The 60948-nt window shown below is 38.8% G+C and overlaps 3 protein-coding genes and 1 non-coding gene across 8 annotated transcripts; all 4 read right to left on the bottom strand.

Annotated features, from left to right (window-relative positions):
- Positions 1–792: 792 nt before the first annotated feature.
- Positions 793–6444, bottom strand: LOC116247070 (protein PEP-RELATED DEVELOPMENT ARRESTED 1, chloroplastic). 4 transcript variants are annotated; one of them, XM_031619022.2, is made up of 9 exons: positions 6038–6444; positions 5489–5644; positions 4157–4225; positions 3903–4073; positions 2806–2949; positions 1720–1857; positions 1578–1643; positions 1394–1453; positions 793–1061 (listed from the first exon to the last, which is right to left on the bottom strand). In XM_031619022.2, the coding sequence occupies exons 1-9, from the start codon at positions 6395–6397 to the stop codon at positions 1017–1019; spliced, it is 1209 nt and encodes a 402-aa protein (XP_031474882.1). In that variant the 5' UTR covers positions 6398–6444; the 3' UTR covers positions 793–1016. The 4 variants fall into 4 exon arrangements, 2 of the variants coding, with proteins under 2 accessions (XP_031474882.1, XP_031474884.1); XM_031619024.2 differs by having other exon boundaries at positions 5489–5660; positions 6038–6179; XR_004170786.2 differs by lacking the exons at positions 793–1061; positions 1394–1453 and adding an exon at positions 2047–2113.
- A 1054-nt stretch (positions 6445–7498) lies between these two features.
- On the bottom strand, positions 7499–7571 carry TRNAK-UUU (transfer RNA lysine (anticodon UUU)). Its single transcript has one exon. It is a non-coding gene; the product is annotated as a tRNA-Lys (tRNA).
- Positions 7572–9290: 1719 nt separating this feature from the next.
- On the bottom strand, positions 9291–10882 carry LOC116248480 (uncharacterized protein At5g48480-like). The gene is made up of 2 exons (XM_031621284.2): positions 10480–10882; positions 9291–9797 (listed from the first exon to the last, which is right to left on the bottom strand). Exons 1-2 carry the CDS (start codon positions 10761–10763, stop codon positions 9566–9568), a joined length of 516 nt encoding a protein of 171 aa, XP_031477144.1. The 5' UTR covers positions 10764–10882; the 3' UTR covers positions 9291–9565.
- A 2786-nt stretch (positions 10883–13668) lies between these two features.
- Positions 13669–21494, bottom strand: LOC116248413 (uncharacterized). 2 transcript variants are annotated; one of them, XM_031621186.2, is made up of 6 exons: positions 21363–21494; positions 20124–20714; positions 18951–19837; positions 18769–18858; positions 14661–15449; positions 13669–14092 (listed from the first exon to the last, which is right to left on the bottom strand). In XM_031621186.2, exons 2-6 carry the CDS (start codon positions 20242–20244, stop codon positions 13985–13987), a joined length of 1995 nt encoding a protein of 664 aa, XP_031477046.1. In that variant the 5' UTR covers positions 20245–20714; positions 21363–21494; the 3' UTR covers positions 13669–13984. The 2 variants fall into 2 exon arrangements, with proteins under 2 accessions (XP_031477046.1, XP_031477047.1); XM_031621187.2 differs by having other exon boundaries at positions 21375–21494.
- Positions 21495–60948: the final 39454 nt, after the last annotated feature.

Here is a 60948-nt window from a genome sequence, read left to right as displayed (position 1 = left end):
GGTTATCAGATCCATGAGAATGCTGAAATCCTTGGGGTGGGGGAGGGAAGCCGGCTGCAGAGGAGGGGTGTCACTTCAAATGTGGGTTTCAGATTCACACATGAAGGTAGAGAGGGGAGGAAAGAGGGAAGGCTGAGGGAGTACCAAAGATACAAAAATCCCATTTTGTATCAGCAAGACATTGCATCGGTTGGCACAGTTCAAGTGTTCTACACGAACGATATTGATATCTTGTAGATTCACTTTCCACATGTAACAACAAAAGGAGCAACCAAAAGTTCGACCATTATCCGAACTCGCCGGAAGATCCCCCTTTCAAGTGCTTCAGCTTTAAAGATGCTCTGTTCAAGCTGAGCAATCCTTCCTGATTCATAAGCTCTACAGAGTTTGGATTTTGATCTCCAGATCACTCAGTTATGTTAGTGCAACAGATCATATGTAGTTGTGGCGCGAAACTGAGAAACAGCTTTTGGAACATAAGCAATCGTGGTCCAAGACATGGTGAGTCAGAACCCAAAAGTGTCTAAAGTTCATAATAAGCCAGTTTCTTAGTTTCCAGCCGTAAAAATCAAAACGAACTGACACCGCACTTTGAAAGTAGACAAAGGTATCTCCTGACTTGATAGCAGCATTTCCCGAGTCTTATCTCCTGACTTGATAGCAGCATTTCCCGAGTCTACTTAATGCGACTTGTCATTTCCAGCACCAGCCTACGTTTCATCAAAGTAAATTTGTGTGTGTCGTAACGTCCCATAAATGCCGTTCTAATGCTGATCACTAGTTACAGGACCATTAACTTGCATTAGCAATAATGAATCTTCATTAATTCAGTCAAAAACCTGTTTCCTTTGCATGGAGACTTTAACCAAACAGGGAAAAATAATTGTCTCCATATACAATGTTTCCATATTTCTGTTCTACCTAAGGAACTTGGTTTAATATACAGATGGTCAAATGGATTTTACATCACTGTTAAGATTATACACCCCTCGTGAGAAAGAAACCACCCCAGCAAATTAATATGCTATCTCCTCAAGGATCTGAAGAGTTTCTTGATGAACCTGGATTCAATAAAAGGGCCATTAAATGAAATCTGAAAAGCAATTATCCTTCAAGTGTGCTCAAAACAGACAAGAATAACACTAGCTAATTTGTATTAGGAATGCCGGCCTATCAATGTTGAACTGATTGTATGAACTAGGTCGCAGGAAGATTACGCCACTGGAGGTTTTCCTCAAGAAAAATTATTTTGTGTACGCATGAGAAACTACTATTTTCAAGCTTGTAACTGTAGCTACGATGAAGGCTGAAGCAGTAAAAGGAAGAAAAAACTCATTCCAGGCCTGCAAAGTGCTAACTACCAGTCTAACTGTAGTACAAAAGAAACCTTTACCCATTCCAGATGCTGAGCAGTGATACCGGATACATTTCCCGCATAGATTCCTTTCAGCACCTGTGCAAGTACAACCAGAATAAAAGTAGAAATTTCGTTTATCAATTGCTTTCCCACAATAGTGGGCTAAAAGTTCAAAAAGCAGAATTTAATGGAGGCCAATTTTATCATGTATCTTGTTTACCTTTGAAACAGTCTCAAGAAACATGCCTGGACGAACAGGAAGTGGATTTCGAGCAGTCACGCTTTCCTAAAAGTTTATCACCCATATATCAAAGACCTTCAAGGAAATTACAGTTCTAATTGAGAAAGTATAGTAAACCTACCCTGCCAGAAAGTCCACTTGATGCTTGATCATTCCCATAAACTTCCGCACCTTCATTTCTTCCTTCCATGACATCAGCTATCATGTTCCTGACAGCATTTCCAGGTCTTAACGCTACCAGCTTTGTTAAGAAGTTCACCTGTTCAAAATATGCTTTATAAATTCAATCCAACCAGCTTTCTATTTCTTTCTTTTTTGCCTTTTTCTTTCTCCCCTTCAAGTATCCTAATTGTTAGAAAATATGCATTACTTAATATAATAGAATCTAAGGAACTAGACTCTTATGTCACATGGGTGCTCCTAAACAGTTGTCATGCCCGTGTCGCACCCGTGTCGATGCTGGTGCTGGTGCTGGTGCTGATGCTTCTCCGACACAGCACGTCCAGTGCGGTCAGCTGAATCAAGTCAAAACTAACCATTAAATGCACATCTGACTAAACTAGCTCTAATGCAAAAGATATATATGTAAATATAGATAAATAAGACTATTAAACAGTCAAATAACTATATAACAAATGATACACACACACACACATATGTATGTATATATACATCCTCGCTGTACCAGCACCTAAATTTTTTAAAAAAAATTGCCACACCTACATCAGCACCTGCACCCTGTACCCATGTGACATAGACTAGAGTACACCTCCTTAAAGATTGAGTCAGAAATCAATTAGATGGAAAGGCACAAGCACAAAATGCCCAAACAATAGAGGAGGAAGAAACATCATCATGGGGTTCAATACTTCCATCAGATGGGACGTTTTGATGACAACATTGACTTCCAAAGCAGATGCTACAGCAAATCAAGCAATACAAAATCACAGAACTTTGTTCACTGAAAATCAACAAATAATTGAGAGAATGCAAGTGCACGATTGGACACTCTTGCACACAAGGACCAAAAACTACAGCTTAAGTGTTCTTACACCAGAAAACTTGGGCAAATAATAACAAAGGTAAGGCAGCTTACATAAACCTTGTGGACAAGAAAGCACTTAGCAATTCCAAACAGTTAAAATGGATAATAAACCATAACATAAATCAGAGTCAATGAAAATAACATGCTTAAAAATCAACCAACCTCTGCTTGTGGGAGTGTATTTAAGCCACGATCATTTCTTTCATCCAATATCCCACCACCCATCATGCTCCTTGCTTCCTCCCTTATCAAAACAAGCCTCGCTAGCAACTTCCTATCAGGAATTTTTGGCCTGGTTTCCATTGTCTGCAAATACAGAAATGAGGCAAGTTTGAGTATTAAAATGTGTAGACCACTGTTTCAATACTGTTGAAGTTGAAGCGTCGGAAGACTCTATTAGTATAATTTTAGGGGAAAAGTTACAGACAGTGAGGCCTGAAGCAGGAACGGCAAAGATTCTAAGGTTAATGCAGAGAATTCTCAAAACACCATTTTAGAACTCTCATTTGAGCCTTGGCATTATGGCATACTAACTTGTCGATCAATGGATGTATGGGATCTACAGGGTATCAAACAGCACTCTACCAATCGCAATATCGACAAAAAACCTCATTTCTCTTAAACCTTACATCACATAGAGGCAATGAGAAAGACATTTTATTGGAAACAAATAATTAACAAAATTTCATTTTAAAAAAAAGTTATACACCATTAGAGCAACAACAGAAAGATTAATTATTCAAAATGGAACATAAAGTAATAACTGAGTAATCTTCAATTAGTTATTAAAACCATAGTTACAAATAACGTCTCAGAGTTTTAAACGGTAAGGTTTTTCTCGGGTATAACACAGCGAGCTTAAAAAAAACCAAAAAAATAAGGTAAATTTTTTAAAATTTTAAAAAACTAAAAAAAGGGAAAAAATAAAATCAGTGAGAAACTAATAACACAATCATCACAAGATAAGTAGATTTGCAACAAATAAAAAATAGAAAATGAAAAAAAAACTGGTTGGCATTAAAAAAACTGAAAAAAATGAAAAAAGTAAAAAACAATGAAAAAAACGTGTTTTTTTCGTTTTAAAAAAACACATTTTCTTAAGTTTTAACAGCCATTTAATTTATCGCGTTTTTTTGAAAAAAAAAACACATTTTCTGTGACCATGAGTAAAACCTATAACACCATGTGTCTACTAATATATACCAGAGTGACCAATCTGGGAAAGTCAACAAAATGGAAAGCAAAATTCTTTTTCTTACCTCCAAAAGATCATCAGCCTGGTTTGCAATATCATTTAAATTGGCACTTGGAAGCTGAACTTTTGTGCCTTTATCACTTTTGAATACACCACCACCAGCAGCTACTCGACGTAGTAGTTCCTGCCTGCTTTCCTTGAGAGGAGTTCTGCAAAGAAGACCAATAACCTGAACCTGCTTTGACAACCCCGGCATGTGTTCAGAACCACAACCACTTGAAATTTTGTGTCAGTATCTAAAAGGAAAAGGGGCATTACGTGAGGAGGACACTTTTTGGCAAGGTGATCCAAAACGGTCTGCTTGATCACTTCCAAGATTGACTTACGCTGGATAATAGGAGGAAAAAAAAAATATTTTTAGTGGTGGATATAAAAGTTCTCAAAGAATATTATTTAACAAGTTCAGAGATATCCATGAGAAGTTAGCATGTCCTATATTCTGTAACTGCTTAGGAAGTGAAATTCTTCAAAGTTTCCAATGTTTCAGGACTGATCACAAACATGGCACTTAATAGGAAAACGTAGGAATGCAAGAGGCAGATAATAAGCATGAAACAAGAAGTGAACTATGCATGACCAGACACCATCAAACTTAGCAACAACTTTGCGTGACTTTGATAAGATTATTAAAGGTACAGAGACATATCAAAAATTTGGGAGAAGAGAGAGAAATTAAAAGGAGTATTATCTGAAGATCCAGCCTTATGAGAGTTGACCAGTGTAATTCTGACTACATGGTGAGATCCAACCAGTTATTCAGCTAAATTGTGCTAACCGTTATGTTACAAGTGTCATTTATCAAGTGGGAAGAAGGAAGGGGATTTATTTAGTCCCATGACCCCGAGATTAAAAGTTGACTGTACATCCATAAGCACTTAACTAATTTTCCTACCATCAAATCCGAAAGTAAGATGCAAACCAAAACTAATGTAGTTCACTACCATCCATAGCTACCCTGAATTAGATTCAATTGATACCAATGTTTGTAAATTTTGCAGCCAATTTGTTGCCCTGTGTTCTAATAGATCGTACCACATAAATCTGTTGGAACAATTGTCTAGATTTTAAAGAGTGGTCCAGTTTGAAGAAAGTTCAGAGAACAAAGAACTAAGGCTCAAATCCTTTACAAAATTATTCCATATCAGCAACATACTAGTTGTGATTGGCGATATAGAATCCCCTTTGCAGAAGGCACTCCAAACTAGAATTTGGATACATCCCCAAGTATGGGACAAAAAATTGACCAATATGTTCTCGCATAGCTTGGTCATTCATGCATCACTTCATCTTCCTGGTATGTTTTATTTTGCTTTTCTAACGAAAATTGACTTTATGCAAGAAAATATTTGATATGGAAATAGAATGGAAAAGCAGATCCAGTCAAAGAATTCCCAAACTAGAATAAAGTTTGAACTTCCAAACTAAAAATAAATAAATATTAACCGCCTAGTATACAGACATTAATCAACTAGAATGAGCGGATGACAAGAAAATGAAACCTCAGGTCAACTAGAATGAGCGGATGACAAGAAAATGAAACCTCAGTAAAAACCAACACAAGAATGGAGCGAACTCATGGATAAGAAGTACCTGATCATCATTATCCTTTTCAGCAGTTTGGATCATGTAATCAAGTGCCATGAGGAACCCGGGTTCCATCTGGTCCACTCTCTGCCCAATCACTCCCTGAGCTGCCAACTCAACTGCAACTTCTTCCGATTTTTCATCCATGTCCATATCCTCTAACTGCAACATTATGCGTCTACATATGTTTTTGCTCAGTCATTTACTAGCGTATAAGTCCACGCAAAAGTAACAAACAACCGTCACAAATTCATTCTGTTCGCAAAAAACAATTTCTTCCCGAATACCAGACTTAGGCACACACCCGCGCACGTCACACACGAGCAGACACACACACACACACAAAGAGAGAGAGAGAGAGAGAGAGAGAGAGAAGCAGACGTGTATTTTTTTTCAAAATGGAGCTACTGCGAGAATCAATTGAACTTATGCAACCTAATGCACGACCTTGGGAAGCGTATACCAAGTGTGTACGTGAAAGCTAATCAAGGCTTGCCAATATGAAATCTGAGGGAAATGAAGAAGATGGCCACCGTCGAGGAGTCGAGCAATTACCAGTTTGACCATTTCCTGAAGGACAGAGGTGACTTGCTCACCCCCCCTGAGGAGGGCCTCGTAGTTGGAGGAGTCCGGCCTATCGTCGCCGTCATTCAAGGAGGAAGAGCCTTCTCTTCTCCGCATCGACTCTTGATTCTCATCTGCAAAACCTCCTCCTACCTCATAGCTGGTGCAGAGAGGCGACAGCGAGTTCTTCTTCTTCCTTCTTCCCACGCAAAGGAGGGGGAAGGAAGAAGTCTTTGCAGAGAGTTGAATGGACGCGGGCGAGACAGAAGTTGGGAAGCAAGAAACAATAGGGATGGCGCTTCCCTTCGTCGCGTTCAATGAAGAAGAGAGGAATGGAAGAGCGCTTGTCATCTCTCTCTGTCCTGAGCGGATAGTGTTCACTCGGAAACTGAAGGGCACATCTCCATGGAAGATTTGCAGATGACGAAATGGGTCGGGTACGGGTCTAGCTAGAATCTGGGTATGATGCACCCCACATTTGATTTTTTTTTTTTTTTCATTTTTAAATATGGCCAGAATAATCTTTCATTAAGTGGTGGAAGGTATTTAGAGGATAAAATCTCCTTTTAGTAAAGACTTTGAAATAACTAAAATTCAGAGAGAATAAAAAAAGCGCTATGTTTGGGATATACATTCGAAGAACACATTTAAAGTTCACAACGTTTTTGTCATGAGAAATAAGATGTGTTTGTGTGATGTGAACAACATCTAATTGTTGAATTTAAAAAATATATCCACAATTAGCACAGTGTTCATTGGAAGAAAAATATGACATATTGAAGCATGTAACATTCAGGGACTACAAGTTTTTCTTATCAAATATCTTCTAAAAGCATCCTCCCACATTTTGGTATGTTTTCTTGAAACATGCATTCCAAGAGTTACAATCTTTTTTTCTTATCAAATAACTAAGTTGAATCACTTGATCGAATGAAAGCCAAAATCTTTTGTGCAGAAAAATAAGTTACAAACAAAAATGTATAGAATCAAAACAAAGAGAGGGAGATAAGAATTAAATCACCAAGCTTGCAATACTATGTTAAGGGATCGTTTAGCTACACGAACAATAACAGCGTTTCATTCCAAACCATAGACAAGCAGTTTGAGGGGTGAGCAAGGCCATGTCTGCTCCCTTAAGTGAAGGCATGAATTTGGGGCCAAGCTAGCTCATTTTTCTTGGACCAAACCAAACCCACTGTTTTGAGTTCGAGTCTCAAATCTCACACTCTGGAGGGCATTGGTCAAGAAAGATTTAACCCCTAATTTATTTAAAGATTTAAACATCAACCACTAACTTATTGGAGGAAAAAGGAACCACCAAAAATATCGGACGCTGATCCTTTCGTCGACTGGTCAGACTTTTGTTTTGTGCTTGGCCGCTGCAAAGTAGTGACGATATTCACAGCACTAAATAATACATCGACAGAAGAGAGCATTTATAAGAAAAACAGTCGCCGTCTGTGGGAATCGAACCCACGACCACATGGTTAAAAGCCATGCGCTCTACCGGCTGAGCTAAGACGGCCAGTTGACAGAAAATATATCCACAACTTTATATATATGGCTATCATGGAGGTTCTGCCTCTACCTGAATCGTGCGACACTCGATCAAGCACGAAAGCGTTCCCGTATAGCTTCTCCAGGTTTTGTTCTGACACTGAAATACAGGAAGTTTTCAAAGGTTGCGCTACCATGGCATGCAATTAAGGGTCGAAACATCATGCCAAACCCTCTGGGCCCCAGGTCCATAAAAATCCTGAAAATGTTTTCCGGGGTTAAAACCACTAGCGATCAAACATGCCTTAAGAATCCAAACTTTTAAGTCCTATTGTTACTGTGCCAACCCCATGGCTGTGGGAAACTGGCAGTTTTTATTTTCATCTTTGAAACCAAACTCTTTGGAGGCTGTTTGACACCTATGAATGTTCATGAATCTGCATTGAAGATTAAGGCATGTTCATAAGAACACTAAAACTGGTGTCACTGAACCTTATTCAATCTGTATGGCATGGCAGATTCATTGAAGACTCATATAATGTTCCAATTATCAAACAGCCCCTTATGGGCCGTTTAGCAACCATAACAAATTGTTAAATTGTTATTGTTTTATGAACCTAAAAAAATCAAGATGGATCCATATTTGTGAACAGAAAACATATTTCAAATAATAGCCTGTATCAATTAAAAGGCTGCTTTTACCATATCTCAGTTTTGACAAAAGACTTGGTTTTCACTACGAGACTAAAAACCTACCTCCTCAAAGCTTTTCAAGTAAATTGCTTCTCTCCCAAGTTTTTGTCTAGCCATCAAAACACCAAAAACAAAAAGCTTTTAAACCAGGTTTTAACAAAACTTGTCAAAAAACCAATTTTTTGAGGTGACAAATAAGCACCCCATAATGCAACCTCTAAGGGTGTGTTTAGATGACATGCACTCAAAACCTGGTTTTGAGTAAACTTGATTTTGTAGAAACCTGGTTGTCTGTTTGGATGCCAGTAGAAAAACAAAAAACTTGGATTTTATTTTTTAAACTTGGTTTTTGTTTGGATGACAAAAACCTGGTCTTGGAAGTGCCTTATAAAAATCAATTTCAGCAGCTGAACGTTGAAAAGAATGAACGCATTCCAGTCTTAATATAGCCTCTCACAGTTTCACTTAAGCAGTTCATGAAACAGGTTTTGCCAACGAAAACCCCGTTTCGAGGTGTAATCCAAACGAAGCGTAAGATGCAACGAGATGATCGGATGCAGAAACAATAAGAAAACCGACTTCCATAACGGCAGGTTTTATTATTTACCTTTCTAGGAGCCTACGCTTTATCTATGAATGTCAACTCTTGGCAAGCATAAGCAAATCACATATATGTTAATTCATATGCATTTAACCACTGATAATAAGGAGAAGAAGGATTTTAGCCTCCTCTGGACCGTGGTGCGGTTTACTTGTACGATAAAATAAGCGGACGAAAAGGGAACTCGACTCGAGCCCAACGCCGCCCTTGGCAGTTTGCACGATCCCACAAAAATGGATGGGCTGGCCTTCGACAATGAAAGGAGGCGTCAGTTTCACGTGATCAAAGCCATTCCGAATCGCATTGAAAGCGGCAAAAATTTACGCAGTATGCCACACCGCAACAGACAACCAGAAAGAGCGGGAATGGCGGAGGCTGGGCAAGAGCACCTGAACCGCATCAGATACATATTCCGTCGCTCCGCCAGCGAAGACAGGAGATAGAAATCGAGGGTTGAGAATAAACCACGTATCCATAAGATGGTTTGACTTCCGGGAGCCGGCGAGCGGGGCTCCCGTCAAAATCTACACGTTCAGATAAACCAGAAACAGCCAACTAAAACCCGACGCCTCGATCGCCGGAAAACTTCCCGGCGAGGCGGGACCAGAACCATAATCCTAAAACTAAGAAGATTGCCTTCGAACTATTTTTCTGTAGTCAGTATCTAACCGAAACCCTAAGACGAAGTCGCAGCAGCAGAAGTAAAAGAAAGGGCCGAGAAGCTTGGCCTACGCTTCGTCGGCCTCGATCGGAATGGCCTTCGAGGAGGAACCGATGGCCCAAACGAAGCCAAAGGGGTCCTTCACCTTGGTCCAGCACCCACCGCAGCACGTCCCGTCTCCGGCGCCTTCCTCGGCGACTGCTCCCGCCTGCACGGCCTTCGCCACCGCTGCCTCCACATCGTCCGTTTCCAGACACAGCAACAACGGCGTCCCGCCGAGAGCTTCCGTCGACTTCACCCTGGTTCATTCAGCAAAGGAACAAAAAAATGGAAAAAATGACGATATCGCAATGTCAGTAAGACGCAGCCGAACCAGAGAAACTTCCGCAGAGAAACATAAGTGATGATAAGAAGACGTTACAGAACGGCTCTTATGAAAATAAGTAATACAAAATGAATAGGTTTCGATGACGAGGTGTTTCACTCCGAAATGAAAAGATTGTGGGACGAGGAAAAGGAAACGGTGGATCATGACGCGTTATTCCACTGGAGAAATCTCTTGCAGACAACGGCGAGATGAAGTTAACCTTCGTCTTCATTTAAAATGAAGCTAATATACATTACTGCTAAGAACATTACTCCTCTTAGTATAAGAACAGGAAAACAAGGCGGAAATCAAGATCTTCCAAATATCAAAACCTACATCAAAGGGAATGAGATCGTGTTTCCGAGAAGACAAACTAAAGAAGGAATACAGTCTTCTACACATAAAGTTCTTATCAATCAGGTCCACAATGTAAATATCCGTAGACTCCGGTATATAAAAGCATCAACCATAAACAAGAAGAAAGTGAACGGAGTAGACAAGCATAGCTAAAAGTCAGAGAAGGAGAGAGAGAAAGAGAGGAAGGCAACGCAGAAAAAAAGGACAAGCAAGACAGTAGCACGGAGAAATAAGAAGATAAAGAAGAAAGCACTAACCCGGCTTCAGAGTCATCGGTTTCGTCGGAAACGAGAAGCTCAACGGCACCGAGGCGAAGGTGAGAGTACAGGATGAGAGGGAGATCTTGATCGGCCTTCCTCTTGGGGTGGTTCGAGCGCAGGACCTCCTCCGCGCCGAATGCCGCCTTGTAGAAGGCGACTGCGTCGGCCGCCCTGGGCGCCTGAACCACAAGCTTAGGCCTGAGTGAGGAGAAGCTCACAGCCTTGGGGGCCCCAATGTCCGCACCATTCCCGTTCTGGTAGTCCACTCCATCGCTCGCCATCTTCGTCCCCGAACGTTCTCTTCGCAGAGAGACAAAACCCTAAGAAGAGAAGAAACCGAGGAAACAGGAAAGAAGGAAAACCGGAGGCACAAAATGAGCACAGAGGAAACACGCCGGAGGAGTGCCAGTACTTTAAGGAGACGTTGCAGGCTCCAAGGCATATCCGACGGTCCAGATATTTCAAAAAATATTTTGCGTCTAACATTTAAGATTTGTTTTCGTGTTTGGAAAAAAAAAAAATACTAACCCGAGCACGAGGCGTTGGGGTTGGGTTTTTCTTTGCCCTTTTTCTCCCTGCTTTTACAATTTACCGTTGTGTCTCGAGAACCTCAACTGGATGAGGGATCCAAATCCGAAGTGCGTCAAATTCTCGCTTCCTCCCAGTGCTTCTCCGCCTTGGTTTCTGGACAGTGACTGGATTTCATACCATAAATTCGGGATCTAAAACCCAAAACCCAAAATCCAAAGGCCGGATAAGGGTGCTTCAGTAATTCACAAAAACAAACTTGCTGTCGTCGTCTTTATCCACTGGGTAGAGGGACAATCCGGTCTTTTGACTAACCGCCGAATCTCTTTTCTTGGTTTTCCAAATTTTTTAATTCGGTTGATTATTTCCACGTGAGGGGAAGTTGGAGGGGGACCGCTGCCGCTGTTGCTTGGCCATTTTGGGGGCCACGGTGGGCCCCACCTTCGCTCGAACCCGACGCTGACTTTGACCGAGACATTCCTTGAGTAGGACCCACGCCTTCGGTCCACCGGTGCGCCTAGTTCTTCGCTCGGACCATGGCGCGGTAGTTTCGGTAGCCTCAGTTGCCCGGGCTAGGTGGGTCGATTCAAAGCCCTTGCAGGCGAAGGAAGTAATAAAAACGGCATTAAAAACCATAAGCTGCGCGACTTGATTGAGAGATGCATTTATGGCGTGAATTTCGAACTCGTGACAACCTGTCCACATGAACATATCAGATTACCACTCATTAATGATGCGGGCTGTATATATATATATATATATATATATATTCTCCCTAAAAAAAGCAAACATAAAGAAAAAACAATTATAAAAAAAGAATGTTATATATATATATATATATACCCATTTGCATCCCTTGTATAAACACATGTCAAACTCTTCTTGAATTACAATTTGTAGCATGTTGTTGGATGGCAGGTACTTTCTCACTACCCTTATAAACTGTATTTCAAGGATTCTGGCTGGATACATCAGATATTTTATTAGGGCTGGAAATGGTTCGGGATCAGCTTGGCCCACCATTACAGTATTCAGTTTAATCAGATCATCCTTTATAGGTTTGGCATTTGTTTGTGTTGAAACTGGGTTCTCATCCAATAAGAGTAAGACCTGACTTTTACATATAAGGACTTGGACCTTTATAAGATTTGGGCGCATATCCAGATTTGGAATACCTGAACCATAATGCAGAATCTGGATCTGATTAAAATTTGGATCTATTTTCCTTACCGGGTCTGAGTAAAGGAATCTATATTTGTATCCTACCAATGGAACGACATCGCCAGTTTCGTGCTTAGTTTGATATCCAACTTCCTTGTATATTCTTTCAGAATAGAAAGGAAGCATGAAATGCCTCCGAAAGGATGATATAACACCAAAACACGTGACATGTATTTACAATTATAAGAATCGCACCCGCGTTGATTTGGAAAAGGATACAGACGACGCTTGGCCGGTGCTGGCATACACAAAAATCCATTTCCCCATGAAAATACAAGATGTAAGTCAGTAGTGTTAAAGGAGCCATTAGGGATAGTTTGACAGCAGGTGCACCTTGTAAGTGTCTCAGAATATGCCTCAAAGAGTAGAGCAGGTTCATGGAATGATAGTTCTAACCACTTATGAACTGATTAGTTGGTCCCCCAAAAAAACAGAACCATTTGTGAAGAGAAAGGTACATGCTGCATCATTTTAATGACAGCCAACAGAATGTTTATGGTATGCAATGGGACTCCTAAAAGTATGTGTATATATGTGTCTGTTTATGTGTTTGTGTTCATCTCTGTGTGTATGCATACAAAATCTTGGATGTCTGTTTCGCAAATCTTGTTGAGGTGTTTCTAATTTCAAAACTATCTTGAATGTCTGTCTAGCAAAATGAAACTTGGTTTGTCCAATAAAACTATAAACCACGACATTGAGCATTCTCAAGGTCCTAACACAAATAAGTGGTTATTGCAAGCTTTCAAACGTACATAAAAAATCTTTTATTTAGATGGAGAAAACTAAAAAAATGAGACTTTGTTAAGTTTCTGACTAAAATTTGGCCCAAATTTGATTCACATCAGCTTGTCTAAAGGAAACTGAATCCAACAGCAATCGGGTGCTGCTTGCAAACATGAGCTCTGTCCACATCAGGAGTGTAAGTTGGTGCTTCCCATTCAAGGAACTAATAATTTAAGAGCCTGTCGAGGTTTTCTTTTTAGTACTGTTCGAATGAGAGTATAGACTTGGTTTTCCCAGTCTGCCCAGGAAACTAAAATTCACATCAAAATATTTTAATTTTCCAATTCTTTTTGTTTACATGCCCCAGTGCTGAATGATATTTGTTTGGTATTTGCAATTTTTTCATCTGAATTTACAACTGACATTAAATTCGAATGGGGCTATATACAATGTAAAAATACCCACAAAAAAATAGAATTTGATATATATATATTTTTTTTACATTGAAGAAACCAATGCGGGTTGAAAGACTTTGTCGCTTGGCAAGAGAATAAAACACAAGGCCATTTCTCCTCATCAGCTTTTCCATGCAATCACCACTAGATTTGAACCAGTGACTGTCCACCAACCAGCCATTAACCCAACCAGTTGTGCTCTTCGCATTTTCTCCTAAAAATGGAATAGAGACTGGAACAAAGATCAGAAGCACAATTCATGCCATCAATGGCCAGGCTGTCCAACTTTCATTCCCTTTGTGACAGCTCGATAACACAGATGAAGGCTAGGGAATGACACGAAAGAATTACTCACAGGTAAATAAATATAAAAATGGGCTTGAAGAAAAAAAAAAACACAAAGAGAGGGAGAGTTGTGCATTCTCCCAGAGTATCCAGGTGGGGGAAAAAAATAGAAGATGGAGAACGACAAAATTTTGTCACTACTTACAAGTCATTAGAATGATCTCCCCACCCTACAAAAATGGGAGGCATATATATACCAAAAATCCCAGTGAATTTTCTTTTCTTTGTCAATGTGAAGAAACGCTACCCATGTTGCCTGCGTGCATCATAAGTGCGCTCAACTTCCACGCACTCTTCCCCCGGAGCATGTTCTTTGAAAGCACTGCGTTCATGTGCTGATAAAAGACAGAAAGTGAATTAATGCAGTAGCTGAACATTGCAGGAAGATAAAGAGCAATGAAGTATAGCATCACCCAAGCGGAGACAATAATCAGACGACAAAAACAAATAAGTAGCTCAGAACAGCAATACAGCCTACTGATGTCCAACACCATAGAGGGACAATGAGCAACATGCAAAGACACCTAAGGCAGCACCAGCTCAGAACAATTACTTAGAACCTATAGGCACCATTTGGGAACAGTAACAGTATGTTGTTGTTCCATGCATCTGCCCTAAAAAGTGGGGGAGATTTGTAAAACACTTTTTAAAGTGCCCAATGAATCTAACCAATTTTTGGGTTAGATGCACTGGATAGTGATATAACGTTACTATTCCCAAATGGCCCCATAACGAACAAAGCAGTTGACAGGCACCTCACCAACCTTTTTGGTTAGGTTCCGGCAGACTTATTTTCTCAAAGCAAGTAAAAAATACACATCTTTAAAGAATGAAGGAAAAAACCAAAAACTGCAGATTAAACATGTAAAACATTGTTTGCACAAGAGGATTAAAGTTCATTACCTGCAGAATGAAGGAGTTTATTTCTTCCTCTGTCAAAGCTTCAACCGCCCCATCGCTTTCATCCCAGCCCAGACGACGTAAAAATGCTGCCTCTTCCTCTTCAGAGCTCACCTTAACACAAAATGACCTACTCTCACATCTGCCACTGACTGTAGTACTTGTCTCTACTAAAATACTGTGATCATCTACTTTGTTGTCCTCTCTATTTACAGTTTCCGTGAGCATTATATCTTCCAAAATCTCTTCCTTCTTGCGTTCAGTAGTCAAATTATCATTACATTCTTCTGGCATTGTGGGATGTGCTTCACAAACAGCCATGGAACTGTTTGTATTCTCATTTTTCCCCTTCTGTCTAAGTGAATTGAAGAAATCATTTCTATCCTTTATACTTTGCCTGGTATTCCTCTTCGGTTCAGCAAGTGAATGGATAGATTCCTTAGACCGAGCTGACTCCAATAATAATGAGGAAGCAGAGGACATTCTGCTTCCAGAACTTTGTTGCATATGTTCTCTATCAACATTTGAAGTATTAACATGCTTATCAGATGCACAAGTTTGACTGGATTTAAAGCCATTTAGAGTTTCCAGTATTTCAGAGTTCAGTGACTTATCAGAAGCAATAGGAACACTTTTCGCTGTTTTAAGAATAAGCAACTTTCCTCCCCCTTGGGCTGACTTAGAATGCTTCAGCATATTGGAATGTGAAGGCGTTGCAGCTTGATTAGCATTTGATGTATTTACATGCAATGGTACTTTGGTCTTGGCGCGATCAGAGAAGCCAAGTGCATGCTGCAAAAATCCATGATAAACAGTAAGAAAAAACCTAGAATTGGCACATCAAAAGCTACCCGTAACATATCTCACCACCAAGCACCAAGTCGGATGACATACAATGAGACATGCAAATAGATCCAGAGAAAACCAATTGAGGGATATTATGCTACCCATAATTTGAAACTTGTGTGTCAATCAAACAACGGCAGGAACTAGAAAATATAACAAAAATTGGACCAATCAGAGCTAAAGTTACCTACTTTCTCATCTTTTTTTTTGGGACTCTGATAAAAACTAAATGGAATATACATTCTGTTTACCTTGGTTAACAATCAAAATACTGTTCACCCAAATTACAAACCTACGGGAGATTCAGAACTAAAGGACCAAATAGTAGATTCTAGATTCCCACATTAAATATATGTTTAACAAGGATAGTAGAATACAGGTAATTCATCCCACTTACTTGGCTTGCAGAATTTTAATCCCAAGCACTCACTTTAATTATTTAACAGGTTAACTGAAAAAGAGGCAGACGGAAAAAAAAAGAAGAGAAATGACCCTCGATAAGCCTAGGCGTCTTGGGCTGGAAACTTGAAAATTAAGTCCCTGCTCGGGAACTGCTGTAGTCTAGGTGACAAATGGTCAGAGGAAAGAAGTGTATCAGGAAGATGGTCCTTGTGGTTTTTCTTTGAGGTGGAGGTAACAATCACAAAGGTTTATGGTTTATATGTTTGGATAGTAAGAGATCAAAATCCACATGTCTAAGTGTTCAGATGAATGAGACAAGCAGGGTGCCACATTTTATTCTCATGTTCAACACTAGACCTTACGTCAATATCCACACAACATAGTTTGTCATTTGATACAATATCTTATTCTGCATAGTAAATCAAAACTAGAAATTCAAGCTCAATCCCAGGCAAATCTGGACAGAATAAATGAAGGACGACATCTATAATTAAAATAGTGCATTGGGTAATTTCCATATTTTTCTAAAAGTTTTGGCTCTTGTCTTGCTTGAATATCCAACCAGGTTCCACCGAGGCAACTTGCTTATTCGTAAAACAGAAACTGGGATGGAGAATGTGGAACTGGGGGTTCTTGTTTTGTGCCTTCTAGAATGATAGGATGTGCAAGCTGATTATGTCATCCAGCTATCGTCGCGTTTCAAAAATGCGATATGATACACCATCTATATCGTATAGTTGCGATACAGGCACCGTATCGTATGCTACAGTTACAATACGTAAAGATATAGTTACAATACGTTACGATACGATTAGTTACTATACATTAATTTTTACTGAATTTTTATGATTTTTTCAGAATTTTTTCTATTTTTTCTGTTTATTTTTTTAAATAATTATACGTTAATTTTAATTTTTTTTATTATTCAGAATGTTTTCTATTTTTTCTGATTAATTTTTTTTAAAATACGATATAGTTATTTTACAATACAACGTATCTTAAAGCCAGACCGATACGGCTTACGATATGCATTTTACAACATTGCATCCAACATGTTGTAAAATATAATGTATCGTATGATACAGGGATAAAAAAATTAATTTACGATACGTTACGATACAGTGTATAGGTCGGCCCGACTGATATACGATACGCTACGCCTTTTATAACATTGGATTTAAGTACTTTTCAGAAATTCAACATAAAAATGGATTATGCATGTCCATAAACATGAAAATAAAGAAAGAATCATGTTTTCTATGTAAAAATTATTTTTATAAGCCACAAGTTCAGAAATATTGATACTTAAATGTTAAAACCCTTCTGCAAGTTTATAAGCCACAAGTTCAGAAATATTGATACTTAAATGTTAAGCCCTTCTGCAACAGTCTATGCATGAAAAGCACATTTTTGTTACAATGGGTTTTTTGACATGCACAATGCATACATAAAGATAAATTTTCAGACAAATATGCACAAAATACTAATGCTGGACAGCACATTTAAGACAGCGTCAGAACAGAAACCTAATTGTTATACATACATGGCCATCTACTGTCCACTTTCTGATGGTCTCAGTGCTCTTCAAAAATGTAACTGCATAGATGGATGTGAAATGTCCAAAACCATTTACAAGTCACAGTTTTTTTTCAATGTCTGATCAGATTTTAGGAGCCAAGAAATCTCAGGTTATTAACTTTAAAATCCTTATACATCCAATCAAAACTGGATCTTAAATGTAACCAGCTTAAATAAAAGAACTCACATTTTTAGTGATTTTAAAGAACAATAACTACCAATTATCATGGTTATAGATTAAAAGGAAGCATTAGAGGTAAACTCATAATTGTAGCGAAAGCATGGAACAAGCATGATTTCCATAATTAAAACAATACTTAGGAATGTCTTGCACCCAAAGCAAACTTATGGAGAAAATGTAATATTTGGTTGCCAGTCATTATCTCATGGTATATGGTTGGTAACAGGCAAGCATCTTTTGTTTTGTTCAACCACATTCTATGCGTAATTGAAACCTCTGATGCAGTTGTAACTTGATGAAAATAAGAACCAACCACAATTCATTTTGTTCCCTCAATTTTGGGTCACGACAACTAGCCCTAGGTCCAAAAACAAAGTATGCTAGGGTAACAACATCTCAACTATGCTAGGGACAATGGATTATTGATTATGCTAACCTAAGTAGGGATCCTTGTAGCTGTGGTCCTTTGCTCCACCTATTTATTCGTTTTTATTTTGATGAATCTGAAAAAATCTAATGTTAATATCTTAATTATAATTGCTCTAATTCATAGATTTCTATTCAATTAAGTTAATAACTTTCACAATCATTGAATAATCAGAATAGCTTTTTGTTTAAGTAGCAGAACTAATTAATTTAACTGTGAAATATTTAAGGAGTAGCATATGCATACACACTAAAGAGGCAGGTCATTTGTTTCAGAATTCAATTTCAAAGAAAATAATAATTGTGAATTGAATGATCCACACTAGACGATCCAAGGAGTTCTATCATAATGTAATCTGAAATAATACAAATAAATTTGATTGGAAAAATTCAATTTTCTATCATTACCAGGGGAGTTGCTTTGGTTTTCAAAATAAGACTGCATGTTGCATTTACTGGAATGGTTTCATAGAAAATCCATCAAAAGATTCAGAACACCAGGCCCACCCATGCTGGATGTCTCGTACACATGCTCAATGCATGCATGTGTGCACTTTGGCAAAATGCAAAGAGGATGCACACATAACAAGAAAAGAAATATTTCATATAAGACTAGGATAATCCTAAAGACAAATATATCATGAGGCAAAGTGACGTGGAAAGATAGAACAATTGTACCAGTCCTTTAGGCTTTGGTGGAATTGCTGGAATTAGTTGTAGAGACTGCTTCAGAGCAATTTCTTCCTCCTTATATGGTTCCACTTGTAGCTGCACAAAATGAGTACATAATTATGATAAATGAACAGAAGAACAAACTACTACACAAAATAGGAAATACTTGTAAACTGCATCATTCTAACCAGAGGACTTCTCTCCTGCCCAGATTTCTGAATCAGAGATCCTAGCATGTTAGGAACAGCATGCTGCATCAAGCCAGAGTGATTGATCTTGGTTTCTAGTGGACCAGCTGAGGTGAAGGATGGAGGCTCTGCTAAAGCAGATTTCCAGTCAGGCTTTATGCTAGAAGGTACATCAAACTGAGAATAAGAACATGAAGATCCCATGATGTTATCATGCTTGCTAGAAATATTTTTGCCTGGCTGCATCAACCTTGATTGGGTGGACAAAAGGCCATCTCTTGGGCTTGAAGCAGCAGTTCCATTTTTCATTGAAGCTCCCAACAGAGGAAAATCTTTGTCAAATGATGCTTTCTGCATTTTGTTTGGCAAAACACCAGAACTTGTGCGATTGAAACCAGAGTTTCCATTGTCAGCAATAATCTTTTCAGAACCATCATCTGACCCAATTTCTGATAAAAAAGATCGTGAACGCCTTAAGAAAGTACTACTTTCACTACTACCACTAAGAGGGGAAGTAGGCAATTGCTTAGAAATGTCGTAGGCCTTACTATCACACGAGCTAAAGTTCATCTGAGCATCTCGTGCTCTATCTCTATGGCTTTTTTCCCAGCTATTGTCACTTTTATGTTCCCTGTCCTTGCCACCATCAAAACAGGCCCATGCCGAAGAGCTTCGGCGAAAGCTACCATAGTCACGTGGATTTGAAAATTCTCTCTGTTTATGAAGGCCATCTTGTTGATCAACATTCTTAAGACCTTCCTTCCAAGACTTTTTTGCAGTTAGCCTCCCAGTTGAGTTTTTCAGAACGTCATCAACTAAAGGGTTCAAATAAGCTGTCTTTGATTGGCCACATTTATTTCGAGGGAGAAAGGAACCACCAGCAATCTCTGCAGCCAGCAATAATCCAATAAGCAGACAAAAGATGTTAACGTGCCTGAGAATTGTGGGCGACATAAGAGGATACTAAAATATGATGCTAAAATTCAAGAAACATGATAAACGATGCTAAATTTGATGTTCATAGTTCTTGGCTGAAAAATAACGCACCAAACTAAATAAGAAAATTCATACTTAGGAGGAAACATCTGAAAATTTTGGTGTAAGTTACAAATCAAGAAGGAATGTACCTTCTGACATGCTAACAGGAAATTACTAGAAAAGAATGATTTTCACCTCTATTAGCTTGAGAGGCAACAGAACCATGAGAAGATGGTGACGCGCTACTCCTGCCTGCACCACTCGTTCCTTTAAGCCACTGTGGAAGAAACTTAGGTTCACCTCCATCCATTGCCATTAAAAGACATGCCGTATCCGCATCCGGAATTGGTTAGTCAATCTAAAACACATACTCAACCATCTCAAACTCCAAGAGAAGCCAAACAATGTACCCACAAAGCACCAGTCAATCCAGTTATCCAGGTATGCAACAGGGAAACTTCAACATGAGCAAGATGGCGAGATTCTTAGTGGGTTTTCAAAGCAACTTCATCCAAATCAGACCAGATGATTCGTGAACAGAGAAAATAGATCTATCCCCACTGGCCTACCGAATCCCAAAAAAGAAGTATGGTAAAATATATTCTGTTCCCAAAATCGCAACTTGAAACCAGCAATATTCAGGTCTTCCGTATAGGAGTAACCCCTGGTACTACTCTCTCATCCAAATAAATTAAAGAAAGCCCAAGTCCTGTGCAACAGTTAACAGTCCAGACAATGCTTCGAAAGATCCTCAGTGAACGAACCCTGCTGGAAAACCCTGCCTCTCTGAAATTTCAGAGAACCACAAACACGGAAGATTACACACAAAGCCTTGTCACAGGACACGCCATTGAATCAACAGCAACAAAGTATAATCAAAGTAAACCAACGATGAACTCAAACGCTAGCAGCAGAAAGAAGGCCAACTCCTCATTCTATTTCGTTACAAAGACAAAAAAAAAAATGGAAACCTTACGGTCCATGAAGAAGACCCAGCGAAGCAGATACGGAAAAAAGAAAGGAAGAAGACGCCAAACACGATGCCAGAAAAATAATGCATAATCCCTACACGACATGCCATAGACATTCTTCTTTTCCTTCCTCAGCATTCGAAATCCAAACAGCATTCGGAATCCAAACAAAACCGTAATCCCAAAACGCCGACAACTCCGCCCACAAACCAACGCCTCGAAAAACAACAACAACAAGATGTACCAAGAATCCCAAAGAAACACGGAAAACAAGCAAGAACACGAACCGGAACAAGGAAAGCAAGAAATTCAACAAATAGAAGAAGCGGAAGAACGAGAAGGAGAAACCTCCGACTTACTCAATTACACAACTATCAAGAAAAATAAAACCAACAGAAGGGAGGAAACATAAAACAACGGAACCACAAACAACCACCAAGCAAATGACGGAAAAATATCTCACAGGAATGATGACCTAGGAAACGGAATGTCGCCAGAAAACCAAACCCTAGAGATGAGATAGAATCAGAGACCAAAAGCCCCAGAGACCCCCACTCGCCTCTCCCCCTCCGTCTCTATAGAAGGAACAAACGAGCGAACGAATGGAAATAAGAAAACATTCGGATTTTTTTCCTTAATAAATAATCAGAGCGAGAGAGAGAGAGAGCAAGTCCGGATCCGGTTCAGTTTATCCAGATCGCACCGAACACGGAAACTAAACGCCGCTTTCCAACAGGCAACAGTTGCTTCCGTTTTCAGCGGATCGGGGCGGGCCCCGCACCCGTCGCGGTCGCTCTCAAGGCCTTAGTGACTAACGATCCCGTGGGCGCGGCCTCTACGTTCCCCGGCCTGTAGGGCTTCAACGTCCGTCGGATGTTGAAAATGGAGGGCGGAGATATCGAAGCTCCGTATTATTTGTTGGAGGCTTCCGCGTGTGCGTCCGTCGAGGAGTCTCCAGTTCTGTTGGGGGGAGAAATCACGACAAATGTGTGAGGGGCGTGTCCACGTTATCCTGACGCTTACGGCAACTAAATTCTCCATGTTTCTTGGCTTATCCGGTTCTTTTCGTGGATCAGTTCCTGGACCGATTCGGCACCGATTCAATTGAACCGACCATGCGTTGGCCAAAAACACATTTAAATTTGTTTTAAAAAATAAAAATTTGTATAAACTAATTTAAACATAAAAAATTAAGTATTTTAAGACTAATTGAACGCTAGCATGTTAAAGGAGTGTCATTAAAAATATATGTAAAAAATAATTTTAAAAATGGTGGAAACATGAACCGTGGCACCTGAATCGCGACGAAATAGCTATTCGATTCGATTGAACTTTTGGGTTGATTTTGATAAGATTTGGCAAAGACCGATTTCGACTTGTTGGTTGGTTTCTCTGGAACTGTCAAGGATTGCTAAAGAATTTTTATTGACAAGATAACCTGTCTCGGTTGGGAAGATAGTGTATATGCTCGGGAAGGGGCAGAAACATGCATCCGCAGGGAGATTCATGCAATCTTTAATTCCGGTGCAAGTGAACTCAAAACATTTTATTTGTCTCCGTGCCTAAGTTATCATGTTTCAAACACACACAAGATATACATACAAGAAATAATCATGTGAGCAATCTATCACAAATTTATGTGCAAAATTCATAGAAAACCGGAACAGAGATCAATGTGGTTAAAACTTACTCAAAAAGTTTGGTTGCAGATGCAGGGAAATTTAGTAACAGGGGCAACAACCTTCAGTCCTTTCACTAAATTTGCCATTTGAACTAATGTATCCAAAAGAAATTAGAGCCTAAAGACACATACTCCTTCGAGAGCCATAGATGCATAAGAAATTTGTTACTTGTCTGCCTCTTCTTCATTCTGATATATTAAGAGGACCAAGCTGATTATTATTGAAGATCTGGCAACAACAATGGCATCTGCAAACTGCTTTCGAGAATTTACGCTGGATGTGCTGGACGTCTCAACTACTTCAAAGGCATATACGTACTCTTTGGAACCTGCTTTATGATCATCAAACTTGGAAAGCACAGAACTTTCATCTGATCGTGTGGAGGCCTTTGAGCTTTTTGTTTATCATAGCTTACGCTGTGCAAGACAATGGTAGCCGAATCTGGAATGGCAAACCCCTTGTTCAATGCCAAGTAAGAATAAAGCATACTGTAAATGAGATTATATAAGTCATAAAGATGACACTATTTCAATTGGATACAAGGTTTGGTTTAGAGCTATAAAACAACATGATTCAGAAAAGAAAAAGGTGAGATTCTCCACTAGTACAGAAGTTTGGTAGCTAAATATACAATGGTTTAGAGATTACCTTCTAAGAGACTGATGAACCTGGGTTGATTAAAGTTCATATGAACTTTCACGTATGTGCTGGTTGAGCTGATCAAATTCTTGAATCACCTTGCAGCTGACAGTGTAAACTTTTTGCATGTGGAGATACTATCAATGGTCTCGATTGTTCAGTGACTTGTCAAAAGGAAAAACCTTTTGATATGTTGAAGAACAATTATTAACAGTAACTATTGTATAATTAAATTAAAGATTAATTTAGCTACCTTGCTCATCGCGTTGTGGAAGATGTAAAATGTCAAGTCAAGGTTGCTTGCGTCCCAAAAAATCAAGGGCCATGGCTGGACCAAAATGTTAATTTTCCTAGATCCTCATATTTTTGGGTGAGTAGAGGAGACCCACGCCTTAGCAAAAAGGCAAAGCTCACATCCAACCTATTGTCTCTTTAAGGTACATGGCCTATTTTTGGTGCCTCAAGATGTCACCGTTGCTGTGCTTCTATTTGCATATCAGTAACACTCCTTTTAGAGCATAGGAGGTCGACACTCCTAACATTTTAAAAAATAAAGATTGACCGCCTACCAATCCCTACTCTATGTTGTTGCACCAATCCTCTGGAGAATCTAAATCCTCATATTGCTTAGCAGAAATAGCAAATTAGGCAAACAACAGATATTTCTACATTTAAATTGACACAGATAAACGCCTCATCTATCTAGCGCATCAAAGGATTTTGGCCTCCAAACTTATGTCATGTTTTTTAAGCCTGTTGAGGTCACCACATGTACTCCGCTCACTAAGGTAAAATTTTCCTAAAACTTAGCCCCTAGGGTAAGTGGCATCATTGTGTGAATGAGTGGCCAGTTTGTGGTTGGTTACTAGTTCGAGTGGCATGGGCATCACACACTTCTTGTGCTATGAACTGGAGTGCAAAGACATATTTATTGATGTGCAGTGCAAACACATCCCCGAGGCACTTGGGGTGAGATTTTCCACTCACCAACACTCACACTTAGTATATAATGTTTTTGTTAATGTGAAATTTTAGATATGCACTCAATAGACATAGTTGCATTATACACAAAAAAAAAAATTAACATAATGTAATCTAAAACTCACCTTTGCTAGGCAGTGTAGTACTGGTGGTAGCCATGCCACCAATGAAGGTATAATTAGCCTATAATTAGAACCTTCCTTTTGCCTTTTTCTAATTGGCCTATTGAAAAAGGATCATGCCATTTGTCATAATTGAGATGTATAGTGAGAGTGATTCCGATTTTAGGGCAACAGAAAGGGAGGATGTGTTACTTAAAATCGACACGGGTGCTTTTAGTCACCAGTATATCTATTATCTATTCTTGCTCCATCTCCTGCTCATGTTAAATTCCATCCTACCACAGGCCCCGCTACCTACCTCTTCTCCTTCTTCCCTCCCCTCCCCCGATGGAAGGGCGTAAAAATCTATGCTCACGTATAATTGTTGAAGACAATTGGTGATGATTTAAATCACGATGAGATTGCTTGTAGCTCATTATCTCATTTTCTAACTTGAAGGAGATCTCTCATTTCCTAACTTGGAGGAGATCTTGTTGCCTATCTTGGAGAATTCGGTTGTAAGTAAGGAAGCCTCTTCAACGAAGGAAGTCTACGCATGTAACGATGTGATCTTGAACAACCTTGAAAATGATTATTGTAATTTTATGAAGTGTTCTAATTTTGTAAAAAGCATGTCATGCATATGCAGTTGGTGTATGTACTTTCCATTCCAGTTTAATGGAAAGTTGTCAGCCATTATTAGCTCAAGTGCTTTCCCTCTCTACCGTGTACACTTTTCCTCTTGTATCCGAAAATTTACACTATGGGTGAAGAAAGGAGCATTGGAGGTGAGAAGAATAATGGCGAAGTGATTCTAACGTGATCAAAATTTGGTGACATCGAACTCTTTCTTTATTCACCAATTCCGACAATCCTGGCAATGTCCGTGTATCTTAGCTCCTTACTGGTGATAATTATGAAACTTCGAGGAGAGCTCTTTCAGCAGAAAATAGATTGAGTTTCGTTGGAGAAAGATTAGTTTGACTATGGCGTATGAGTCTGTTGTAATAACAATATGGTGTTACCTTGTTTCTTGAATTCTATTTCTAAGGAAATGTCTAATAGTGTCATCTCCACGGAGGCTCGGCGGGCTCGCCGGCATGAGGGATAGCGCCAGTGGCTGCCGGTGTTGGATGAGGAAGGAGGGAGGGACTTGAGAAAATACTGAAGAGGGAAAAGGTCGGAGAGAGAGAGAGAATATGTTAAAAAAATATTAACAAAATGAAGAAACAAGGTAGTATATGTTCTAAAGATCGGATAGCTCAAATTAACTGTTAATTTTGACAAATAAATGTATGTGTGTGTACGTGTATATATATTAAATAGCCATGATTTTTTTTTGTAACTAATACATAAAAAGTTGGGGCTATTGTCACAGTCAAAGCCATAGTTTGTGCACAAGTATAGCTCACATGACCAGGTTTAACCAATGTCGGCATCTGGCCTGCCTGCCTGACGCCTGAAAATCGGGCCCGGGCTTGAGTCCTGACGCCCAAAACTTTTGCCCAAGCCTGAGCCTTGTGACTATTGTAAGTAATGGTCACAGTCAAAGCCATAGTTTGTGCACAAGTATAGCTGACATGACCAGGTTTAACCAATGTCGACATCTGGCCTAACCAATGTCGACATCTGGCCTGCCTGACGCCCGGGGCTCGAGTCCTGCTGACGCCCGAAACTTTTGCCTGAGTCTAAGCTCGGCATGATTAAATTAAAAAATATATTTTTAATATAAAATAATATATAAATATAATTAACCATAATAAATATTATAGTTATATACAAAAATTAATAAAAAATATTAAAAAAATTTATTGGGCCCACCAGAGGGACCCAATAATTTATCGACTCATGAGGTACCCGACGGTGCCCTAACAAGGTGCCCAAACTTAAATGTCGGCAGAAAGAATTAGCAAAATGGATGACATTGAGGTTGCAGTCAATCCTACCGGTTTTGTAGCAAGGGTTCGTTGAAGGTCCCTTGACTTTTGGGAAAATGTTTAAACACACTTCATAGAATCACATTAGTTGGGTCCATGCATATATGTATATGCATGGGAAGGTTGAAATGACAAAAATGTCCCTTAGAGCAAAAAAATGGGAAGACTGCGTATTCTCTAATGTGTTGATTCCGACACTTAAATCAAAATATATTAATGTCACACGAAAAGAAATTTGGTTGGTAAGAAAAACAAATAAAAAAGTATTATATATATGAAAGGTCCACCAATAGACACATTTTATCTATCTATTTATTTATTTAGCCTGCCTATTTATGAGATTTACATCAAGCCACTTTACTTTCGTGAAAAGATTTTTTGCATCCACGTTTCCTGCACCCGTTATTTCTCAAGAAGATTTTTTCTCCTTCCTCATGGATGAACAAATGAAGCGCCCTTGGTTACATATTCCATATGTGCTTGCATTTAATAATGGAGATAGCTTTTTTAGATGCAAGGCTAACTTTAGGAAATTTATCTAAGAGCATCCTATCAAATCATGAAAAAGTTCCAATGATTTATTTGACAAAAAAGATTATATACAAAATCTGGATTTTTTCAAAACCTAAAACAGGATAAGAGCCCCATATATAGTCCCCTCTCTTCATGTGTCTTAGCCCAGAGTTAGATTTCTTATACTAAAAAGAACACAATTGTCATATGAATGTGACCCAAAAAAATCTTCAACTTGATACCCTTGTTGAGATGGTACTGCCAAGTATCAATCCCAAAAGCTCATATCTGCTAGGAGAAGCAACCTCAATTAAAGCTACAAATCCAATGCCAAAATGGTACCTCACCGGTAGATCAAATCTAAACATGATCAAACCATATGTTTGGTTTATACAATTTTTTTCTAATGAAAGGCAAAATTAATCCAGTTTAGGGAATCACATGCGAATTTTGCCTGCACAATCTGAATCCATGAATTTGGATTTGATAAACCAACTGGCATGAATCTAAATCATATCCTGCTTAATTTGAACTTGTAAACCTGCAACCAAAGTAAAGTTGTCAATAATATCTTTACTTACCTATTGAGACCATGATTCCCTACCCATTAGTCACAGTGGCCTAAAACTATATATCAGGCCTCAGGGAACCCCATGTCCTCACCCCATAAAAGAAGGAATTCCTAAGTCTTCTTCCACCAACCACTTCTTGTTTCCAGAGCACCAGGGACAGGGATTGAAAGAGAAGGAAAGAGAGATAGAGAGAGATGGAGATTGAGATTGACGTCAATGGCTTCATCATCGGGGCAAGACCCCCCGAAGCTGGTGAGAAAGCGGGCCTGGTGAAGGTAGGGTTCTTACTGAAAGATACACTGACGGTCTTTGGAGAAGAAGGTGAGGTGATAATGAACCAATGCTGCTATGAGCAGAAGACCATCTCTCTGCATTCCTCACAGGTTGATGATTTGGATTATGTCAAGCAAGTGGCCGGCCGGACCCTCTGTGACCACATGCATATGGATCTCGAGGATGCAGAGGCGACGAGCCCTGAGGTTGCTATTACCATTAGGGACTTGGTCCAAGAAACCAAGGGCACCAACCCTTTTGATTGGACTGTCTTACTGGAGGTCCACGTAGAATGCTCGGTAGAGAAAGCTGACCGAGTGCCTGGTGAACCCAGTGGCGAACATGGCTACGATCGGCTCGTCCAACGCCTTGGCGATGATGTCTGTGCCATATGCCACCATGAGTTCAGCTTGCTTGGAGACATCGTCAACACCACATGCCACCATACATTCCATCGTTCATGTCTCTTCCAGTGGTTGCGCCGTGGATCGTACTCCTGCCCACTCTGTCGATCCGATGTGGCTCCGATCCGATTGGATTTGACAGATGGTGGCCCCCCATATTTATCTTGTGACTTAGCTTGGAGTTAAAAAATTTTGGCTAAGAAGTACTAACAGCTTAAATTTTAAATGGCAGTCACCAATATATAAATTAGTAAGAATGAAGATAAATAAGCATCAATATAGGAATAAGAGAATGCACCTTGGCTAGTGAGCAATATAATTGTCCACATGTGGTCCGTGGCAATATAAGAGAATGGTAATTATTCATGTGCATCAGAAAATTCTTTTTATGTATGACCAAACGTGCCTCTGCAATTGTTTTTTATGTATGACCAAACGTGCCTCTGCAATTGTTTTTTATGTATGACCATTCAAAGTGATTGACAATGGTAATTATTCATGTGCGAAAATTCAGAAAATTCTCTTCGTTTTGGTTGCAATTCGAGTTCTTGCGATTTCATGATTTGATGGATACATGGCGAGGACAGTCGCAATTCGTCGCGTGCATAATTCTTTGAATGCTTCATAAATTGCGATGGCGAATTGGTTTTAGTTTTAGATGTCATCCACATCCTTATATCACAAATTCTAAAATGGAAAGTGGTTATAGGCACACTCCTGTGCACAAAAGATTGTGTATAATGATCAAGACATCTTTGCCTAAAGTAAAGCAAAAAAACAAAAAAGTTTTTTAAAGGACAAAAAATGGGTTATAAGAAATTAAAAGTCTAAAAGACATATTTTTTTTATAAAAATTTAGAAATAACTCCAATCCCCTTATGTTTTGTCCTGCATGTATATTTGTGCTTGGACAGGTGTGCCTGGAACTGGATCTCGAACTAAAATAAGTCTGCCTCAGAACGGGTCACACAAAATGCTGAAGAAAGAATCCTCATATGTTAAAGAGAGAATAGGCAACGATGTCATCCAGCTATAAAGCAGGAGAGAAACAAGGAAAATAAAACAAAGAATATCAAATGGCTCTTTACTCACCACCCTGAGTGCTTCCGCCTGCTGCTTTGAGAGTTCCTTAAACAACTGATGAAGCTACATTTCAATCACATGTAACTCTATTTTCAGCTCATCGTCCTCTTCCTCCAACGGCAATGTCTCATAGTCTCGTGAGCTTGGATAGTTTGGAATATTTTTAAGATCATTTATATTACTGAGAGACCTTGCTACCGGTAGAAAATATCACCGCAACAGATCTATACAGGTGACTTTCCAATTGCTATTTGTTAAATTTAAAAAGTAAAATTTTTAGACAATGCAAATTTTCATATACATAAAACCCTACACCAATATAAACAAGGATGAAAGGGAGAGAGTCAAGAGTATCCCTCCTTCCACTGATACACCGATAGGCAGACCCACATAAGTAGAAGTACACCTGGATGTTGGCCTCTTTTCATTTTCATGGAGGTCCTCCTATGTTTGGGAAAATGACTAACACCTCTTATGAAACCTTTAACCTTGCGTGCATGTTTGATTGGAGAAAATGACAAAAAATGCCCTTGAGACGATGAAAAATGGATTCCCCTACGAGGTAAATGAGAAAGGAAAATTGTTTTCTCATGGTACGTCCGAAAGTTCATTTAAGAGCATCTTAGCAAATCTTGAAAAGGGTTCAAATGATTCTTTTTGAAAAGAAATTAAAAAGATTATATATAAATCTAGAAAACTTTCGAAACTTGAATCAGGATAAGAGGCCCCATATATAGGCCCCTTGTTCCGCCTATTCTGACTTGGAATTGGATTCCTTATAAGTAAAAAGAAAGTACAAAATTATCATGTAAATCTGACACACATAAATCTTGAACTTCTGATACCATTCTTATTTAAGATGATGTTAAATATCAACGTCAAACTCACAATCAAGGGATCCTAAGTTCAAACACGTGGTCGTTATTATACTCCTACTCCTATGTGTTATTCATTTGGGTTAAAAATGGTGGCAAGTTCAACATTTGAGTTGAATGATATATACTTTATGTTCACTTAGGCTCCAAAGCAAACCAAAATTTAGAGGCATAAGCATATTTTGGAGGGATTTATGCTGAAGGCGGCAGTTTTCTCTAAGTAAACATTGAAAAATATCAATGCCAAGTTCATATCTGCTGCAAGAAGTGGGCATTATCCTCATAAAAGCTCTAATTAAAGCCATAAAGCCTATGCCCAAATAGTACTCCATCCATTCATCAACATGATATGATTGCCATCCATCTCAAAAGGTAGACGGCTTGAAAATAGAACATGCATCCTAATGTAGCACTCCAAAATATTTGCAAGATCAAGCAACAGATTCCAGGTGAGTGCGCAACGAAAGTTGGAGATTTTTTTCTGTAAAATGATACAGATATGTAAATCGAGTAAAACGAGCAAGATGTTCTAAAAAATGTTTTCTAGAGATGTAAGTTGGATCTAAACAGGGTTAAACCTAAGCACCACCAAACCCAACTTTAGACGGCTCTAGCTTAATTGGGCGCTTACATGAACCTGCATATCTTACATCAGGTCATCTGGGACAAGAATTAGATCCTACCGTTATGCATAACATCCACCAGCTTCCTTTTATACAAGTTTTCTAATGAAAGCCATACTTGAACCCAACTTGCTTGCAAAAGCTTGGCGCCAGGGTTGGATTAGTGCAATCACATGCAAATTTTGCCTCTGACTACATGGATTTGGATTTGATCAAACTTCAAACCTGATTCTAAACCTCCCACATCCTGCCTAAATTGAACTTGCAAACTTATTGCAAGCCCAATAAAAATGTCAAAGATATCTCCACTTACCTATTGACCGCTGATTGCCAACTTACATATATATATTACCTAAAACTATATATCTGGCCTGAGAGAACCCAATGTCCTCATCCCGTAGAAGAGAAAAAGCCCTAGTCTTCCTCTACCAACCATCTTGAAAGAGATGAAGACCTACATCAACGTGAAGGGTTTCGTCAAAGGGGTGCGCCCCCCTCGAGTCCGATCACAGGAGAGGCAGGTGCAAATAGGGTTCTTACTCAAAGATATACTGAAGGTCTTCGGGGATGATGAAGACGAAGATGAGATCACAATGAGCCAGTGCTGCTATGAGCAGCAGATCATCTCCATGTCTTCCTCACAGTTTGATGACATGGATCGCGTCAAGGAGGTGATCTACCAGACCCTCCATGGGGACATGGACATGGATCCCCGGTCAGCAGAGACGGCTGCTCCCGATGTTGCTAGCACCATTAGGGACTCGATCCAATCGGCCGGGAACACCAATCCTCCTAACTCGACGATCTTACTGGAAGTCCATGTGGAATGCACTATCGAGAAAGCAGAGGGAGAGACTGACGAACCCCGCGGCGAACACGGCTATGATCGGCTGGTTGAGCGTTTTGACGATGAAGTCTGCGGCATATGCCACCAGGAGCTGAGCTCGCTCTGGGACATGGACATCACCACGTGTCACCATGCATACCATCATTCATGTCTCCTCCGGTGGCTGTACCGTGGAACACGGACCTGCCCAATCTGCCGATCTAACTTGGCTCCCATGGTTGGCGGACCAATTCCATTTGACTAGCAGCTGGTCCCGTGTTTGTCTTGTGCAATTAGACTAATTGAAGTTCTTGGGATATATATTTCAATTGAGCAAGAAGCAAAGTATTGTTCGCTTGTTCGTCTTTTTTTTTTTGTTTCCAAATGATATTACAAATATGGAGCAATCATCCACATATGATTACATTTCATATCTTGAATGAACCTGCTTTCTTATTATTAGAAGATCTGAATGTTTTGCATGTGATTATTCAAAACGCTTGGCAAGGGTAATCATCTGCATGGGAAATTCAGAAAATTCTTTCCGTTTTGGTTGTCATTCGTGTTCTTGTGATTTAATACTTATATTTCTTGCTTTGGTCGGTGAATGGCAAGGATGGTTGTAATTCATCACCAGTGCTTCATAAATTGCGGATCATTCGCCTCACAAAATGGTTTTAGTTTTAGATGTCATTCTTATCTTCGCCGTATGTGGGGATTCAATGAGAAGTTAAAGCCGCCCCCGCGCCCCCCCGCGAGGTATACTTGTCAGCTAGAGTGCAACATATCCACTATTTGTAGTATAAAAAAGTAGTATCCATGAAATGAAAATCAAATTGATGTCACCCTTTGCCGGCTTACCATCCCGATCACTTATGCTATTCCCCTTGAGCCTGTATCCCCATGGTGTTTAGTTTTAAGAATAATAATTTGGTTTCACTTCATGTGCACTTTAGTTTCCATTGTGGCGTCACTTATATTTGACCATATCTTGCAAAAACTTACATTTTTAATGATTATTCAACTATCCAATTAATATTTTATAATTGGCCGAAATGCTTCACAAGGTAATCATTTGCGAGATTTGGAAAATTGTTAATTCTATTTTGGTAAATCTGTCAGCTTCAGAAATATGGATCATTTGCATCATAATTATTCTAATTTTTGTTGTGAATCGTGTTCTTGTGTTTATTGCCAAGACTAATCATCTGCCTTCATGCACTAATGCATGGAGCATTTTGCAACCATGGGATATGCAATTTGAACGGGAAGTTGCATGACACGGAAATTTCAATGTTAAGAAGGAAAGCAATCAAGTGAGTACATGTAAAAATATATTGGATTTTAATCATGGATGGATTGGCTGATTTTGTTTTTCCAAGATTTATGTTTTTTCTTTTCTTCTTTCTCACCGTGTAAGCATATATTTAATTTCCTTTTACCTTCCACCTTTGAATGGTCCATTGAAAAAAGTAATTCCTTTAAGATGTCAGTTATTATATATGTTTGTCTACTGCATGCATACATATATGGCAGCTGTTTACAGATTGGGAGGAAATTCAGAAATTTAATTTGCACGATAACGAGCTAATATACGAAAGTATGCAATGCTCATCAAACGAATACAATACCTCAAAAAGTTCCATTCAACTCATCATCTCCAATAATTAGCATTTTTTAGTTAATAAAACATTTTGTCAATAATATGCATACATAACTAGCAACACTGACCACTCTCGGGCTTGAGCCTTTGGTCCGACAAATTTCAACTCACTACATAACAGTTTCGATTCCAACCTGAAAAAAGACTAGTAATTGGAACACTCAACCACTTAACAACCCTGTTAAATCTCTTGTGGTTGTTTATGGGATATGATTGGGATGGGATATTCAATCAAACTGTTCCAAAAAATTGGATATAGAAAAAAAATGTAATATCTGATCCAGAAATTGGATCGAATTCGAATTTAAAAAATGACATCTGATCGAACATACATAAATATTCGATCAAATTCAGATATAAATTCATATCGGATTTATTTTTAAACAAATATCCTACATCTACGTCCTGACATTTTGAAGAAAATCACCTAAATTTGGTTAAAAATTCAGATTCTGATATGAATATTTGGATCAGATTCAGATGTCTTTTCTCATTTATATTTGCATCTGAATATGTGAATATATATATATATATATATATAAGAAACAGATTTAGTCAAGGGCATTCGAGCCAAATCCAATTCATTAACATCCCTAGTTGTATATATATATATATATAAGAAACAGATTTAGTCAAGGGCATTCGAGCCAAATCCAATTCATTAACATCCCTAGTTGTTTGGCAACATGGACACCTTGTGTGTTGTCCGATGAACCGACCCCAAATTGAACGATACCATGGAGATACATGTGCGTTTTAAAAAGTATTTCACCAAGGTTTACTATATTTTTTGACACTTTTATAAGGGTCAAATTAAATTTTTTGAAAACATTATAACAAGTGAAGTTCTATTTTTTTCAAAATCGTGTTAACGCCACTCCACCACTGGCTCCACCCCTATTGTCTATTGATTGGTTATATAGTGGTAATGCTGAATCACTGAATCACCGAAACAGTCACATTTGAGTTCCTTGGATGTTGTGGCCAGGGGGCTAGCATGGCCACGGCCCCACCTTAAAATTATCTTTTAATTTTTTTACATGCATTTTAAAAAAAATTCTTATTTAATTTATACAAAAAAATTCAAAAAATTATGTCTCAGCTTTTATCTAAATTTTAAAACTATAGTTCAGTCCTCTAAAATAAAAAAGCATCAAATGAAGCACTTTTTTCGCCATTCCTCATGGAGAAAGGATTGAGAAAGAATTAAGAAGGTAATACCGGCAAGATTTGATTGACACCGTCAACCAGCCTCGTGAAGAGCCGTAGACTGAAGAAGGCCGCAGGCGACGGAAGTTACCATATAGGTTCACGAACCAGAACATGTTGAAGAAGCATTTGAAATACAGCATGAACCATGGACGGCATGGGTAACGTATGGTCGGGCTTTCTAAGGGGATAGACTGCCATGGATTGCAAGCAGCAGGAGATAGATAGGGCTATTCAATGAATCGAACTAATTCGAGCTCGACTCCAACTCACTCGATAAATTTGACTCAAAGTCAACTTGTTTATTAGCCGAGTAGACTTCGAGAATTTGACAACCCAAATGAGTTAAGTTCGAATTAAGTGGGCTCAGCTCAGTTAAACTTGGTTAAGCTCAAGAAAGAAAATATATAAAATACTTGATTGTTCAAATTGATATACACATGATTAGTATGGAGGAGGTTCCATCTTAAAGTCTATAGGCTGCCTCTTTTTTTAAAAAAATAAATTTTTTAATGAAATGCTTGGTTCGGCTCAAGCCAATCTTCAACTCAAGCTTAATCGAGCTGAGTATCAAGTTTTAAGAATTCAAGCCGAGTCGAGTTCGAGCTCGAGCTAATGAAATCAAACTTGAGTTGAGTTCGAGCAGAGTTCAAGCTCTTTTCAAAACACACAAGTCAAGTTGGAGCTGGCTCAACTCTGCTGGAACTCCCTCATAAACAGCCCTAGATATTGAAGTAATTCAGGAGCATCAACGGTATTTGGCAGGGCAGGGACGACTAATCGATGGGGAGAGAATTTGTCGGTTGACAATCATGGCCCTGGCAGATGAGGTCTGCTCATGAAGGTGGCTTTGATGTTTCATTAGATTGTTTACTGCCATGCTGATCGTTCTGGATTGGAAGCAGCTTTCTTGAGAGGGGAGGACCTTTTGGAGATGTTCGCTGGTGGTTTGCAATTACCGAGGGAATCATATTCCGGCTTGGTCTTGCTTTTTCTGGTATGGAGCCAAAATTTTATGTGACAAAATATTAAATTAAAATTTTTAAAATTTACATATAAAATTTTGAAGTTTTTAAAATTTGAAGAGGCGCGAAGGGACCTGCCCCAGCTATAATATTCACCCTCTCTAGATTCTTGTTGGCTTTTTGCTTATATAAAATATTTGGTTTGGTTCTCTCTAGTTCAATTTAAATAAGAGACATTTGAAGATTACCAAGGAAAAGAAAACACTACAATGATGTCAGTGACATGCAGTGGATCGTCGTCACTCAAACCTCTCACCATTGAAAAGTTCATAAAAAGAAGTCTATAGTAGTCAAATTGTTTATCAATATAGGTCTGGTGATGTTTTCCGACGAGCATATACTGACGAGCCTGGATCAATGTCAATGGAAGTTCATCGTGATTAATATCAATGAAAGTTCATCGTGCCTATAGCCGTGAGAATGTTCACCGGTATAACTTATTTTCCTTCGCCCGACCTCAGTAACTGCCCGTTGGGTAGTACTTGTTCATCCTAGTAAGCTAAGTGGCAGTGATGGGACAACCCAGTGCGAAGAGGATCTTATTTACCCTAAATTAATGTGGGCTATCATCATCGACCTCTAATAATACATACAAATCGACTTCGCTTTCAACATAAAGCAACTCAAGCAAAACTGCGAAAAGCTAGCTAGGCATGAGTTGTTTGAGGAATAATATTTTCGCCACTTGTTTGACTTCAATTATAACAAGTAATTGCTTTAATGTTAACTAAACTCTATTCTGTATTGAAAAATTTGTCATCGTGCGCCTGCTGGTCCTGATCACATTCCTTGTATTGACATTGAAAAAACAACATAATCAAGTGTCCCCCACCAAAAAAAAGCTACGAAAATAGAGGGAGGCATTGTCCAGATCCAGGCCTACTTGCCTCGTTCCACTACCTGAACAACTGAGTGGCCTAGAAGCAGAGACATGGTATCCTCGTTCAAGGATTAGCCCCCGCTTCCCTTTCTTTGTATTTGAAGCATGCGATATCGAATTCTTAAACAAAACTCCAGCTCAGGACAAGCTTGAGCTGAATTTGGGTTCATTAGCTCGAGTTCGGCCCTGTTCGAGTTCTAAAAACTCGAGAACTCGAGCTCTGATGATTGACTTGAGCTGAGTCAGGTATTTCATTAAAAAAAATTAAAACATCATGGAGACTCAAATCATAAACTGCACACCTACAAGTCAAGTGCACATCCACTTGAGCCATCCAACTTTTGTGATAATATTATTAGACATATTATATATATTCTATTTTCAAGCTTAACCAAGCTTTACTCGACCCAAGCCAGATTAGCTCGAGCTGGACTTGTTTATGCAATCGAGTTCATTTCTTAATTTGAACTCAACTTATTTAATAAATGAGTTGAGATCGAGTGAGCTTGAGCTCATGTAAGAGTACTCAGATTCGACAAAGGACTTCAATACATGTTTGTTTCATATTTTATCCTGCAACAAAAAATGCGTTCTAGTAACCTTCTTTTTTTACTTGCATCTTCTTCTCGGAGAGCCTATGCTGGGGATGGCAGGAAATAGGACACTTGGTGTCTTGGAAATTGCGTAATGGCAACTTAATACAAATTTGGCAAGAACAATGAGGACTGGGGCCGGTTAAAATGTCTTCTTCTTAACAATGATTTGTTGATGGCGATGTTCAATACATCAGGTAATCTCCAACCATTCATCCTGGCTTCTTAAATGAAGTAAATTCGGTCTGGCTTAAACATGGAGTCTACTCTGATTCAGGAGAATGATGACATGCTTCAGTGGGAAGGTGCACATGTTCGAAATATTCAAAGGAAACAAATGTATCAACGTATTCATGATCATAGACCTACTAATCAGATGTTAAACAAAATTTGGCATGCTGGTGCAATTCCCAGAGCTTAATGGACTACTTATTTGGCCATCAGAGGCAGATTACTAACTTTGGATAAACTCACATCTTTTGGTATTCTCTTGCAAACTGGTGCCCTATTCGCTGTTCGTGGGAGGAAAGCAACCACGATTTAGTCTTGAGTTGCAAAAAAGCCAAGAAATGTGGAATTTCATTGGCAAAAAATTTGACTGTGAAATCAGACTGGGAATTCACTATCTGAGAGTTGTTAGTGGTGGATCAAGAGGGACGACAAGATGAAATGGTTAAATAAATTAGTTGACATCTTTTCCTATGGCTATATGGGTCTTATGGAATGCATTGTTCCATGGTAATGAAAATGGCGCTAACCCTGAAATTAATAGGGCATTTGGAATGATATAAAAAACATACTCAGTAGCGGCGATTGGGCTAAATCAAATAGATCGCTGTGGAGAAAGACATGTAAAAGAGACTTGAGGATGAGCTTTCTTCAAGGCATGGGTGTGCCCGCATTCGAAGGGAAGGAGGCCGGAAGTACATATTTTGGGAAGGAATCATAACTGGACGACAATCAGCTTGTTGGGTGTGAGGGAGAGAACGGGAGACGAAGAGAGGGAGATAGAGAAATAGAATGAAAGACTGAGAAAGGGAGGACGAGAGACGGAGAGAGCACTGAGCTGAGCAGGACTGTGAGGAAAAAGGACACAGCGGTCCTCAATCACCACCAGACGCGGAAGAAGAATATAGTAAGTAAGAAGCCCATAATCATATTCTTCTCCAGTGAACTTCACTCTGTTGATCAGTGTTTTTCTTTCTCGGTTGTTTCTGAGATGATTCCGTCCATTAATCTTTTTGCGGACCCTGCAGGTTGTTCCTCTGATTTCCTTAACTGAGCTTCTTTTTTTTCCTCTTTTTGTTCTTTTTTTTTTGGGTGAGAGGAACGTCATTCACATCTGGATTTAACAACAGCAGTGAAAGATCAAGGTTAAAGTATGTGCATAATAGAAACCCAGATCCAGATGTGAAGGACGTTCCCCTCACTCAAAAAAAAAAAAAAAACCCGTAGGGTTCCCAAAAAGGATGGAATCATCCCGAAAACAACCCAGAAAAAAAAAGTACTGATCAACAGAGTGAAAGATCACAGGAGAAGAATTTGATTATGGACTTCTTACTTACCATATTCTTCTTCCGCTTCTGGTGATTGGGGCTGTTCAGTAGTACTCTCCTAAAATAAAACGTCGATTTCTGGGTAAAGGTAAAATAAAATCATTTATGGAGATCAACAAACTGAAATGATATTTTTCTAACAGGCAAGGCTGGGAGCTAATCAACATGTCCAATTTATTTCAAATTTTGGGTTGTGGGTGTTGAGTTCCTGACTAACTCGTTTTGGGAGACGGGAAACTCAATTGGCAACTCACGCGGCTTCCTACATTCTGCTCAAGCATCGATCAATTATCAACTAACTACTTCGTTTTCGGAGACCAACTATTTACTTTTATATTTAGACGTTGAACTCTTGAAAACCTCCTTTTCTTCTCACCTTACTACATCTTAGGACTGCAATTAGATGAATTCCAACTTAAACGAGAAGACATTAAAAGAAATGGGAATCGAATTAAAGTAAAGAACAAACAACAACTCAATTGTGTTGCCAAATCCGAACAGCTGAAGTGGTCATTGCCTGCCAGAATAAAAGTAAACAAACCAGATATTTTGTTTCTTGAATTAAGAAACTGAAACCTAGAATTTTGATTCTATTCCAGTTTAAAGAGGAATTATGATTCTGGAATCAAAATTCCAAGCTATCAAACGCTCCCTAATGAAGGTAAATTCAGATGCCACTATTCCCCAAGGAGAAAAAAAGGTTGGAACACTGAGCTGAGTTTTCCAAAGCTCCTTTCAGCAAAGCATGAATATATAGACATAGTTATGCCGGCATGCAAACTCATGCACTAGTATGTAAATGGCAATCATATGCTTGCGCACAGCGCAGACAAAGAGAGTGGCACTATGGAATCAAAATTCTAGGTTTCATTTTCCTAATTCCAGAAACAAAATGCCTAGTTTGTTGGTCCCGCAATGAACACTTAAGCTGCTCGGATTTGGCAACCCAATTAAGTTGTTGTTTGTTCTTTACTTTAATATCTTCTCGTTTTAGAATTCATCCAATCGCAGTCCTAAGGTGTAGTCCGGTGAAAAGAAAGGAGGTTTTCAAGCGTCCAACTAAATATAAAAGTACATAATTTATCTCCCAAAGTGAACTAATTAGTTGATAATTTATCGATGCTTGACTAGTTTTTGGGAAGCCGCATGAATTGCCAATTGAATTTATGACCCGCAACTCAAACTTTGAAATAACTTGGACGTGTTTTGATTAGTTCCCAGCTTTGCCTGTGAGAAAATATTTGCGTTTCTCATATGTAAATATAAAAGAAGAATCGTAAAGTATGAACATGTAAGCTTAATAGAACAACCGAAAAACGCAGAACGACATCAACCCCAGCTAGTTTGCTGTGAATGGGTTTCTTTGATGAAGATAATAACGAGTTTAACAAGAGTTGATCATGCCGATGCCTTGAATATGAACAGGATTCGTTCACCCCTGAGTCAGTTTTTATAGTCTTCGATGGACATGGCTTAGACCCGTCCACGAATCCCATCAGGTCATGAGAGCGGAATGAGACTTGGTGCACACAACACATATACTCTAAAAAGAAAAGGATAGGGAGTTGAGATATTTTAAAAATTAATTAAAAGAGATGTCTTTTTTAGTGTTTTAACTTATTTTAGTTTTCTTTTTTCATCCTTATAAAAAGTTCTCTTTTTTTATTTATAAAGAAAATTTTCATTGTTAATCATACTAGCTCAGGAAAATTTTGTGCATCAGTGAAACATACATAACCTGCTTCAGTTACTTTTCTGACATCAATGAAAGAAAAACGCTCTAGGGAGTTGGGAGACTGAAATAAGGGAGGCAAACATGTCATGCTGGTGCATGAATTTTCGTGTGTCATTATAATTAATGACTAAAATACTCTTAATTTATAATATTTTTTTTTGTAAAAACAAAAATAAAAATGAAAAAAATAAAAAGACTATAAAACTTTTTAGCAAATGCTCAAAATGTCATTCCCTCTTTTACTGCATCATGAATACTGCACACGCAACTTTCTCTCCACAAGCATAAGTTGGTCGAACCTATTCGTAAGGAACAAAACAAAGAAAAAAAAAAGAATGACATTTTTTTTTTCTGTCCCTTAAGAATAGTGGTTGGGTCTATGGGAGGACCTACGTCGTCCTTCTCCATATTCATCCTTCTTATATTCGTCGTCACAATTTGTATCCGCACGGTATTGCCTTTTTTACTAAGGATGCGAATGCCTGATTTGGCGGATTCAAATCTTCAGCGTCCAAAGGTAATTCCATCTTCTCTCATTATTTGTTGATTTTCAGAATTATGATTTATTTTGCACATCCCATATGCAGCATGAAGCATGAGATTTGATACAGCTAGAGTATGAGCTGTAGCTGGATGAAAATAATGATTACTGGCGTTACTGACATAATGCTTTAGATGGAAATAAAAGATATAGTCATATTTGTGGGTTCAATGTGAAAATTGTTATGGATTAAATTATAAGAAATTTTTCAGTCCAGAAATGAATATTTTGGTCTCTTGTGTGCTTCACAAAGACTGGCTACCCAAATGTGAACCCTTTTCTAGAGGATGAGGTGATGTTTCTTGGATGATCCCACCATGTAAATCACCCTAAAGTTTCTCATAATTAGAATTCAATTTTTTCAATTGGTAAAATTTGGCTTTAGCCACTTTGGACTATGCATGTTGAAGGGAAGTTGACAAAGGAGTTAGAGGCTCGGTTTGTTCCCGAATGGGGAGAAGCTTTCTTTGACTACCGGCCACTCGATTATGGTTTCAAAAATATTAATGAGAGTCAGAATATTATTTTTTAAAATTTCTATATATTTTACACGACTTTTTTTTAAATTATATACAAAATGTTTTTGTTTTTTTGTTTTTAAGGGAGGCGCATGCCATGCCCACGCGCATATCAGCTCATGTGTTACGCACCCAGAAACGGACTTCAAACATATATACACACGCACTATCATGAAGCGTTCAATCAACATGGTTAGATGACTTGTAAACAAACACATAAGAAGCTCATTATAATCACATTATTGAGGTAACAACCAATTGCACATCTGTCAAGAGTGATTTCGTCATTGTCAAAAAATTTGCAGTGATTAGCATTTATGTTTATTGCGTTACAAAAGAGCGAAGTCGGATAAAGAAATAACTTGTGCTAACTCAAGGAGACAATGTATTTATTAATTCTACAATCTAGGAACTTATGGGAAAAAATAGCTAGCTTTCAACATCCATGCATGTAATGACCTGCACCGGTTGCATATGGATGCAAAGGGCACAGCTAAAAAAATTTTATTAAGAGGATTGAAATTTATAGAGATTGAAATATTAATTTTTCAAAATTTTAGAGAAGCTAAATATTTTTTTTTATAGATTACATGTAGAATTAAAAAAAAAATTGAAAAGGGTCCATTGCCCTTGCCAGCCTGCCCTTTAGGCCTGGGTATTGGGCCGGGAAAAACCTAGCCCGAGCCAGGCCCGGGTCAGCCCCGATAAGCCCAGCTCGGCCTGCTTAGATTAAAAAAATTATTTTTTTTAATTTTTTTTTGTTTTAAATATATTTATTATTATTAAATATATTTTATATTAAAAAATTATTTTATAATTAAATTTTTTTTTTTTTTAATTTTAAAACCCGGGGCGAGAGCGGAGCTATCGGGCCAGGCTCACCGGCTTAGCCCCATGCCCACCCTTACTATCCTTGGCCTTATCAGACAACCTTTTTATTTTGCTTTTGTTTAATATATTTTATATCAGAGAGTCACTTTTTTTTTTGTCCTAGTTGTGGATTGAAAAGTTGTACAAAAGGAATTCAACCAATGTGGTTTGATGGCCCCTTCTCAAAAAACACTTCTTTTTTTAAAATTCTACATGCAATTAATTTTTTTTAACCTATTTAAAAATTTTGAAAATTATATTTTGGCCTTTATCAAAATTTTGATACTATAGTACTGTTTTCCTAATACAATTCTGCCCCTATGATGAAGAAACACTTGACGTCGACACATATCAGAATTGGTGTTTTAACTTTCAAGTGCCATCAACAATTGTTTTACACGGTTGACCAAAATCTCCGATCCAGTGTATCGGTCATCTCATTGTTTTAGTCTTTCTATCTCACGCAGGAATGTCATCGGACCAGTGTTGGAATAACATGTACTTTTTTATCATATCGACTTTATTGGATGTTAACATATTCAATTCAAATACGAACAAGAGAAGCCCACACGACTTTGCCTTCTAAATTTGACATAGAGAATTCATAAATTTCTTTCAAGCTTATTATATTTCGGAGAATGGCAGGTCCTGATTGAACAGGTCCCACCAATATCCAAATACTAGCACTTGAATGAAATAGTAAAAGCCAACCTTTGTCCATGTAGGGTCAATTTTTATTTTGTGTGTGTGTGTGTGTGCACAGACATGGTGGGACAAGGAAATTGTTAAATACGTGAGCTGAGACTTTATGTATTGTTTGGTTGCAAAGACACTATGTGAGTTTTTCATGAATTTACTTTCAATATTGGTCCAGTTTCATGAAACATTAGTATTAGTGTTCTTGAATATGGCTCAATCTTTGGGTGAGATTTATGGAACACTCACATAGTGTTCTTACTATCAAACAACCCCTTAAGTGACAACTAATGACCAACTTTTTTACCACATAATATTGCTTTCTCTAAGAAAATGTCCATTTGAAGGTATAAAGTTTCATTGCATGTTTAATAATTAAAGCATGGTGAAAACTCCTTGCTACCCATTCAAATGAATGTCTAAGCTTCTAAAGTGGCCCCTCGGGACATCATGGCGCCCACTAGCTATTATGCAGCCTCATCTTTCATGACCTTTTTGTTCGTTGTTGGCTCTCTCTTTGAATGTGAAGAAGAACGTGATGAAACGAGAGAAAAAAAAGATGAGTGAGCCAACTTAATTTTTCATTTCACATATGGTGAGGTATTTATACAACTTTACAGGCATATACAGATCCCACAAATTTTGGGATTGAGAGACCACAATCTTAGGAAAGAATATAATTTCTTTCCTGAAATTTCACTTTCTGATTTTCCTCTTTGATGTATAGGAAAGATTTTTTTTTTCTTGATTCCTGAAAATCAGCAAACTGATTTTCCTCTCCAATACTCCCCCTCAAGTTGGTGTGTGCAAATCTGAAACACCCAACTTGATTCTTAAAGTTTGAAAACTGTCTTTTCCCAATGGTTTAGTGAAAATATCAGCTAGTTGTAAACATGATGATACATGATGAGCCTGAATTATTCCTTGCTGATTTTTTCTCTTACAAAGTGACAATCTAGCTCTATGTGTTTCGTTCTTTCATGAAAAACTGGATTTGCTGAAATATGCAGAGCAGCTTGATTGTTGCAATATAAATTGACTGGTTTATCATGACTCCATCCTAAGTCATTCAATAAAGCTTTTAACCAAACAACTTCACAAGTTGTCAAAGCCATTGCCCGGTATTCTGCTTCAGCAGACGATCTGGCAATAGTAGACTGCTTCTTTGATTTCCAAGAAATAGGACTATTCCCCAAGAACACAATATATCCACTAACTAATTTACGAGTGGTAGGACAACTAGCCCAATCTGAGTCACAATAGGCCCTCAATTGTTTTGCACTTGATGAGGATAAAAATATTCTTTTTGCTGGTGAAGCCTTCAAATACTTCAATACTCTAAGTGCCGCTTCATAGTGTGTAGTCCGTAGCGATTGCATGAACTGACTGAGAACTTGGACTGAATACATTATATCTGGACGAGTAATGGTTAAATAGATCAAACGTCCAGCTAACCTCCTGTATTTAGCTAGATCTTTCAATGGAATACCATCATTGGGAGTTAAACGCAATTGTTGCTCCATTGGAAAGTCTATAGGCTTGGCTCCTATCAAACCTGCATCAATCAAAATATCCATGATATATTTTCTTTGACTTAGAAATATTCCCGATGGCGCTCTTGCAACTTCTATGCCAAGAAAATACTTAAGTATTCCAAAGTCCTTAATGTGAAATTTTGAATGTAAATATTGCTTAACTGAAGCAATTCCTGGTTCATCATTTCCTGCAATGATAAGATCATCAACATAGACAAGAATAACAATGAATTGTTTTTCATGTTTCCTAGTAAAGAGAGTATTGTCAGCTGATGATTGAATGAAACCAATGCCTTTGAGTGCAGATAATAGCTTGTGAAACCAGTTACGTGGCGCTTGCTTGAGTCCGTACAGAGACTTATGAAGACGACATACTTTATTACTAGAATACTCCCCCTCACGCAGAAGGCCTGGAGGAATGGTCATGTATATTTCCTCATGTAATTCTCCATGTATGAATGCATTACTCACATCCATTTGATATAAATGCCATCTTTGAATAGAAGCAAGAGCAAGAAGTGTGTGCATGGTTGTTAACTTTGCAACCGGAGCAAATGTCTCATGATAATCAAGACCCTCTAGTTGAGTGTATCCTTTAGCAACAAGTCTGGCTTTGTAGCGTTCAATACTTCCATCTGAACGCCGTTTTATCTTATAAACCCAACGACAACCAATGGGATTTTTGTGTGGAGGCAAAGTAGTAATAGACCATGTACTGTTTTGTTCAAGAGCCTGAATCTCATCTGCCATAGCACTTCGCCAATGTTGATACTTAACCGCTTCCGCATACGAGCTAGGTTCAACATTACTCATGATAGAGGTTAAAAATGCATAAAGAGATTTAGAGAATTTGTGAACAGGTAAATAATTGCGTATGGGATAACGTGTACCTGAGGATTGCTTAGTTGAAGTAGATTCCTTAGGCGGTGAACTTATAACCATCACATTGGAACACACATAATCTTGAAGATAGGATGAGGAATGACGAGGACGACTAGATTTCGGTAGAGCAAGTGAATCTGGAGGAGGTGGATCATCTGACATAGGTCGATGATCTGAAACTGATAGATTTTGGTCATTGTTGATGGAATCGGGAGGTTGAATAGGTGATAACGGGGAGGAATTTGCTGGAACACCATTCTCACACGATGACATATATTCCTCTCCAAGGTAATCTGGTTGAGGATGAGGTAAAACAACATTGTTCGAATCGTTTGTATGGCATTGTTCGGTTAGAAATGAAAATTTATCCTCAAAAAAAGATATATCTCTGCTTGTAAAAATTTGTTTGGTATCCAAATCATATACCCGATACCCTTTCTGATTATGAGGATATCCGACAAAAACACATTTTTGTGCACGTGATGAAAACTTATGCATGGGGTTTAAATTTTTGGCATAACACAAGCATCCAAAAACACGCAAATCTTCATAATTGGGCTTTTTATGAAAGAGAAGTTCAAACGGAGATTTGTTATTTAAAAGAGTTGACGGCATTCTATTAATTAAAAAGGTTGTTGTCAAAATACATTCACCCCAAAAAGTTACCGGGAGATTTGCTTGAAACCTAAGTGCTCGCGCCACCTCTAGTAGATGGCGATGCTTCCTCTCAAAACGTCCATTTTGTTGAGGAGTTCCAACACATGAGGTTTGATGTTCTATGCCATGCTCATGAAAATATGCTTGCATATTATGAGCTGTAAATTCAGCACCATTATCACTCTGAACACATTTCACATGAGTATTGAATTGAGTAAACACCATGGCACAAAAACGAGTTAAACAAGAAAATGTTTCACATGCGAACCTCATCAAGAAAACCCAAGTAGATCGTGTAAAATCATCTACGATAGTAAGGAAGTAATGTGCACCCGTGTGAGACGACGTAGCATATCCTCCCCAAATATCACAATGAATCAAGCCAAACGGATCACTTGCTCTACTAGTACTAGTTGGAAAAGGTAAACAAGTGAATTTAGCTTTAAGACATGCATCACAAGGAGAATCGTGCTTGGAAATAGAGATGTTTTCATTCAATGAAAAAGACTTATGAAATGAAGGATGTCCAAGTCTCATATGCCATATATGAGCTGTCTTATTACTACGAGAAGCAAACAAAGCATGAGAAGTAGTTGGAAGAAGAAGATGGTAAAGTCCACCGCTCAAGTTACCCACTCCAATCAGCTTCCTCGACAAAAGGTCCTGAAAAGCACAACAGGTTGGAAGAAAAACAACAATACAATTAGTGGGCTTGGTGAACTTTGGAACTGATAATAAATTGTATTTAAAATCAAGAATATATAGGACATCAGCTGAAAGGTAAACTGTTCCAGTAGTAGAGACTAGTGTTTGATCTCCATTGGGTAGGTTAATCACACGCTGTTTTGATAGAATTTTGATATTAGAAAGCAAATGTAAATGAGGGGTCATATGGTCTGAGGCTCTGGTGTCAATAATCCAAGGAAAATGTGTTGAGAATGATTGTTTACCTGCTAGATTAGCGGCAGCCGGTGAAGTATCAACATTTAACCAAGATGCCAATTGACTGACCTGTTCTTCGGTAAGTTGTGACAAAATAGCATTGACTTTTACATTGTTTGCCGATGTTTCTCCCTATTGCGCCTGTTCAATTTTAGATGAATCACCAGTTGAACATGTAGCCTTAGGATGATTTGGAGGATAACCATGAAGCACATAACATCGAGATTTTATATGTCCAAGCATTCCACAATGATCACACTTTGGTCGAGGACGATTGCGAGTAGCATTAGGCATTCTTGCCTGATTCCGTTTGGTATACGATGTAGGAGAAGACCTAGCTGCAAGAGCTATGTTAGTGGATCCAGACATTTTTGGTGTGAGAAGACGTTGAGTCTCTTCTTGAAGCAACATAGCATATACCTTATTAATGTTGGGTAGAGGATCAATAGCAAGAATCTGGCTTCGAAGATTGCTAAAACTTTCATTCAATCCCATCAGGAACTGATAAACTTTTTCATGATCTTGACATGAATGAAACTCTTTAAACGCACCACAAGTACATGTAGACACAGTTGAATAAGATCCAAGTTTATCCCAAAAAGTTTTAAGTGTAGTGAAGTAGACAACCAATGAATTGTGTTCTTGGCGTAAATCAGATATCATCTTCTTCAATTGATAAATACGAGCAGCATTACCTTGAGAGAAACGTTCTTGAAGATCAATCCAAACCTCGTGAGCTTCACTTGCATAGATGACGCTATTTGCTATCTCCTTGGATAATGAGTTAAGAATCCATGATAAAACCAAGTCATTACAGCGAACCCATGGCATGTAGTCCAAGCTAGTGGTTGCGGGTTTTGAAATAGAACCATCAACAAATCCCAACTTGTTCTTGGCACTCAGGGCCATTTTCATTGCCGGTCGCCATGTAGAATAGTTATCTCCAAGAAGGGGATTAGTCACTAAGATAGCACCAGGATTATCAGAATGGTGCATGACGAAAGGTGACTCATTTTGATCACTAGAAATATCAGTCCGATCAACAAGAGGAGTTGTCGCCATAGTCAAAGAATATTGAATGCGCAAGAAAAATTAATACGAGCTGTGGATCCAACCTGAATCCTTCTTGCAATGATAAAAAAAAATGCACACTTACGTGACCTCCGATTTCAAGGACGGTCTCCCTCCCGACCAGTGATTCGAGTGAGAAAAGGAGGGCAGCACGAGAGCGGCAAAGGCACCGAGCTATTGAGCGCTCGAGCGAGCGATGCAGAAGCACTCGAACAGATTTGGACGCTCGGGCGAACAGAACCTTGAGTGGGCGGTGCAGGCGGACGATGCAAGCAATGCTCTAGAAAGCAGGCGTTCGAGCTGGTGGAGCGACAGTACCGCTCCAGCAGGATGCTCTGGCGAAGGGCGATGGCAGTCCAGACACAAAGGAGAAGAAATCACTCGGGCAGGATGAAAGGGAATCAACATCGGAGGGTCACAGCAGAGAAGGAATCCTATTTCTCTTTGCACACTCTCTTAGCCTCATTCAGAGAGAAAGGAAGCCCTAGTACCCAGCAGATCGCTCGCTCGGGCGGTGCAGGAGCGAGCGCTCGAGCAGGCGATTTAGGAGCAAACGGAGCTGGGGGTCGAGCGGACAGAGAAGATCGCTCGAGCAAAAAAGGACGCTCGAGCAGGGTGCTCGAGCGGACGATGCAGGGGCGGGCTGAGCAGAACGCTCAGGCGGACAGAACAGAGGAGTGACTCTGAAAAACGGGCAAGGGCTCAAGCGGGCAGAGGTTGGGATGTTTTTCTCTTTTCAACCCAAGAAAGGAGGATGCTCGAGCGAGGAGCAGCTCTCTTGCGCTTCTGCTCAGAGCGTCTCTGTCTCTGATACCATGTGAAGAAGAACGTGATGAAACGAGAAAAAAAAAAGATGAGTGAGCCAACTTAATTTTTCATTTCACATATGGTGAGGTATTTATACAACTTTACAGGCATATACAGATCCCACAAATTTTGGGATTGAGAGATCACAATCTTAGAAAAGAATATAATTTCCTGAAATTTCACTTTCTGATTTTCCTCTTTGATGTATAAGAAAGATTTTTTTTTTCTTGATTCCTGAAAATCAGCAAACTGATTTTCCTCTCCAATATTGAATTCCTCCTCAATAATTTCTAGTGGCAAATTTATTACTCACATAAGTACTCATGCCGAGCAAGCGTTTTAGAGTTTTGGTTAGAGTATATTATGTAGTTGCTTTATTAGAAAGTGAAATTCATTAGTACGTATTATTAGAGGGCTGTCATGTATTATTAGTTCCTTCATTCCTTCAAGATCAGCATTGGCCCCAGTTCTGATTTGGGCACCGGCTTGATCTTCTAGACCGCTAAATGCCTGCGCATCTTTTGCATGTGAACATTCAGACACTTTCGGTTTGGGGTGAGTGAAGTTTTAGCATTTGTTTTCCTTAGTATCAGTCGCTCTCTACCTTTCCCTCTGAGTTTTTCCGTGTGAAGCTCTTTGGACAACGTGCAAACCGTCGGAGAAAGAACTCTCCCGGTCTCCGGATCAGCTCCACCACAACCAGCCTGGTTCCGCTGTAAGAACTTCCGCCGCTGGCTAGAAATCTACTCCGGGCACTCACTCACGTTTTCTCCTCTGTCTGTCGATCATGAGCCGAGAACGCCGGATGTCCCCAGCATCCCGTCGACGTCGACGTGCCGCAACTGCGGCACGGATGCGGAGCTCTTCGTCATGGGAGGGGATCCGGCATCTCCCTTTGGCAAAGAGCTCTCTCCTAAGTGCATTAGATCTAAGCCGATCCGCACGTCAATCACTCTATCCGATCGAGCAAACCGAAGAGACAATGCCGCGATCCACTCCTGGCGCCATGTTATTTCACTTATCCATTCCTTCGTAGTTTGATCATTGTGTGCCCTGCCCGATTTTGAGTTTCTTCATCCCTCGGCACTCGAGACCAACCCTTGAGGCCAGATCTAGTGACAGAAATCACGCCCGACACTAGATCTGCCAGTTAGCTTCTCGTTGATCGCACTCTCTTCCCGGCGACTGCAGCCCCAACCGTGGTTGATAACACGGAGATTCTATTCTGCCTGGCAATTCTGGATTGAAACCGATCACGATGGGTTGGATCAGTCAGCCGTGGCAACCACTTTGCCCAGCCAAGCCTTTCATTTACTATTTTTCTAGCTCCCTCTCCCTATTGTTGGTTTCCCCACGCATGTAGACATGATTCACATTTGCACCACTAGAGCTCGGTAAGAGAGAGGATCATCCACTACCCTATAAGTGAGACCCCAAGGCTAAGTGCGACCCCAAGGCTCCCTCTTTGCTCTTACATTCAGGGTCCTAAGTTGCATAGGTGTTAGCGATAAAATAATGCATTCGTCAACTTGGATGTCATGTCCTACCACCTTAAAACATAGCAGCATAACATTCACTGGAATCGAACTAAAGACCTACCTTATACAGACCCTTAATCCGACTAGCTATGCAATGCCCTTTGAAGCTGCCATGAGAGTTATCATTGTAGTTTGGCATATTAAGATTGTGGTATTATATTTGTTTTTTTTTTCTCCTAAATCTGGTTCCACCAGTTCACTTGTACTCATTAGACCAATGAGAGAGTAGCGTGTGAGAGAGATGGTCCGATAGCCAAGAGGATTTGCACATGACGAAATCAAGATTAGCATTAAAATGTTGCATATATTTAAGGTCAGATGGAGATATGTTTGCCATTAAATATATGGATATAAGATCCAATGAATCTCATACCAGGAGATCCAGATGCAACTTATCCATTTTTGAGATATTAAAATATAAAATATTATGAGTTTCATTTATTGGTGGAAATCTAACTAAGAACCTGATAGATATAAAATTGATGGTTAGACCCAACTTGATAACTAAGCAAGTCAGGCTTGGGTCACCTGCAAGGGCTTCGAGCCAGCTTGAGCCTGAATTTGTCGGACTTAGCCCGGCTCCATGCTCATCGTTATTGGTGAGGTTGAAATGAAAAAAAATGCCCTTAAAGGGGAGAAAAGTGGACACAACACTTTTAGAAGACTGACTGCTTCTTTTCCAACCTGTAATCTAACATATATTATTTTTACCCCCAAAAAGGTTTCAGAATTGGTAAACAGAACATACAAAAAGGTATTGTGTATATATGTAGGTCACGCGTTTGATATATTTATTTAGCCAGCTCACTTTCATGGCAAATTAAACGATTTTACATTCATTTTACTTTTTTGAAGAGATTTTCTGCATCCACTTTTCCTGCCCCACTTGTTTCTCATTGAGATTATTTTTTGCTCCTTCATCCTTAATGACCAAATCAAAGCCTTTTGGTTATATATTCCATATGTGTTTGCATTTAATAATGGAGACAGCTTTTTTACTTACAAGGCTACGTGAATTTGAATTTCATCAACCATATGACCTGAATCAAAATACTTGCAAACTCGCAAGCTCAGTAAAAACAAGGATATCTTTTCTTGCCTATTGAAACCCTCTGAAGCTCTATATCTAGCTTGAGGGAAACCAATGCCCTCACCCCATAGAAACAAAAAACAGAAACTCTAGTCTTGTTTTACCAACCACTTATTGCTAGAAAACCAGGCTAGAGAGAGAGAGGGCATTCTTAGTCTCAAGATCAACACTTTCCAATACCAGCAGGATAATAGAGAGAGAAAGAGAAAGAGAAAGAGAGGGATGGAGATTGAGGTAGAAGTGTTCGGCAGCCTAAAAGGGGTGCAACCCCCTGAAGCTGGCGAAGATGGTAACCAGGTTCAAGCTGGCGAAGATAGTAACCAGGTTCAAGCTGGCCAAGATAGTAACCAGGTTCCACAAGAGATGGGGAGCTTGGTAAAGATAACGATCCTGCTCAAAGATACATTGAAGGTCACTGGGGAAGAAGATAGGGTCATAATGAGCCAATGTTGTTGGGAGAAGGCGGTCATCACAATGTATTCCTCACAGGTTGATGACTTGGATTATGTCAAACAAGTGGCCTATAAAACCCTCCATGAAAGCATGCAGATGAATCCCCTGGCAGCAGAGCCGGCAGCCCCTGAGGTCGCCGATACCATCAGGAACTTGGTTCAATCAACCAAGGAAACCGGCTCATCTTCTTCTACTGTGCTACCGGAGAACCAATCAACCATGGAAACGGGCTCATCTTCTTCTTCTGTGCCATCGGAGAACCAATCAACCAACGAAACCCACTCATCTCCTACTCTCTCATTGGAGATCCATGTAGTATGCTCGATAGAGAAAGCAGGCGAAGGGCCCCTTGGACTCGTTGGCGGACATGGCTACGCCCGGTTCATGAAGCGCCTTGACGATGAGGTCTGTGGCATATGCCACACTGAGTTCAGCTTGCCCGGGGACATCATCGTCACCGCATGTCACCATCCATTCCATGATGCATGCCTCTCCCGGTGGCTGTTCCATGGTTCAGACACCTGCCCATTGTGCCGAGCTCATGTGCCCTCGGAGCTCGCAAGCCCAATTGAATCGCACTACCGATAGTCAGTCCTGTGTTTTTCAAGCACAGCTTCCATGGCGTGGAGTTTGTGGGCTATATATTTCAATTTGCCAACAAGCAAAATGAAATTGTAATGATATTGAAGCTTATGGGCGGTTTATATGGAGCACTATTGCGTACATTTTGTGGCACTTACATTTGATATTTAGAACAAACTTATTTTCTTATTATTAGAAGATCCAAATTGGTTACATATGATCGTTCAAACAAGGGTAATCGTTCGCGCGAAATTCATGTTCTTGTGATTTTACTATTATATCTCATGATTGGATCGGTACATGGCAGCAATTCCTCGCATGCACAATCCTTCTAATGCTTCGATGTTGGTGCATAAAATCACTCAATTGTCGGTGTATTTTGGCAGAGCTGCTAATTTTCTTAACTTTATCAATAATACACAGAAAAAAGCGTTCTAAATAGAAAATAAAATGTCGAAATCTATTCTAAATGACCACAACAATCCACTTTCTTGGTTTGCTTTATAAGAACACAATTGGCATATGGATCAAAATCACATCCAGTAAGAAGGTATAAATCTAAGCGTTATCAAACCCGACTTTACTAGCGAGGTCTAGCCCAAGTGGAATCTTTGCTTGAACCGATGGTCTTAGATGAGGTCATCTGGGAGAAGAACTAGTTATATAACAATGTAATATGACAATGTGAAATCAGTTGATGAAAAGTAATGCCAAATTCAAAAAGTAAAATGAAGAGAAAAATTGCGAACTCCTAAAACTCCTTGAATATCAAAACATGAAATATGAAACTTCTACTAATAAATGAGCAGGACAGGACCAACATATAGCTAATGAATTAATGGTGCTTTATTTATTTATTTATTTATTTATTTATCTCTGCACTTGCACGTATAAGCATAATTAACTTCTCTCAAAACTTGTGCATTTCTACTGCCAATTGCACATTCACTTCATTGAGGTCAAATTTTAGTGCATATTCACTTCGAAGACTCTGATGCCAAAGAGAGAATCTGCTCCTTTTTCAATTCCCAGTATGCAGCAAAATCTACTAAATTGGAAAAAGAATCTATAATGTCTTAACCCAAACCTAATGCAATTGACACCACTATGGACTTAAATTACCAGTTACCTTCTGATTGGACAAAAAATACTGAATCTTGTAGGTCCATCTTATAGAAGTGTGTTCACCAAACAAAGAACCAAACAAAGAGAAAAAAATAACAAAATAAGAGAAGAATGGGACTGCTCTCACGCAGCCACTGTACCTAAAAAATATCAATGGGCAATGGCCAGGAGAGAGAGAGAGAGAGAGAAAGAGAGACTCTGTGTATGGCCACCGACGTCTAGTGTGTGTCCCAACTGGGATTTCGTTGCTGTCCGCGGAAATTTATTTAGGATAAAAATTGATTTCTTAAAAAAAAAAATATGTACACAAATCAAAAGCTATTTCACAGCATAAAACTTAGAGAAAATTTAAATATGTAAGAAACTAATAATCCCAACATAAAAAAACTAAATAAATAAGCAACAACTAAAAATAAAAAAATTGAAAACAAGCAATTTGTTGTTAAAGTAAATGAAAAACCACTTAAAAAAAAAGTGTTTCATGTCTTTTTCATTTTGGTTTTTTCCAAAACATGGTGGGTTTTTGAAGTTTTAAACCACCGACTTATTTTTTGTGTTTTCTACAGATTTTAGAAAAAAACACACACACAATTTTTATGACTGGTTTAAAACACATCCATATTTGTTATTTTCATATAAGTTTAACGTGCAAATTGGCAAGTTCATGAGTAAAAACGTCAAAAGCATCTCCACTTATTTATTAGGTCATAATGGCTTAAAGAATATATATATCAAGACCAGGGGAATCCAATGTCCTCACCCCAATAAAAGAGAAAAAAAAAACACCTTAAACTTCTTCTACCAAGAGTTTCTTGCTTCTCAAGAGAGATGAAGATTGACATCTAAGGGTGGGCATCGGGCTGGTGAGCCTGGCCCGGGCACGGCCCGATAGCCTGGGACTCGGCTTGGGCCCGGCTCGGCCCATGCCAGGTATTTCCCGGCCTAGACCCGGGCCCAATCGGGTCGGGCTGGCCCGGCCCGACGCCAAGGCCTATTAACATTGATGCGTGGGACTTCATTGTAGGAGTGAACGCACCCAAAGTTATTCACCGAGCAGGCAGGGGGTGCCTAGTAAAGATAGGGTTCTCCTTGAAAGATACATTGAAGGTCATCGGGCAAGATGGTGAAGAAACAAAGAGCCAATGTTGCTATGAGCAAAAGGCTATCATCACGTATTCTACTCAAATTCATAATGCCAGTGATGTGGAGCAACTGGCCTATCGGATCCTTGATGACAACCTGCATATGGATCGAGGGCCACAAAGATGGCTAAAACTAAGGTTGCTAAAACCATTAGGAGCAGGATGGCGGCAAGGAAGGACAACCGACCTAGTTGGACTATCTTATTGAAGATCCGTGTAGATTGCATGATAGAGAAAAGTGACGAAAAGGAAGGTGAACCCAGTGGTGAACACGGTTATGATCGGCTCCTCGAGCGCCTTGATGATGCTGATTGTCCCATTTGCCGTAACGAGTTCGTTTCGACCGGTGACATCATTGTCACCACATGCCACCATACCTACCATCGTTCATGTCTTTTCAAGTGGTTGTCCCCTTGAACTTCGTCCTGCCCTATCTGCCGAACCCACTTGTCTCCGAACCTTGGCCTGTGAGGTCCCGTTTTTGCCTTGCGCAAACTGGCTTGCAGTTGGTGGACAATGTAGCTGCATTATGATGGTAGGTTAGCATGCTTTCTCGTGTCAACTTACATTAATTAGGCCAAAAGGGATTATCAAATGCAAGGAAATTCTCATCACAAACCTTGCAAATCCCATACGCATAACCTGTTCCCTGACCCATTTGCAGGGATAGTTGTCATGCATATTACAACTTCGTCAGTAGGGGTGGGCACCAGCTCGGCCCGGCACGGTAAGAGCCAGCCCTGGGCCGACATCAGGGTCTCGACCCGGCTCATTTGATAATAAAAAAAATTTAAATCACAAAATAAAATTTTTATAATCTAAAATTTATTTTTAATAATAAAATATATATTATTAAAATAAAAAATATTTTTTAAATTGTTAATGGGCTGGGCCCGACCGGGGCCACACCAGTGGGCCTGGGCCCGACCGGACCGGGTACCCGGCCCATGGCCAGGCCTATTCATTAGGGGCCGAACGAGTGAAACAGACACACCATTGTTCTCCGTCGCGACCTATTTTAATTTCATTGAAGGTCTGTTGACTTTTGCAAAAAATGACTAAATACGTCTTACGAGTTGGGTTTGACGGTATGCTTGTTTGGGGAGGTTGAAATGACAAAAATGCCCATAAAAAACAAATAAGTTAAACGTTTTGTGAAGATGGCCATATGAAATTTTTTTGCAATTAGTTTTCAGTTTTGCTGCTGCACCATATATTTATCATGAAGTTCCTTTCTCCTTCCTCACCAATGAACAGAACAGGGCTCTTAGTTATATATTTGCACATGTGTTTGCATTTAATAATGGAGACAACTTTCTTTTGCTACAGATAAAAAAAATTTTGCAATCAGTTTTGCAGTTTGGCTGCACCAGATGTTTCTCACGAAGTTCCTTTCTCCTTCCTCACAAATGAACAAATCAAGCCACGCCAGGAAATTTATTTTGGACCGTCCTATCAAATCTTGAAAAGATGCCAATTGGTTGCTTTTAAAAAAAAAATATTATATACAAAATCTGGAATCTTTTTAAAAATCCCATATATATAGCCTTACCTGGAATAGGGTAGGATTGGCCCACAACATTCTTGAACTCCCTACACTTGTTTCTGGTGCTAAATATATGTAAATATACTTATATTGGATTTTAATCGTTGGATGGATTGGGCTCATTCCATTCTTAACATTATTGTCTTTTCTTTTGTTTTTTTTCCCACACTACAAGAAAATCACACTACAAATGTCCGGGTGAAGTCTTTCACCGGCATAAAGGCTATAGTGGCTTACTAGTTCAAAATTTTGAGCTAGAAAATCTAGTATCAGTGAAAAAAAAAATCACCAGTATGGGCCAAGGACAGAGTCAGGATGGGCAGACCAACAGTAAGTCAAATTAAATTTTAATCCAAAAATACATGATGTAATTAAAAAATTATATTTTTTTAATATAAATATATTTTTTTTCATTGAACGTACAAGTCAATTCACAAATACAAATATCGGATATACAAGTCAATTCAAAAATATAAATCTCCAACGTCTGAATGGGGATATTCCCCAATGAGAAGGCTATAGAGGCCATCATAGACTTGCCACGGGCAAAAATGTTTGACAGTCAGTATAAACGGAATCTATACAAAAGCTTAAATTTTCATTGTCCTTTATCCTCTTCTTAAAGGTCCATTCAATAAAGAAATTCTTTTAATTATCAATGATAATGTGTGTTACAAAAAAAACTCCACCATATAGTAAGGGTGGGTATCAAGCTGGGGGCTCATCGGCCTTTCGGTTCCCCCACCCGAGTATGGCCGGATGCTTGACAATTTTTTTTCAATTTTGTATTTATATACATATAGATATCTTTATAAATGAATATATTTAATAATTTTATTTCTATTTTTTCTAAACCTGGCGCTGGCGAGGCCTCAACCCCACAGATTTCTCCAGTAGGACCAAGCCCTTACATGCAGACTCAGCCGGCTTAAGGATCATGCGGGGCCCCATGGAATACCCACCCTACTCGTCGCCTTAGGTGGTTGAGCGAGGAAGATTGGAACACACGGTTCTTCCATACTATGGCATCTGGCCAGACTGCCAAATGCCACAAAACAAAAATAAAAAGAAACACTTGAATTAACATGGTTCGGTTCAAAGAGAACCTTCATCCATGAAGAAGAGAAAGATTTTTCTATTCAGCCACAGACACTTTTACACGACTTAAGCTTTTCTTCCATAACACAAGGATTTACAACAGTTTTTGCATAAGAGGAATTCATTCTAAATTCCTTGGTATCTAAAATGTTTCTCTAGGAATCTAAAACGTCTCCCTTGATTTGTAAAACGTTTCTCATGGTTCCCAAGATGTCTTCATTTTTTGCCTCATTGTATTCTCCAATTTGCTACTACCCAAATATGTGTAGCTCGAGATGAGGATTCATCTTCACGTCTTTTGTTTTTAGCCACATCCAGAAGATGGTTGGACGTGATGGAGTTGTTAAAAAACATGGAGAGAAAAAGGAACTAAGTAACGAGAGAGGCACAAGAGTACGTGGTTCGGCATTACTGCCTACATCCACGAGGAAATAGGGACAATCTTTATTATACTTCTTGGCTTTGTGTTACATCGAAGCTCTGTTACATGCTCTTAAATAGACATGGGATAAGGATAGCAATTCCTTAGCCATCGAGAGAAACTCAAGATACCCACTAATCCTATCGAGAAAAACTTGAGATTACAATCTATCCCATTAATCTCGATATTCAGATTTGTTGCCTATCTGATGAATTTACTAAGAGAGATCTTTGTAGGAACTTTAGGTTCCGCCCAGGATCTCCAACCAAGTTTGGCCTGCAACTCTGCGAGCAAGAGAGGAAGAAAGAAAGAAAACTAGAGAGAGAGAGAGATTTTTGGGGTTTACTTCCAAGGGGCCTCTCACAGGTTAATGTGTTAGAGAGAGATTCATCAAACTCTGAATATGCTAGGAATATCTAGTCCAGTCCCTTAGGTTTTCCCCAACCCTAGCAGCGGTTACGTGAGTGAGAGATTTTAGGTGAGCATTAAAGCTCCTAACTGCAAGTGGGCCCCCCTTGCAGTTACAATATGAATGGGTAGGGCTCATGACCACTACCACTACCCAACATCTCCCACTTGGTCATGAGACCGCTAGTTTGCTTCCACTTTATGTGGGTTTTCTTTATTCAATTTGTTACGTGGTTTTCCATAATTGACTTTTCCAATGCAACCTAACCTTTTTCAAGATTTACAGCGAGGTTTTCCATTCAATGGTTTTTCCTTCGCAACCTTTCAAATATTCAATATATATCACATTATAACATATTAAAACTTAGTCCCATGTGGACCACAAGTTTTACATAAAACATCAAGAATTCTCTTGATTATAATACTAGCAATCATATAAGCATTTGGAACGTGCATGCATATTCTCTTCTTATTCAACAATGAAATCAACGTGAATATTTTTCAACCACCTCACAAAGAGGCAAACCAGGAATTTCTTAGCCTCATACGGGCTACATGCTTGACAAATCATTTAGAATTCCTTTTGTTAAAAAATGCTAACAATCACTTGAATATATCATTTGTTTCATTAATGTATCTTAAACATTTAACTGCCATAAAACAAGGGTTAGCCGGGACTTTCTTAATGCATACTTACAAGCTAAATTAGAAGCTTGTATCAAGTCTAGCACACAAGCTAATATGCATTAAAACACATGGAATATTTTTCTTTACTGTATTCCATAATTACTTAACTCCTTTAACAACATGAGTTCCATAACATTCATGCAATGCATTATATCATATGGCAAAGCAATATTAGCTTTTCAACATAGTAAATGACATATTCAAGTGTGCTCCTACTTATCAAATATTTACATAGTCATCAACTTGATTAGCGACACCTAATCTTTATTATGACTATTTAAGGGAATGAGCAATCAACCCATAGTCTATCATACAAGCACTTTTCATATTGTATAATTTTCATCAATGTACTCTCTCATACAATGAGTTTCATTTAACTCATCAAGGTCAATACATAATTTTGACAACCCATGCATGCAATATACAATTCACATATCTCTACATATGTATACCACAAGATGATCAATAAGATCACTAATAAGCTTCAGTTGGACGTTTAATACCAAACTGATCTTAGTCGGTTCATTACCTGACCGCTTATTAGCATATTCAATCAATCAAACTTGATCACCAAATAAATAGTCAGTTTTTGTACATGCAACAATTATTCACATATAATCATGGAGCTCACTACCCAGTCGGTTCATTACCAGACTGATCATCATAAGAATCGTGCACAATTGATTCATTATTAAATTGTTTCCCAATCGGTTCATTGCCAGACTGTTATCCAGTTGGTTCATTGCCAAACTGTTTCTCAGTCGGTTCGTTACCAGACTGATTATCTGAATAAATCAGATCCTCCAGTAGATCGTTATGATCTCCCACTGGATTATTGTATTCGGTATTCTTATTCGAACGCTTCAAACTCATGCATAAAAAGAAAATGTCATATACCCTACTTTCATTTGGGTATCCAATACATATGTATTTGCAAACACATCGTTTCATTTTTAGACATGCATTTAACATGCATTATAGATCTCCAAGGATCTCAATATGGATCTAATTAGTGTGGATCTCATTATTTTCATGAGTATTATTTTATACCTCATGAAAAATTTAAAATCAAATTCATCCTCAAACAGAAACTTGCTTAATAGCAAGCTAACTTTGTTTGATCTTCAAACGAACAAATAACATAATATGCTTGGATCTAATATAAACAAGATATGGATGTTTAACCATATATCCAAATATATATTCAAATCCGAATCAATGATGTATATAAGGTGGATCTCAAACAATGAATAGATCCAATTCCAAAAGCCACATGAATATAAAGATTCAGATTATATTAGTATAGATCCAAACCAGAAACATCCACAATACAATTAATATGAGTTTAAAACACATGATCCTCATTGAAATATTATACAATATGATTCAATAACCATATTTGGATCATTGCTAACCCATCTCTCTTTTGAGAAAAACAAGTTATCATGTATTAGCACTTTAGTGCTACAAAGCTTCAAACAAATGCATTCTTGCCAATATTAATTTTGGTCCAAGAGTATTATATTACATCTCTTGAGTACGCATTAAAACAAATTCATTTTCCTAAGAAAGAAAGGCAAATGAAGCTTTATTCAATGATTTTCAAGAATAACCTTTGGATCTAGAATGACAACACGTATTACAGTATGATCATATCCAAAGGCAACCATGATAACATATATTGGAACTAAAACAACAGGATATGAATTATTCTCACATATCCAAACAAGTCAGTTTAGATCTGCAGCTAAACTTTACGTAATGTGGATTTCATTAATTCAAATATGGAAATTCAGATTCAACCAGCAATATCCACAATACAATAATCTGAATTAAAAAAAAACAAATGATCCATATGAAGTATTGTGCACTATGATTTCAATAACCATGCTTAGATCTAAACAATAGTCCAACTTTTGAACAAGGTGAAACAAGAAAAATTTCTCTACCTTGAGATGATGCATGTTTGTACCCAAACTAATCCATCACCCTTAAGAGCAAATAAAGCAAGTCTTTAAATCAAGACATTCAAATTTATACGGGTTTCAGTCCAAGAGTGTTACATTACATCTCTTGAATATATATTTTTAAACAAGTTCACCTCATTAATGGAGTAAATTAAGCATTGTTCAATAGCACTCTAGAAGGATTTGAATCTAAAAGGACAACAAATATCACAATATCATTGGATCCAAAAAGCAAACATGATATATTGTGTTTAGTAACAATACGAGAATTTGGATCCAATGATTCAACCAAGTTAATTTGGA

Source organism: Nymphaea colorata, chromosome 2 (genome assembly GCF_008831285.2).
Source record: "Nymphaea colorata isolate Beijing-Zhang1983 chromosome 2, ASM883128v2, whole genome shotgun sequence".
NCBI classification, from domain to species: Eukaryota; Viridiplantae; Streptophyta; class Magnoliopsida; order Nymphaeales; family Nymphaeaceae; genus Nymphaea; species Nymphaea colorata.
This window is presented reverse-complemented; position numbering and strand designations above follow the sequence as displayed.

Excerpts from the sequence above, each read along its gene's own strand:
- LOC116247070 (XM_031619022.2), bottom strand. The coding sequence starts at position 6,397 with ATGACAAGCGCTCTTCCATTCCTCTCTTCTTCATTGAACGCGACGAAG. Across the intron at positions 4,074-4,156 it reads CCAAAAAGTGTCCTCCTCAC|GTTCAGGTTATTGGTCTTCT; the intron begins GTAATGCCCCTT and ends TTGTCAAAGCAG. Across the intron at positions 1,858-2,805 it reads ATACACTCCCACAAGCAGAG|GTGAACTTCTTAACAAAGCT; the intron begins GTTGGTTGATTT and ends TATTTTGAACAG.
- LOC116248480 (XM_031621284.2), bottom strand. The coding sequence starts at position 10,763 with ATGGCGAGCGATGGAGTGGACTACCAGAACGGGAATGGTGCGGACATT. Across the intron at positions 9,798-10,479 it reads ACCGATGACTCTGAAGCCGG|GGTGAAGTCGACGGAAGCTC; the intron begins GTTAGTGCTTTC and ends TGAATGAACCAG.
- LOC116248413 (XM_031621186.2), bottom strand. The coding sequence starts at position 20,244 with ATGGCAATGGATGGAGGTGAACCTAAGTTTCTTCCACAGTGGCTTAAA. Across the intron at positions 18,859-18,950 it reads GGCAGGAGAGAAGTCCTCTG|CTACAAGTGGAACCATATAA; the intron begins GTTAGAATGATG and ends CATTTTGTGCAG. Across the intron at positions 15,450-18,768 it reads CACCAAAGCCTAAAGGACTG|CATGCACTTGGCTTCTCTGA; the intron begins GTACAATTGTTC and ends GGATTTTTGCAG.